Consider the following 53,771-nt stretch of genomic DNA (forward strand, 5'->3'; position numbering starts at 1 on the left):
ATTCATACTTTCTCTGAATATAATCTATCCATCTTCTCCATATTGAGATAAATTTTTCCTGAGAGTGATCCTTCAGGTACGCGGATATTTTTGCCATCTCTGCAAAATATGATACTTTCTGTCTCCAATCATCCATAGTTGGTAACATCTTTTTTTTCCAATTTTGAGCAACTAAGGTCCTTGCTGCTGTTATACAATACAACATCAATTTCATTTCTTTTTGGTCCAAATTGTCCATAATACCCAATAAAAATAACTGCGGTGTAAATTTTATCTTTTTCTTAAAAATCTGTTGAATATTCCACCAAATCTTAATCCAAAAGGCTTTAACATCCCTACATGTCCACCAAATATGATAATAAGTAGCATCCATACTACCACATCTCCAACATTTTGGTTGCAAATTTGGATACATGCAAGACAATTTTTGAGGGTCCAAATGCCATCTATAAAACATTTTATAAAAATTTTCCCTTAGATTCTGTGCTTGGGTGAACTTGACATTTTTTACCCAAATTTTTTCCCAAGTTTCTAACTTTATTGGTTCTTGAATATTTTGAGCCCATTTAATCATACAATCTTTAATCAATTCTGTTTCCGAATCAAGTTCTATCAAAACACTATATATTCTCCTAATATGGGCTCTACTTTGATCTTTAATCTGTTTTATCAAGTTCACGTCTTCTACCATTAAACCCAATTTTTGATCTATATGCCATCTCTCAGCCAATTGTAAATATAACAACCAGGGCTGGAGTACATTATCCTGTCTTAACTCTTCCAATGATTTAATTTGCCAGTCCTGTCCTCTTAGCATAAGTAAATCTTTATAAACAATACCTTGTAATTTTGCTCCCCTTACTATTCCTTGTATTGCATGTTCCGGAATAGCCCATATTGGAATTTTTAAATTTACCTTATATGAATACTTTTTCCAAACTCTCAGAAGTGCAACCCTTAAAATATGAGATTTAAAAGCCCGATCAATTTTCTTATCAAAAAATAAGTAAGCATGCCATCCATAATATAAATCCCAACCTTCAAGTATCAAAATATCTCTATTAGTTAAATTAATCCAATCACTAATCCAAGTTAATACCACTGCTTCATAATATAATTTTAAATTAGGGGCTTTAAGTCCCCCTCTTTCCCGTGCATCTTGCAAAATTTTAAATTTTACCCTAGGTTTTTTCCCCTGCCATATAAACCTATTGATGCCTCTTTGCCATTCCTCCAAATCTGAATCCTTTTTTAAAATAGGTATCATCTGGAACAAAAAAAGAAACTTTGGGAGAACATTCATTTTTATCACTGCAATTCTTCCCAATAATGATAGCTGTAATTTCTTCCACTCCATCAAATCCTTTTGAACTTTTTTCCATAACTTATCATAATTATTTTTGTACAATTTAACATTAGAAGCAGTAATATCAACACCCAAGTATTTCACTTTTTTAACTATTTCAAAGCCAGTTACATTACTTAAAGTTTCTATATTTTTCATAAACATATTTTTAACTAATATTTTAGTCTTATTATTATTCACTTTGAATCCAGACACCTTCCCATAATGTGTCAATATCTGTATCAAGTTTCTTGCCGAGTCAGTTGGTTCCGACAGAGTGAACACCAAATCATCAGCAAAGGCTCTGAGCTTATAGTCATTGTTACCCAAAGTTATTCCTTTTATAAGTGAAGACTCTCGAATCTTGATTAATAAAATCTCCAAAGTCAAGATAAACAATAACGGGGATAATGGACAGCCTTGCCTTGTACCTTTTTCAATTTTAATTGAATCTGTCATACCCCCATTTACAATCACTTGAGCAAACTGTAGTTGATAGATAGCTTTCAATGCTGATAAAAATCTGTCCCCAAAATTCATTCTGTCAACCAACCGTAGCAAAAATTGCCAATCCAATTTATCAAAAGCCTTTTCAGCATCCAAAAAGATAAGGGCCGCCGGGATTTGATTATTTTTATCCAAATACTCCAACAAGTTCACAATTTGTCTAACATTGTTCTTCATATATCTTCCATTTATAAATCCAGACTGATCCACATGAATAATCTGTTTCATTACTTGCATTAGTCTGTTAGCTAATATTTTTGCAAAAATCTTATAATCCGTATTCAATAAAGATATTGGTCTATAACTTTTAGGCTGGGTCGTAAGAACTAGGAGGAAACCATATTCACTTTATTTACGTGTGGAGGTTCTACCACCATAAACAGGGGGGTAATTTTATAGTAACTTTTCTGTAGAGTTCCCAAGATTGTAAAGAAGTCTATCAAAAAATATTATTTAACGTCATTTGGGTAGACATGGTCCCCGGAATGGTTGGAAGTCAACAAATTTACGGAGACGTTAGACTTCCAAAGTGATCAAACCATTCATCAATCCTTTTTGATCCTCAGAAAGACAAGGCAAATTTGCTTGTTGTAAATAATTATCTATTTCATCAGGTTGTATATCCTCAGAGGCATACAAATTAGAAAAATATTCTGAAAAGGCCCTTTTAATCAGTTCCTGTTGAAAAACTTCTTTACCCTTATAGTTCATTTTCTCAATAAGTCTTTGTCTTTGTTTCTTGCGTAATTGGTAGGCTAACCATCTTCCAGGTTTATCTGCATTGCAAAATGTATTATGTTTCATATATTTCAAATTAATAGCAATTTGATCAGAAAGCAACATATTATACTGTTCTTTCAACATTGCAATAGATGCCTTTAAGTTCTTATCCAGTGGATTTAAGGAGAAAGCTTTTTCCTTTATTTTTATCTCTTGCTCCATATCTTTGTACTTTTGTTGCTGTTTTCGCTTATAAGCAGAGTTCATTGAAATTAAGGCACCCCTCATAACTGCTTTGCTTGCATCCCAAACCATCGATATAGAGGTGCCTTTATTCATATTCAACGCAAAAAATTCTTTTAAATGATCTTTAAGTTTCTGCACATTTGTTTCATAATTCAATAAATTCTCATTCAGTCTCCAAGTCCTTCTACTACCTCCATCAGTTGAAATCTCCATCCATACAGGACTATGATCCGACAATATCTTAGGAAAAATCTTCACCTTCTTAACCCTAGGAATCAAGTCAGTAGTAATCAAGATAAAGTCAATTCTGGAGCGAGATTGATGCCTATCCGAAAAAAAAGTGAAATCACTTTCTCCCATATTCCTTTCACGACATATATCTCTTAATTCAAGGTCTTCCTGTAATGCAAAAAAACTTTTAGGCAATTTAATTTGCATTGAAGTTTTAGCTGAAGTCTTTTTATCTCTTTTTGGATCTATTACACCATTCCAATCTCCCATCATGATAACAGATTTATAATCCAATTGCATTATCTTTTGATGCAAAAAAGTAAAAAATTGCTTTTGTTGTTGATATAAGTTTGGTGCATATAAGCCCACAAGAAGACATTTTTTCCCATTCAAAATAATTTCAACAAGCACAAATCTTCCTTCTGCATCAGTGTCTATTAACTTTGGCATCAATTCCTTCTTGACATAAAGAACTACACCCGCTTTTTTCTTTTGAGCAGAGGCCGCAAAATATAAGCCCAATTTGGGATTAAATAGATACTTTTGGTCTTTTAATATAATGTGTGTCTCTTGTAAACATATAATATCATTCTTATGCTGCTTCAAATAATAAAATATTTTTCTCCTTTTTTGTGGTGAATTCAATCCATTAACATTTAAAGTTATTAAGTTAGCCATCCTTTGGCTTTTGGAGCTTCTGAATCATCCCTTGAAGATCCAACATGACAGATCTTTTAGGTCTGGTCCCTCCCACTGGCTCCGAAGTAGTTGAACATGTTTGGGGCATAGCTTCTTTCTGTTGCTCTCTTTCCTTACGCTTATGAGCCGCACGTGTCATTCTCTGGTCTTTTGGATCCTGTTTTGCCTCCAACACTTGTAAATTCTGGAAATCTCCTGCAGATAGCGACATAGCTCCAGGCAGATCCACAATCAGTTGTTCCACTCCTTCTTCTGTTCCTTTAACTGGTGATGTAGAAGATGAATCAGCTTTCAGAACCGTTAGATAAAAATGCTTTGCCTTCTGTACTGTATCAAATCGATAACGGTTCCCAGCATATGTTAAGGCCATTCCAACTGGTATTTCCCATCTAAAAGGTATTTGCTGCTTCTTCAACTCTTGAGCCAAGAAAGCAAACTCCTTTCTTTTTCTTAAAATCTTTGAAGGTATTTCTTTCAAAAGTATAATATCCTGAGCAGCAATCTTAAATCTCTGTTGGTAAAAGGCCTGTATAATTTCATTGCGACTTACTTTTCTAGAAAAATAAACCACCACATCCCTGGGCTGTTTTCTCTGACGTGCAACCCATGAATTGACTCTAAATATTTTTTCAATCTCTCCATAGATAATTTCAGGGTCGCAGTCTAAAGCCAACGCTAGGGCAGCTGATACCTCTTCTCTCAGTTTCTCCTGTGCATCCTCACGCAGGCCTCTGATTCTTATTGCATGTTCCATCTCTCTGAATTGTATCATTACAATGTCATTTTGAGTAATCTCTATACTCTCTTCTACTTTTTCCATTCTCTCCTCCACCCCTTCCATTTTTCCCCCACTTCCTCCACACGAGTCTCTATACGATCCATATGAAAAGCAAAACCCTGAAAGATTTGAGACATGTTCTCACACAATTCATCATTCTTTTTAACAAGAAGCTCTTCTGTCTCCACTCTCATTTGTTGCACAATTTGTTTAGACATCTGCATCAAAGAATCCTGCAGATCCTTTAAAGTAATATTAGGTGGTGGGGAGGGTGGAGGAGGAGTTTTAGCTCTCTGATGTGTAGTCTGTACAGCTGGAGAGGAAACAGCTGGCTTTGATGCTGCAGTAACTACAACTCGTTTAGAAGCCATTCTTAAGTTTAAAAAAAGTCTTAATATACAGTCCAATGCAGCAAGAGATCAAACAAATTTTTCTTTAAATTTTCCTTAATTTTTGAGAATTCTTTACAGTCTTAAAATGTAGCAATCCAAAACCGGAAGGAAAGTGAAAGTGTCTCTTTAGAACAAAGAAGCGGCTAAGCCGCAGCCATTTTTCCCCCCCCAAAAGTTAACTTTCGATTTTCAGTCATTTGAAAAGAGTACTTTAATCTTCTGAGTCAAAGTTTTAATTTCTTTATAAAAAGTCCAAGTTTCCTAGTCAGCTCTGTCTGTTAATAGTACTCACAGTTAAATTCAGAAAAAAAAAATCAGAGGTGGAGACGGCGTCTGGCTTCGCTAATAGCGAAGACGTCCCGATCTGCGGAGGAACTCTAAGCTCTGGAGGAGCTCTCACCTTCGCCTTGCTGGGAACACCCAGGGAGACTAGGGAGCTCGACTCCTACTCTAGAGTAAGCTCTCCTTCTCTCCTTTGCCCGGAGAGAAGTTTCAAATCGCCAAACAGCTGATACGCGCTGTTTTGGCGATTTTTACACAGTCCCGGACGGGAGGCTGTCAAACAACCTCCTTCGGCAGCCGCCAAGCCACCGGAAGTCCGGTGTGGGACCATTTTGAGCACGGTGGCAGGGAACAGCTTCTACACAGTGGGTAAGCTGGTCCTGGCCTACTGGTAGCCATTGACTCTGGATAATTGGATAAAATCTAGCTGTAACTTTACAAAACGGTGGTGTGCCCAGGGTCTCCCCCACTTTGTGGATGGTCTTTCTGAAAGATAATTTCATTTCCTTGTTAGCCTAGCATGTCTGATAGGATATGGCTATGAGGGTAGCCTCTATGTATATGCCCAATGCATACCAAACCCATCTAGTGGCATCTACTATGGCTTGCATTCTGCATTCAAATGCTGATGTTGGCATATAAGTCATATAAGGCAGCAGGGAGCTATAGGTCTTCCAACTGGGACTTGCCAAAACCCTTCCTTAAAATGTGCCTCGTATTTCTCTCTCCACTGTTCTACCTCCCCCACTCCAAAAAATTTTTGTAAAGGATTTTGGCGTGGATTTTTACAACTGGGGCAATAGTGTTTGGTATTACGGACTGGGTTGTGACACATTTCGCGGTTGAATCTGCATACTGGTTCACTTTTGTAATGAATCAGCTTTTTTTGTAAAGTTATTATTATTATTTTTCATACAATTCAGTAGTATTTATTCAACAAACGTGTTGTCTGAGTTTATCATTCACTAATACAAATTTAATTCCTAATCCTTTATTCTTTTCTCCAGCCATTGATAAAATAAATCCCAAGTTTGAAGTATTCTGTCTCTTCTTTTTCTTTCAACCTCATAGTAAGTCTGTCCATTTCTGCACATTCTAGTATTTTTTTTTTAATTATTTCTTCCTCTGGTGGTATTTCTTCATTTTTCCAATATTGTGTGAATATGATTCTTGCCGCTGTTTTCACATGTAAAATCAAATATATACTTTGTTTATCAATCTTTTCTGGCATTATACCTAGTAAAAAAAGTTCAGGTTAAAAATCTATATGGTTTCCCAACATCTTCTCTAGCCAAGTATGTATTTTTGTCCAGTACCTCTTTGCTTTAACACATGTCCACCATACATGATAATAAGTACCTTAATTATGTTTACATTTCCAACATCTATCTGACATATTTTTAAACATTTTCGCTAACCTTGCTGGTGGCAAGTGCCATCTGTAAAACATTTTATATAGGTTTTCTTTATAAGAAGTTAACATTGTCAGTTTATAATTTCTTTCCCACAAGTTTTGCCATTTTTCTAAATCTATGTTATATCCAAAATTCTTTGCCCATGTTATCTTTGTTTCTTTAACTTGTTCATTTTCCATTTTCAAATTCAATAAAAAGTTATAAATTTTTTAAATTAGTTTCTCATCAGAGGTTAATAATGTCTGATCAAACAGGGTCTGCTCTTTATAAAATCCTTACAGTTTAACATCTTTATCATATCTAACTTGTATTTGTAAGTATGCCCACCATGATAGATCTATACTCTGATTTTCCAGAATTCAGAATTTAGAATATCTCTATATGTCCATATTTTCTCAAAATTAACTAAATTTGGATGTACAAGTGCTTCCATTGCTGAAAGACATCCTGGAATTTTCAAGTATATTTTACATTTTTCCCCATGTTAGTTGTAATTATTTCTTATATAGTGGTTTTAAAAATACTTATGAATTTTGTTTTTCCCATAACATAAGAAAGCGTGCCAACCAAGTTGTAAATCATGTCCCTCCAAATATAACAACCTTTTATTTCTAAGAGTTATCCATGCTTTTACCCATGCTAGTACATATGCTTGATAATATAAATCCCACTCTGGCAAGCCAAAACCTCCATTTTCCTTAGTTTCTTGTAACAATTCTAGCTTTCTTTCCTTGCCAAATAAATTTCAAAATTAGTGAATTTAAATCTTCAAAAAAATTGCTCTAATTTTATAGGTATCATTTGAAATAGAAACAATATTTTGGATAATATATTCATTTTCACCATAGCAATTCTTCCTAACATCAACAATTGCAAGTTTTTCCATTTTTCCAGATCCAGTCTTATTTGGTTCAGTAATTTTATATAGTTCTCTTCTTTTATTGTTGAACATCTTGCTGTTAAATATATTCCCAAGTATTTAACTTTTTTGACTATTTGTAGTTCTATTTTTTTGCCATTTTTTTGTTGTTGTTTATCTGTAAGATTTTTAACGATCACTTTAGGTTTTTTCCTGTTTATTTTCACTCCTGCTATCTCTCTATACTCTGCTATCTTTTCCAATAATTTAGGAATCATCTCTAAAGGTTCCTCTAAGATAAATACCAAGTTATCTGCAAATGCTTGCAGTTTATAAGTTTCACCTTTTATTTCTAGTCCTTTAATGTCTGTATCTTACCTAATATTTCTATTTAGAACCTCCAAGTTTAGGATAAATAACAATGGAGATAGTGGACATCCTTGCCTTGTACCTTATCTCAAAGTTCTCTGTATAGTCTCTGTTTACAATCACTTTTGCTGTTTGTTTATAGTATATCGTTTCAATCATATTTATAAAGTTTTGTCCAAAGTCCATTGTTTTTAGCTGTTGAGTCATAAATTGCCAGGAAACATTATCAAACGCCTTTTGAGCATCTAAGAATACTAGTGCCGGTTGTTTCCCTGGATGCATTTCATAATATTCCAATATATCCATTATAACTCTTAAGTTATTTTTAATTTGTCTCTTTGGTAGAAATCCATTTTGATCTGGATGTATAAATTAAAGGTTAAAAATCGAATAAATATTTTTGTATGTTTCTATGCAGTTTGTATGCAGGTATACTAATTGCTGGCATGGCAGTTTTCAATAGCCATTTTCTTTGGGGCAGTGAAAAAGAAAATAGTTCAAGGAGAAGTGTTGTATGGGTGGAACAAATAGTTGCTTTTGTTTATTTCATTCATATCTAGAAGTTGAACCAGATTTCACCTGTGCAGACCAGAAATCTTTGCAATAAATCATGTAACAATGATATTTTGCAGCTCTTCCAATCAAAAGAGAAAATTCAATTATTGGTGTCAAATTTTGCACAAAAACAGAATAAAAACCATGATGTTTATGCACTGTCAGTGATTTTATGCAGAACAGTATAGGAGAGGCACTAGCTACTGAATAGCTAGCCAATCTTTTTGTGCAGTAAGCTTAGATACAATTAGACAGTAAGCAATTATGCCTCACTGTTGTTCTGTTGTAACATAATAGTCCAGAGGAAAGACAAAATCCTAGTAGGCATCCTTAGTATAGTATATACCCTAAGCACATTTTCACATGACCAGCCATTCTTTTGAAAGTCTAATTTCAAAACCATTATGAAGCAGGATTTGAGTGGGTTATTCTTGCCATTTTACTAGCCAATCAATCAGAATATGCTCTTTCTGGTCAATAAAAAAAGCAGAGGTTTTACCCAATCAGTCTCAGCTATTGATCAGTTTTGCCCCAACCCTCTTTCCACAAAAAAGATTAAAGGAAAAATCTGAAGTGTCATAACTGTTTACCATGAGGGCGTTATGTCCTATATGCCCCTTTACCATGCATTTTGCAAATCCCCCCCCTGCAAAGTTGCCTGTTTCGTTTTCTAAAAAAACAAACCTCATAGGCATGGCATCAAGAAGACGTAACTAAGTGCAATGAAAAGGATGCACAAACAATATTGTCTGGTCACCAGGTGGTCTCAATCTGTAAGCCAATTTGAATCCACAGATCATCAGAATGCCCCATTTATCGGCATTTTAACTATAATGTCCCAGTGTGAGATCCTAAACCTTCCTACAAGTAACCCCTCCCATTGGCATTTTCCCAGGGGATGAAAATTTGATTTTTCTGTTGAAATAGCATTGCTATCAGGAGTTACTTTCAACAGTCTCCTTTCCGTGGAATGCCTTTGTTACCAGGTCTCCCCCTTCTCCTTATGCCTGTGCTCAGCTTTTCAATCACGAATTGTAGCCTTTTGACATTTTTGTCTCCCATCCTCCCTCTCAATGCTCCACAGGAGTTTAACATTCTTTTTTGTGAAATTTCCAATATCCTGCTGAATACGTTGTTTGCAAGTGATCGCCATTCTCTGCATCTCCATATTGACTAAAAGAGTTTCCCATACGTAATGTTCCTTTTATTTTCCCCTCTTTTAACTAAACCTGTGAAGTGGTTAGTTAAGCTGAGAGAGAATATCTGATTTAACATCACCCCAACTGGCTTTCATATCTAAGGCGGGAAGGGAACTCAGTCTCCTGGTTTCTAACCTGGTGGCATAACCACTACTGTAAAAGATTGCTAACCACTCAGAAAATTGCTAACCTCTACAAGAAAATAACAGAACCGTTCTTAACTGCTGATATACTTACACCATTAGAATTGTTGAGATAGGATACGCAAGCGCCTTTGTTGTGGCTGGCTGCTCTGTTGATGGGGGTGCCTTACTGTCAAATTGAACTTTCAAAGTTCTTTTATGTTAGCTAACGATTATTAGATGTACAGTTTGTGGCCAATGGGGAAAATAACCCTCCTGAGCCAATAGGGAGATGTAGTAAGATTTTCCATCTTTCAGAGACAGGGCTGCCTAGGTTTCCGTACCTCCTCCACGATTCATTATGTGGAATAGATTATGCCAAACCCGGTCAATAGCAACCATTTCAGAATAATTTATACAAATTAAGGAGAGGCTATGTAAATACGGACCTGGGTCACCGTTGCCATTATCAACAAAGTTAAATGGAATTGGAGCAAATGGACGAGAGGAGAAAAAAAAAAAGGAAACAAAAACAGTGATTATAATAATAATGCCCATTCCAGGTGCTTGGGAAGGATTTGACAGGTGGATGAAAATGCCAAACCCAGTCTAAACATTTATCTGATTGTACGACGCGCTGTGATAACGGTGCTGCTGGCAGGAGATATAAAGCGTGTGGCCTATTGCACTTTTATTATCCTAAGTGTGTGCGTGCGTGTGGGGGGGGGGAGTTGTAAGGGATGCTGCAAAGAGGCTCCCTCAACGCAGCCTCGCAGTAGCCAAGCCAGCAAAGGGGAAGTTAGATCGGGCCCTGCAGCCGAGAGATGCTATGACACCCCTGCATCCCCCCACCCGCCGCCGCCAGTATTCCAGCCAAGACCCCCTTCACCCTCTTCTCCCGCCCCTCCCTCCGTCGGCGGGCGAGGAATCTCTCCTCCCAGCCCTCCCCCTAGCCCAGTGTTTCTCAACCTTGACAATTTTAAGGCATGTGGACTTCAACTCCCAGAATTCCACAGCCAGCAATGCTGGCTGTGGAATTCTGGGAGTTGAAGTCCACATGCCTTAAAATTGTCAAGGTTGAGAAACACTGCGAAGTAGCCCGCCTCTGAAGTCCCCGCCTGCTCCTGGCGGTGGAGAAGGCCGGAGGAGGAGGAGGAGGAGGAGGAGGGGGGGGAGGGCAGGGGAGCATATTACGGCCGCAGCTTTGCTTAAGCTGCAGAGGGGGCGAAAGCGGCGGAAGAGCCCGTTCAAGCATCTGCCAGCCGCGGCACTCAGGAGAGCGGCAAGCCTCGGCCGTGAGCAACGCCGCCGCCTCTTCTTTTCTACCTTTCCCCGTTCGAGGCGGCGGCAGCAACAGTCGGAACAACCTGTGCCTGGTCGCCCACCGACAAAGCGACCCCTCCCTTCTCGGCGGCAAGATGGTGAGTGAAGGAAGGGACCGGTCTATTTCTAGCGCCGCCGCTTTTCCAGCGAGGGGATGGGGTGGGATGGGGGAGAGCGGGCCTTCGGTCGGGATTGCCTTCCTTTCTTAAAGGGTGGCGAGCCGGCTCGCATGGAAGCGTCTACCTCGCGCCCCCCCCCCCCATCCCATTCGCTCGTATTTGCTCTGCATCATTGCAGACATATATACACACTCTCCATTCATTCCTGTCAGATATGCCTACAGTGCTAGTTACACCAGGTCTCTCTCTCTCTCTCTCTCTCTCTCTCTCTCACACACACACACACACACACACACACACATGCCTACAATGCTAGTTACACCAGGAGAGAGAGAGAGAGAGAGAGAGAGAGAGAGAGAGAGAGAGTGTGTGTGTGTGTGTGTGTGTGTGTGTATACGGATGTTACGATCAAACACCAGGTCTCTCTCTCTCTCTCTCTCACACACACACACGCACGCACACACACACATACAGACACGCAGAGACAGACACAGACACAGAGAGACACACATACAGAGACCCTTTATTCCCTTACATTTATTGAACCTTGTACACAAGCACCATCTATTCTTTTTTTGACATGCCTGTTTCCTTGCCCTTTTGTGCACGCACGCACACACCTTGTATTTTTTTCTCCTATCCACTCATACTTATATTCTTTCAATCATTCTTCACACATTTCCCTCAAAAAGGAACAGTAGATCGTATTTCTTTTCCATAGTCCTGGGCCCCTTTTGCTCTTCTGCTCCTGTTGTTTTCTGTCTCATACCAACAGACTTGCTCACGGTGCACATTTCCATCTCAAATCAGCCAAATCTCAGCGGCATATAAATGCCAAATATTATTTCCCTCCTGTAGTAATCCACTTTTAACCCGTTACCTGCATGTCACCTCCTTGCTTCTCCGTTTGAAACCTATGCAAGACACAGTTTGCTCTACCTAGTATTGTGTGTACACTATTCTCATTAATATTCTACACAGTGCTGCACGTTGCTTCCCTTTCTTACACATGCAAATACTATCTAGGTTGTTTTATACAGCCTGCTTAGAGTAGCTGCTCTTCACTTAGCTTTGTACTACATAGTCATCTTTTCACTTGCTCTACAAACTATATAAAAATGCTCTTTTTCTCTCTGTCTCTCTCCCTTTCCTGTCTGATTTTGTGGCAGCAAATATTTTTTTAAACATGTTAAGAAATACACCAAAATCCACTCTTTTACAAGTTATTTTTTTTCCCCCAGTGGAAAACAATTATTCTCTTATTGACTTTACTCGCTTGTACTTTCCTTCTCGTACTTCTTGTAAAGGCATCCCATCAGAACTGCTTACAATGTATGCTTCCTGAGATATACATGATTAAAAACAAGACAATAAAAAATAATGACATTCTGTGATAGGAAGTCATACTAAAAGAAGCTTTAAAAAGTATACTCAGTAGAGACATGTGTGAAGACATTTGATTAATATGGCTTCATTAATACAAACTGGCCTTAAAACAAGCTTACACAGAAACTGAAGAACTCTCAGAGGAATCACTGCTGGCCAGTACAACTTCCAAATTGTTCTCCCTGTTTGCTTTTGTAACAAAAAGTCTTGAGAAGAAAGGTCCGTTTCAAAGAAGCCATTCAACTTCTTTCTTCTTTCCGGTCCATATCATTCTGCTCAAAGGATAGTTCCGATGTCTAGCCAATTTAAGACAGAAAAGCCTTTTTTTTTGTTTTTAAATGCCCTTGCCGAAGAAAGTTTAAAACCGCAAATCCAATCAATTTAAAATGTTGCAGGTTTGAATCTAAACTCCTAATTTGGGCACAATTAATGTAACCAGTTCCGTGGCTGAGAATTGGTATTTCAGAATCATTATAAATTAGCATTATTCTCACGTGAACTCTGCATTAGGGTCTTTGAGAGTTATTGAGAATGGCCGTATTGTCAGTGGTCTATGAAAAAGTAATATGTGGGGGGGGGGAATAAAATGCTTAGCACTTAATATTCGCAGCATGGAAACTTAATCGTAAACGTTTAAATTAACCATGTGGGAAAAATTGAACATATTAAACAAGTTCTCAGTTCTAAGAGGAAAACTGCATCGTAGTTAAATGACACTTATTTTAGTTGTTCCCTTTGTAGCAAACTTGCATTGCAACAGAAGAGAATCTAGGTAGCTTTGACATTCTTAGTGCTCTTCTGACTTTGGTTATTTGCTTACAGACATTTCTTTTATCTGACTAGGTAACATAAGCAGTACATTAAGGACTCCAAAAACTTGCATTGGCTTTCTTTCCTAGCCATTTAAAAGAGCAAGAATCAATATATAGTAGTAACTGTGAGAGGACCTCGGAGTCCTAGTGGACAATCATTTAGATATGAGCCAGCAGTGTGCTGCAGCTGCCAAAAAAGCCAACACAGTGCTGGGCTGCATTAACAGAGGGATAGAATCAAGATCACGTGAAGTATTAATACCACTTTACAATGCCTTGGTAAGGCCACACTTGGAATACTGCATCCAGTTTTGGTCACCACGATGTAAAAAAGATGCTGAGACTTTAGAAAGAGTACAGAGAAGAGCAACAAAGATGATTAGGGGACTGGAGGCTAAAGCATATAAGGAAAGGCTGCTGGAATTGGGTATGTCTAGTTTAATGAAGAGAAGGACGAGGGGGGACATGATAGCAGTGTTCCAATATCTCAGGGGCTGACACAAAGAAGAGGGAGTCAAGCTATTCTCCAAAGCACCTGAAGGCAGGACAAGAAGCAACGGGTGGAAGCTAACCAAAGAGAGAAGCAACCTAGAACTAAGGAGAAACTTCCTGACAGTTAGAACAATTAACCAGTGGAACAACCTGCCTCCAGAAGCGGTGAATGAGCCATGTGACCTTCAAAAATTCTTCTTTGACCTGTCGGTAAACAGGCTTTACCATATCCCAAAGGACGGACTCGTCCCCCAACCTGATCTACTGGAGGTTCCAGGGAAGGTTGAAATAATAATAATAATAATAATAATAATAATAATAATAATAATAATAATAATAATAATAATAATAATAATAATAATAATAATAATATAATTTTCTTCAAAGACATTTCGCTTCTCATCCAAGAAACTTTTTCGGCTTTGAGCTTGGATGAGAAGCGAAACGTCTTTGAAGAAAAACAAGAAAGTCCAGTTGCCTCATGAAAAAGCATTGCTGCTTTTACCTTACACAGCAGGGATTTTAATAGAATAGAATGAATTAATTTGTTTTGTTTTTCTTTATTTGAGTTTGAATTTGGCTAAAGCAAGACATCCATACATAGCACGTGCATGATTATCATATTCTTCCAATAGTGAAATTATACAAGTAATTTGGGTTACACAGCACCAGTTTTCAAAATCAAGACTTAGAATGGATATATTTCACACCATTTCTGGCAATGCAGCTAGACTATATGAACTAGGGTGGTCCACAGATTAATTTTTCTACGTAAATATCAACTGAAACAATCACCTACTAAATAGCATTGCACAAAAGCATTTTTTTTTTTAAATGGCAGAACTGTTGTTTGTTTCCACTGCTTAAATCTCTCTAGTCACAGAAATAGCATAAGATTATTGGGGAGGCAAGATCTTACAAACTTTCATACAGAAGATACTTTGCTAATTAGCAATAAATATCTGAGAATAGGTACCCAGTATCATGCCTGGAAAAGTGTTCTGGGAAGTTTGAAAATTTGTTTCTAATAAATACATTTCCATTCTCTAGATTTTGGATCTTGCTTTGAACCCACAATCTAGTGTGATTAGCCTATTTGTTACAACCTCACAGGGCAAAGAACGACAGTTTCATACCCAAGTGACCATCTATTCTAAAATTTGGTACGAAATTAGGTACTAGGAAAGATTACGCTAAACAACATACACGCAACAACAAAATAAAAGCAAAATAACTTTTTTTCCCCCTTCAGTTTCTCCTCCTGAACCTACTACACTTACTCTCTTCAACAGTTTCACAGGAGCGTTTTTTCAAATATCAAATTGTCTATTTAATTTTACTTGCAAATTGTAAGCTTAGAAGGGATACAGTCGAGCCCCATTTAGTTTTTAATAATGCAGAAATAATTTTATTTTTCAGTGTTTCTTTCATCAGCTCAAATTGCAGCAGTAGCCAATTTGCTGCCGTTCCCCTATTTTTCTTTTCATGGCCAACATTATTTAGGCAGAATTACTTTGCTCCTTGCAACCTCTGATTTAAAATCTGAACAGAAACTTTCTAAAGAGTGATCTTGGTGGTGGCAATTGAAGGACTGGCAGCAATTTGAAAAAGGGGAGGGGAAAATGCTGTTTCAAGAATTTGGCCTTCAATAGTGGTAGTGTTGTTGGATTTGCTTCTGGATTGATTAGGGTAGATGTGCTAACTGAATGGACTATATTTGTGGTTGTTTTTCTGGAGAGCATTTGTTTGTGGAAAAGGTTGTTTTATTTAGCTCTATCTTTCAGCGGAAGGTAGTATTCTATATGCCCCCAAAGACATTTATATGCCCCCAGACATTTGACTACATTTACTCTATTTCAATCCAACTAAAACATTCACCAAATCTAAAGATTTATATGCAGCCCAAACTTGTAACATCAGGCAACAATTCGCAAGTAAGTAATCAAAGTCTTGAACATGTCTTGAATATGTGTATAAAGTTTTAGATGTGGAATACTGACATTTAAACTTTTTACAGCTACTCTTGTTATAAATTATTTTATAATATCTCTCTTGAAGTTAATTGGGGGGGGGACACTGTGGATATATAGTCTGAAAATTGCAGTCTAAATACAGCATTTTCTCCAATCCTTGTGACCCTCATTTTATCTGTAAAGTTAAACCTTGTTTTCAGTGAGAATTTCTCTCTTCTAATAAACCAATGTTTTATAAGGGAAGCTACATAAACCTCCCAAAATAGTCTGTGCCAGCCATAATTTTTAAACTTTTTATTTATTTAAATTTATTGGCTGCCCAACTCCAATGGGCTTTGGGGGACTTAGAACAAAACATTGTTCCATTAATGTAGATAAAATTGTAATCTGGTTACCAAAGTGTTGCAATGCAATAATAAGCATATAGTTATGCTATATTCCAACATAAGCATCTTAAAAAATTACAAAATTTCATAACTCTCTGAGCGAGATAGATTTTAAAAAAGTAATAAAATAATTGCTACTGAAGTCGTTTGATATAGCCTTACATCAGTTACATCTGAGATTTTCCAGATATTAGGAATAGCAGACTCTATCATCTCTGCATCTGTGTTCACCACAACATCATTAGCCACCTTGTGAACATGTATCTAAAAATGTATATTTGTTATCAAAGAAAGAATGAGCGTTAACACTGTGATCTTTTATGGCACAGCAAAACTTCAGCTGAGGAGTGTGGAAAACAAAATCCTTCATCAGCAGGAACAGGCAGTGCAGTTTCTGGCAATTAATCCTAATCTTTGGGACATGGGGCCGCACACAGGCGACCAGGATAGCAACAGAGAAACCTACTTAAACATAAAGCTTTCTTTGTCTTAAGCTTCAGATCTGAATTATTGAAAAGTTGAAATTTCTTTCCCTTTTCGTTCTCTTGAAAAGGTCTATTTCTGAACCTTCAGAAGTATCCTGTGTACAGATTGTATAGAATGGATTAAAATGAAAGGAGAGGAAGAACCCTCTTTTGATGGAATGTTTTTCACGTTGTTACCATTCATCTAAGAAAACCTAAATTATATATAAACAATAGTACATTCACTTACCAACTGAATATATTAATCAGTTTTATTCTTGTGTCTGCAGTCAATAAGACGCAAAAAAAGCTTGCACCTAGCTTTGATTGGTTTATTCCTGTTTTGTTAATTGCAGTTAATTAACTAAGCCTGAATATTTATGTGCTCTATTAATCTTATGCACCTTCTTGTAATCCTTTATATGGCAATCTCACTTCAAGATTGTCAGATCCCATACTGTGCATAAGAGTCAAGAACAGAAATAAAGATTTGCCGTATTTCTTAGCAAGAATATGTCTGGTGCTGTACAATTTGACACTTGCTATTTGTCACCTGATCCTTGTAATCCTATAGTTTTGAGTTGGGGGGGGAAAAGCAGATACAACAATCTCCTACCTCCACATTCCCTCTTTCAGCCTGCTTGCCAGTCGCTTATGCCAACTGGCAAGCTGCGAATTCAGATTTTGAAATCAATGCCTTGTTGAGGGAGAGATACTTTTGAACATAGCAAAAAGAGATTCCCCAAGGGAAATTTCCTCCTTTCTACTTGGAAGAACTTTTGTTCTTCCAGTATCAAAGAAAAGGAGCAAAAACATCCCAAGGTCAATTAAACAGAATAAGATTCCCCCCCCCTCGCCCACATCTAATTAAAGTTAGAATTTGCATGTAGAAAGATTTGTCTGGATAACAAATCTGAAGGCAATTTGATTCAAGATCATTGGTTAAGAACTGCAATACGTTGAGTTTTTGCGATTGCAAATTAATGCTTTCTGTTGTCTGGAATTTATATTGTCTCCATGTGCTCAGTAAATACCGTGTTTTCCTGAAAGTAAACCTATCCCCGAAAATAAGCCCCACTGATTTTCAGGGGGTGGGCCTAATATAAGCCCTTACCCTGAAAGTATGCCCTACTTAAGGGCCTGCACGGACAGCCTGCTGCCGATTCCATTCAGTTTCACCATAGACACAAGGTAAGGGGCCGTTTGCCACCTCACATGTCACGCCCAATGCAGCTGTCATGAGGCCTGGTGGATCCTCCCCTCTTATGGCCCACGTGCCATTATACCGGTTCCTTACTGCTGCCCGGCTTGTTCCGTGGCCTCATGGCAGCGGCATTGGGCAGGAGGCAGCAAACAGCTGGTTTCGGCGCTATGCAGTTGTTTGCCACTGACCGCGCCCATTTGCCGTATCACGTATCACGCCCAATGCCGCTACCAGGCCTACTGTACATTAGCCCCCACTGCCCCCCAACCCTAATGGGAGATGGGAAGCCCTGGGGAAAAAACAGAAAAACTTGGGTGGGAAAAAAAAACAGTTTTTCCCATTTGTTTCCCAAGCAGTTTGGAAACAAATGGGGAAAAAACCTGTTTTTTCACAAGTTTTCTGGGGGTTTTCCAGGCCTTCCCATCTCTAAGCCACAATACCTACCGTAACCCCAATTCTAACCCACATTCCACCCAGGGCAACCACAATCACAATGGTGATGTACAGCAAACGTTTGTTTGTGTGTTTGTTTGTTGATTGATTGGTTGATTGATTGATTGATTAGCCCTTGAGCCATATCAAAGTGCAAAATTCCAGAAACAAATTATTATTACAATTTGATAAAAGCAATTTATCTAAATGGAATTAGATAAAATACAATTTAAAATGAAATTAGAATAAAATAAAATGAAATTGGAATAAAATACAGTCTAAAATGAACTTGGAATAGAATACAATAATTTAAAATATAGATAAAATATGATAAATTGTATTTTGGTGTCACCCCTGCATTCTACCCTAATCAATCCCACATGCAGATCTCAACTGAACTGTTTGTTCTAGGACTGTGGTTGAGTATAGATCCCAAACTTCTGCTCCATACAAGAGCATAAGGGTAACCTTAGCTTTATATACTTTAATTAATGGGGCTAGGGACCCTGGGTAACTATGATTCTTTAGTTTAAGCAGTAAATTCAAACAAGCTTTTGCTCTAAGTGTACTCTGTTGATGATGGCAGGCACAAGATCCAGTCTTGGAAAAAGGTACGCCTAAATATACAAAGGGGTTAACCTGTTCAATTGGTTCACCATCCAATTGCCATCTATGTCTCTGTTTATGTTTTCCAAACACCATGATTTTTTATTTAGATTTACTAATGGTTAGGGAGTTATCCTGGCAATAAGAACTGAATCTTCTTAATAGCCTACGTAATCCTACTTGTGAATATGATAATAAAATCATATCATCGGCATAGAGCAAGCTGTTACAGTATGCATTTAGGATCATCGGCATATGTACCATGTGATCCTTCATTAACCCTGGCAAATCATTGATATATAAACTAAATAATAATGGGGCCAGGATACACCTTTGCCTTATCCCTTTATTTGTGTGAATCCTGTTAGTCAGAGCCCCATTAACCCCATACCACACCCTCAAACAGGTACTTGTATAAAGGGCTTTAATCAAAGCCGGCAGTCTAGGTTCTATTTTAAGAGCTGTCAGTTTACTCCATAGTACCCCTCTGTTTACCATATCAAATGCTGCTGTGAGGTCTATAAAAGCAGCAGATGGGTCTCCTCTTATAGGTATATTTGGCAATTAAATGGTTCAAGACAAAGCAGTTATCAATAGTGGATCGGCTTTGTCTAAAACCTGTTTGTTCTTCTGCAAGGCTATGGTTTTCCTCCACCCAGATTTCAATTCTATTTAAAAGGAACCTAGCACATATTTTTGCTGCAATGTCAATCAAACTGATGGGCCTATAGTTACTAGGATCCTTTTTATTTATGGGGACAACTATTGCCATCTTCCACCCACCTGGTGTATGGCAGGTATATTCAATTTATTCAAAAACAGTCATGTCATCTTCTTCTGCAACATCTTCACACGGTAACTCTCCCAAGCCCCTATTTCTGGCCTTCACCTCTTGCGCCTCCAATTCCTGTTGAACCATTGGCCCCAATCTCTCATGTCCAGCAATAGCGGTCTCCCTAAATGAGCACTTCTTGTCCATGTAGCCTGCTCGTAGTGCATTGGAAACACAGCTGTCAGTGATTTTGTCCCACAATTGCTTCACCCAAGTCACGACCTCTGACAGGAGAGGCTTCACACAGTTCCCATGCTTATTTCTGTCCATTCTGTGTTCACTGATTTCCCTGTGCAAGTGGTCCTTGAATGGCTTGTTTATGGCAATATCCAGAGTCTGGAGACAGGCAGCCATTCCTTCAGGAATCATTATTCGATCTATTCTTCTCTGTGCAAGGAACTTCTTCATGTCTTTTAGCGAAGTGAGTGCTGGCTGAATCCCAGACCAGCAGACCTCTTTGCCCACCTCACAAAACAAGTGGCAGCATTAAATCAACCCACTTCCTAATCACTGCATGTGTGCACCGGGCTTTTTCAGTTTCAAGAACATAAATGCCTGAAACACGTTCAATTTTATCTCTCTTGTCCTTAGAGATGACTAGAGGTGGGACCTTTGTTCCATACAGATGAATTGCCAAAATGCAGGTAACACGTGCACTTTCATAACCAATGGAGGGCATGTAGATTGACGAGGCACCCCTCTGATCAATTATTGTTTGAGATGCTTAGCCCATAAACACTGCAGTTTCATCCATGGCAATCATGTTTGACAGCTGGTACTTTGAAAAGTCGATGCCATCAACAAAGGACTTGAATGAAATTTACGTTTAATACGTTCAGCATCCTGCAGCTTGATCAGTATTGTTGATCTTCTTAGAGAAAGTTCATACCGCTGAAGGAAGCCATCCATCCATCCATCCATCCATCCATCCATCCAACAATGCTTTGAATTGTTCTGGGATTATTTCCAGTTGTGGTGCCAGTGCAATCCAGTCACAGATTTTTCTTCAAAAAAACTTATTTTGTTTCCCTGCACGTGGCAGCAGTGGATCGCAAAGGAGAAACAGCACAGGGTAAGGAAAGAAATGCAATTCCTGGCAGGAGTGAGAACATCTGGGTGGTGGTGTACCAAGCTCTCTACCTCCACAGGGAAGGGGCAGCCGGCATGGGTGCTGATGGCAGGATGCCTGCCCACTTCACCACCCTCCCTCTCTGAGCCTCCGGTGCTCCATCTGCCACTTTAGTGGCTCTATAGGCAGAGCTGTGAAGTTCTCTTCTCTGACAGAGAAGAGAATGGGCAGGTGAGGGGGCACCTGCCCCACTTGTTCCGTGGCTGGTTTCGGCCGAGCCGTGTTGCGCTAGCCAATTGCCTGCCCGCCTGCTTCACCACCCTCCTTCCCCGAGCCTCCAGTGCTCCACCTGCTGCTTTGGTCGACCTGGTGGCCCCCACCTCGGCACCCTGTCCATCGCCGCCCAGTAAGGCCGCCCCGGGACTGCAGGGGTTGGCCTGGCACGGGAAGGGCATGCACCTGCCCTGGTACTGTCCGCCACCATGTTCTTGCTGCCGCATTGCAGATATGATCATCGAACAATCTACAAAGTCCCAAGGTCATTTACTTGGTTGGGCCACTGAGAACTAGTCCCCGTCATTTTATAAGTGAAACATGGATTCCTATCTGCAGTGTGCACCACATTACACTTGCTGTTGTCGAATTGCATTTGCCACTTAGTGAAACAGTCACATCAGATATTTGCTCAAAACATTTTATGCAACACCATTTAAATTAGCCCACTGGGGGGGGTAGCCCCATTTGGTTACAATTTTTCTAATATGCATGCAGAAATTGCAATTTTTATATGCATGCCCATCTCTTTCCAAGTTGAATGTGGGAGCTGAGTAAACAGTGAAACAAGAATGTAATTATTTTCCATGAGAAACGATGATTGGTTCTGTACAGCCTATTCATACACCCCTTCTGGGCACATATTGGCTATGAAAAAAGCTGGAATATAATAACCTTCAATTGTGTATCGTCTCACCATGACCAAGTGAAGGAATTAGATGCTTTCTGATGCTTCCAAAAGATAATTAAGGCCCAGTTCCTTCAGTGACCATGTTCACAGCTCATTAGACAGTTTCAAAAGCGTATGTTCCAAATTCTTTCCTCAAGCTTTCACAACGTGCCTGCTGGTTGTATGAATAGTTGTGGCTATAGATAATAAATAACCCTTTTTGTTTATGCAAAAATCCAGCCACTGAAGCTGTGTCGCAGTCATGTGAACAAAACTCAGGCACTTGGTTGCTGCTATGACCCCCCACCTCATCTTTTTCCCATCCTGCCCCCCCCCTAAGTCCTACATCCACCTTCCCACCTCTGGCAATTAAAGTGCATCACCTTAGGTTGTTAAGCAAGGACAACAGGTGGTAGCCATTTGTGCCCTCCTGCCAGTTTCCCTATTGGCTTTTCTTGTAGCGAAACTGATCAAATGGTGATTTCATGAATGTGGGATGCTGTGAGGTTGTAATTGAGTTCTCGAATCACAATTACATAACTGCAGATATACTACAACCAATACAGTTATAAAGACTGTTAAGTACTGCTCAGCATTGTTGTAAGTTTGAACAGTGATGGAATGAGTAATTGTGAAACAAGGACAACCTGTATTTCATTTAAAAAAATAATCCAGTAAAATTATTGCTGGAGGCTATAATCATTTTCAAGCATTGTAAAAATATTTCTTACATTTCTGCTTTTAATCTTTACCCACTTTTGTATATTTTTTTTAATATCCTTCCATTTCAGTGTATTCTCATTATTGATTAATGGTTAATCATTGGCTTGGTATCTATTATTAAGGCATTCATTAAAAAAAATACACCATCTGGGTAGGAACGGGAAGCAGCAAAACTAAGTGTATGCTAGTAGAAAAGAACAAACAAGCACTTCAGTTTTTTATGTTACTCAGGATTAAATTGGGATTGGATTTTATATCATAATATGAAATAGTAAAGGAAACAATATTAGGTCTGGAAAACCAATAATCTAACCTAAGACATGCTTCAAAATTTAGCAATATGGGAACAATTAATGCTAACATGCCATGCATATTTACTTGAGAATAAGATATACTCTATTTTTATAACTTATTAATCATTTTGCCTACCTTGCAAATGGCAGAAAAGGTAAACAAAAGGCACGAATTAAAATAAATTATAAAGTCAGTATGGGAAAATGAATTCACAACTCAAGGACTACCATTAAGGAGACTCTCCATCAGCCATTTGTACAGGTGTGTGTGTGTGTGTGTGTGTGTGTGTGTATCTTCTCCAAGCAAATGCCTCAAGAGTCTGAAATATCTGATGGGAGTGAAGTAGCTTTGCTATGACTGTGTTAAAGTGTTTGGATAATTTGGATTAAGGCTCAAAAATCCCATAAGTTATTGGTAATACTATGAATTTACTAATAGGGAAGGAGTGGCTACTAAACAATACATAGCAGAAGTGCAGGTTTCGCTGAACATTTATTGGTTTATAATAATAGTAGTAATAATAATAATAATAGTAATAATAGTAATAGTAATAACAATAACAACAACAACAACACAAGAATAGTCCAACCCCCTGCTCAGGCAGGAAACCCTATACCATTTCAGACAAATGGCTGTCCAGTCTCTTCTTAAAAACGTCCAGTGTTGGAGCATTCACCGCTTCTGGAGGCAGGTTGTTCCAGTGATTAATTGTTCTAACTATCAGGAAATTTCTCCTTAGTTCTAGGTTGCTTCTTGCCTTGATTAGTTTCCATCCGTTGCTTCTTGTCCTGCCTTCAGGTGTTTTGGAGAATAGCTTGACTCCCTCTTCTTTGTGGCAGCCCGAGGTATTATGTATAAATGTATGAATGTAAGCATGTACAAATGGGCAGTACTTGTCATAACAATACTTGTCACTTTGTGAAATACTGAGGTAGGGCTAATTCCTTGGTCTCACTTCAAAGTAAGTGGCTGTTCAACCACTGTGCTGCTTAGAAGTGAAAGGGGAGGACTTTGCATTACAGATAGTCCTCACTTAAGGACTACTCTATTTAGGGATATTTTGACATTAAAACAGCACTGAAAAAGTAACTTTACGACTGCTCCTTGCACCTATGATTATTGCAGTGTTCCTGTAGTCATGTGATCAAGATATGGATGCTTTGCGACAGTGGCTTTTTATGACCCTCACCGCATCCCCTGGTCAGATGATCATCATTTGTCTACTTCACAGCTGACTTCTAACAGAATTCATGGAAAAGCTAGCAGTAAAATTACAAGCTGTGATCACATGATAGTTCGCTTAATGACCATGGGTGATTTGTTTAACAACCACAGTAGATGTGAGGTTGTAAGTCAGCCACAATCACATGACATTTCACTTAACTCCATTTCACTTGAGAGTTGCCCATCTCAATTTTCGTCATTAAAGGTGGACTAACTGTACAGTTTTGTTTTAGATTAGATTTGCTTGTAGCTTCACTGCAATAAACTTCTCTCCAAAACTTCTCAAGCCTAGTATTGCAGGCAAAGCAATTATATCAAATTCAGGGGGATGAATCCAGATTTAGAATTTCCTGGAGTATGCCTATTGAAATCAATTGGGATTTAGTACCGTAATATTTATTGATTTATTCATGTTTAATTAGTCTTGAATTCTCTATCTGAATCTTATGAAACTAGAATGAGCAGCTATAAACAGTCAAATTTTATAAAAAGAAATACCTTCCTGGAAAACAATTTCATATAGTTATGAGTACAATGACTGATAACAATAACAATTTATGGAAAGTCCCTTAGATGGAGAAATGTCCCTCTCCAATAAAATTCTGTATTTCTCATCTTCCACTCAGCAATACAAATGAATCACAGTCCTTCAAACTGAGGGCTTGCAGAGATTTTGCCCCCAATGTTAGACTTCAATTTAATAATTTACATTATGACAATTTTGTATAAGTTGGTTTTCATAATATAATTATAAATTAGGGCATGTGCACATATAACTGGTGAACAGGATTAGCAAAGGTGGGTTTAAATTTATGTTGTGACCCTCCAGGTATCACAGCCAGGTTCTTTTTAAAAATATTTATTGTAATGACCACTTTTGTGTGGATGTATGTGATATTTTGTTTAGTATATCTTCTATATACATGGAGAAGAACAGGAAAATAAAGCATTCCAATATAACTTATACAACAAACTGTATACAGCCTAAAACACTTCGTATCTTAAGGAAAAGGACAAGAGGACATCACCACTCATTCTAGGTAGAAGTCTGTATAGACATTTAAATTTTTCCTCAATGTGATAATAAAATAGTATCCTCCATCATAATTGAAGGCTACAAGTTAAGGGCGTGCACATGGCACATCATTCTTCCTTCCAAAGTTTTATTGTAACCTATCAGCAATTGCCAAGTTTGGTGATTACTGTTCAGTTTTACTTTATGCCCTGAGAATTTGTGGTTTACAATAACAAAACAGTTGCAGTTGTTTCAAAATATAACATAGTAGCATTTGCGACATCCTTCAAAGATACTTTCATGGTTTCCTGTCTTTCGGCAGCATATGTTGCTTAAGCATCTTATCATTTAAAGAGCACCCTGTCCTGACCTTGTTAATATCTATAGTGGCAAAGCTCACGGAGCATTCTTGTATAACAACATGCTATTGTAGTATAGATAGTCTGTTTAGCAACTGAGTCATTTAGTGACTGTTCACTAAAAGATGAAAAAGGTCCGTAAAGCGAAGGAAAGCTGAAATAAGATCATAAGCACAGTCAGTTTCACTTAGCAACCACTTTGCTTAATGACGGAGTTGCCAATCTCTAACAAGCACTACTGTACCTGTATATCAGGAACATGAGAATGTATTCATAGAAGTAAATCTGCATTCACTGAAGAATCTACGGTTATCCGATATGTTCAGCCTTGTCCCATCTTACCATTCTCAGTCCTTTATCCATTTTTCTGTTGCATTGTAATTCCCCAAGCTATTAAAGCCACCCATTTTCTATTCTGACTAGTTTAATAATCATGGGTCTTGAGTCAACTTATTCTAAATTGCTAGCCACTGATTTTCAGAGAAAATTTTCTGATTTTTACCAGAGACCATGCACTTGAATGAAATGCAATAGCCGATAATCTGGGGTCCTGTAGAAAAGAACCACCACCAATATTATCTGACATCAGAAATGCTATGTTTAAATGCCACTAAAACACTGCGGTTTAATTCTGCTACTAACATGTAACAGAAAATTGCCATTGTCGAAAAGAATATCAAAGACCACTGAATTTTCTGCTGTTGACCATGCATGTCTTCTCCACAGGGCCAAATCTATCCAATACATGGAGTGTGAAGAATCAGAATAAAAATGTATCAGAATAAATATTTGATTGTTTGAAAATTTATTATTGCCGAGAGTCTTTCCCACCCCTCTTTAGTTGAGTTAGATAATGGCTCTCTCTAAATGACCCTCAAATTCAGTTTTTAAAATATACAGGTTAGTGAAACAACAAAAACTGGGAAGAACTGTGGACTGCAACCTAATTAAAAAATAATATAGAATGGTGGGTCCTAATTTGGCATGTCTTCTTATCTGTATTGAACTGTTGGCATGTATCCCTAAAAGTTGGGACTGTGATTTTTAGATTGAACAATCTGGGCAACTATAACCCAATTAGCATTTTACGTATTATTAGCAAAACCCTCAAAACTTCTAGAAGTTATTGTATTGCCTGCATTCTAGAAACATTCTAGTGGGAGAAGCAAACAACTTCAGAGCTACTCAACAAACCACAGACAAGGACTGGTATAATGCCATCTAGTTTAAAAATATTAAATTGTTCCCTTAAGTAGCCTTTGTTATCTTCAGCTATGCATCTGATCTCATCCTGCAGAAAACCTGTGAAGCAAATATAAGGACTAACTGATAAATCTGCATTTGTTTACTCTCATTTATAGGTTATATCCTAATATTTGTGTCAGGTACAGTACATTGGGCCAATTAATGGAGAAGATTTGGAGACAATTTAAAATACAGTAAGATGTCTCCCTCATCTTGTGCTTAACTTTTAAATTAACTTTGTAGCAGGGCATCCTGGATTATTCCCTTGAATACTTTATGCCTTTGGGATGGATGTGAATGGCCTAGGTTGGTTCTTGAGGAAATTATGTAGGTAGGTAATGATAGAATGAACAAAATATCCATGAATTTTAGGGAGCCAGTTATAGTGTTCCAAGGCAGCAATGTATCCTGATTTGCTCACTGTTCCCACATGTTATAGAAACATTTCATCAGCAGTTTTGGAGGGCACATTTAAGAAAACTCCATATACGCAACCCCTATATCCTTGTGACTGTGGGACAATGGTCATAATTGTTGCTGTATCCTTTGCAGAGGTTCTTTAAATGTATTGTTAGTCCTACTTATGATTCCTTTTCCCCCCTTGAAATGACAATAATCAGATCCTTCTTTTAAAAATAGTTACATAATATAGCTAAATTCTGCTTGGTTGCTAATAGAAACTGAGAACAGATAGCTCTAATTTAATCTGTGCTTGTTTAGTTGGTTTCTAATTTACTAAATTGGTAGAATAATCCTCCTTAATTACAGAGTTGGTGTTTGAGGTTCTATCATACTTCTACTCTTACATTTCTGTTGATTTTTCCTTGTAATAATTGACTATATTATTTCTGAATATATTTTGCAAATGACTAGTCACAAATTCTAACTCAGTTTCAAATAAGAGCAGTTAGATTTCATATTTACCAGAAGTTATCAATTGCAATCATTATCAGTCTTCAATATTACATAAAACTCTTTATAACAGGCAAAAGATAAAATCTCAATAAACTTCGACAGAATGACTTAAAATTTGAACTTGATCAAATCAGATCATGCTTGTTGTGGCAAAGGATCCCTTTCAACCAATAATGCCATTAAAATATTCCGTAAGTATCACAATCTCTTCTAAAAAGTTATTATGCAAATTATACTCTTCCTAGATTGCTTTAAAAGGAAGTATTCAAATTGACAAATGTTGCCATCTTTAGTTCCAATGCCAGATGGGCTATTCTTTTAGGTTAAAAGAAATCTTGAAATCACTCAACAATTTTTGTTTAATTGTGTTCTCAAATTACTGCTCATTTTTATTAAGATGTATAAATATAAGAAATTGATTGTTTCTGTTGTTAGCTTCCAGATGTTAAAACACCGGAAAACCAAAATATTTATTTCTTTATATCATTGACACACATTGCCTTGTTTTAAAACTTAAAACAACAGTGAAGAGCTTTGAGGAACCTCATGGTTAAAGACAATGTTTTTCAAATCTGATGTCTATTTTTTAGATTATTATTTTTTTCTTAATATATATTTTTCATACACACAAATGGTTTTTTAAAGATATAAATATTGAAAATGGATCATTAACTTGTTTGCATTCTCAGATTACATGCATTCATACTTTGGTCATTCGCCTTTTCTGCTGTGATTATCTGTCTGTCTGTCTGTCTGTCTATCATCATCAATCATCTATCATCTTTGATAGGAATATGAACAAATAATGAATGTAATTCATTATATAATGTATAATATAATACAATTCCTGTTTTCTTTTACCTTTTAGGAACAGCTGAAGGCTTTTGATAAAGAAGTAAATGAGTTTGTGGATTATATGTTTGGAGATAGAGGTATGCATTTTCTGGAGCTTTCTTGGCTGCCCAATGTTTTAGCAGGTATTTAGAAATAATGTATAACTGAAAATGTGATCTAAAAATGACTGAGCACAGTAAGTGATGGAGAGCCTTAGAAATTCTATTCCTTTCTTTTACTTCCACAATGCTGAGTAATAAATAATATGATTATGATCATTTAAAATGTGAAACTTGGCAAGATTTCATTGACTTCAAAATTCTTTCTTTGTTTCTTTGTAATTTGGGAATGTTCAAGAGAGAAAAGAAATCCACTTGAGTATGTGGAAAAGGGAATTCTTTCTTCCCTTCCCTCTCACTTAGACAGAGATCAGGAAGCAGATTTTGTGGATCCAATTTGAATGTTTACCTCTTCCCTGCTTTTTATTTTGTGTTGGATTTTGATATTGCGTGATCCCCCCAAAAAATCTCTGGATGCCTTACAACATTTAAAAGTACATAATTTAAAAAGCATGACCAATTGGACAAAACCACATAAGTAATATTTGCAATAGTGGTGAATATCTGTAGTTCAGGTGTAGGATGAGGTGAAGGTCTGTTCTCTGAACTTCTGGGTTGGTTTATGAATGTTTCGTTACCTCTAAACTCGGCTGAAGATGTTACCTAGCTTGGTAACGAAATGTTCAGAAACCAACCCACAAGCTCAGAGGATGAACCTTCAACCTCATAAGTAATATTTAAAAAAAAAAATCAACGGGATTCCACAAGCACTCTAACCCTAACGTTGGGGAGCAGAACTAGGTCTCCAGAACACTTGAAGAGTGGGATATATAAATATATATAAATCTCCATGTGTCAGCCCTCCTAAGTCGAACAGGCTAGGAAACCAATGTCATGCAGGTCAGTATTGTTGTTGTTGCGAAGTCGTGTCTGACCCATCGCGACCCCATGGACAACGTTCCTCCAGGCCTTCCTGTCCTCTACCATCTTCTGGAGTCCATTTAAGCTCACGCCTACTGCTTCAGTGACTCCATCCAGCCACCTCATTCTCTGTCGTCCCCTTCTTCTATCTTTCCCAGCATTAGGCTCTTCTCCAGTGAGTCCTTCCTTCTCATTAGGTAGCCAAAGTATTTGAGTTTCAACTTCAGGATCTGGCCTTCTAAAGAGCAGTCAGGGTTGATCTCCTCTAGGACTGATCGGTTTGATCGCCTTGCAGTCCAGGGGACTCGCAGGAGTCTTCTCCAGCACCATAGTTCAAAGGCCTCAATTCTTTGGCGCTCAGCCTTTCTTATGGTCCACCTTTCACAGCCATACATTGCAACTGGGAAAACCATGGCCTTGACTATACGTACTTTTGTTGGCAGGGTGATGTCTCTGCTTTTTAGTATGCTGTCTAGATTTGCCATAGCTTTCTTCCCCAGGAGCAAGCATCTTTTAATTTCTTGGCTGCAGTCCCCATTTGCGGTGATCTTGGAGCCCAGGAAGATAAAATCTGTCACTACCTCCATTTCTTCCCCATCTATTTGCCAGGAATTGAGCAGGCCGGATGCCACGATCTTGGTTTTCTTAATGTTGAGTTTCAAGCCAACTTTTGCACTCTCCTTCTTCACCTGCATCAAGAGGCTCTTTAGTTCCTCTTCACTTTCTACCATTATAAAGACATAGTAGCATAATCCTGCAAGTCTGGATGCTCTTCCCCCTACCTTCCTTCATCTTCCTTCTGTCTCTCAAAACTATTCCCTCTGCTCAGCACACAGGGGGATGCTGTTCCAGAGGTCTTGGCAGAGAAGCCATAGTTTTTCAGTCCCACCAGATGAAAACGTTTAATGGAGGGGACCTGGAGCACACCTCTTCTGATTATGTTTACCAAATGGGCAGAAAATTTGGAGATATGTGGCCCTTCAGATAACCAGGCCCTTTGCCACGAACCGCTCCATAGGTGATGAAAACAGTGCCTTGAATTGAGGCCAACTGGTGACCCATTCAGCTTACATAGCAGCAATGACACATGGGTGTAAGGAAGGAGTACCTGATTTCCTTTGCAATTAAGTAGATGCTAGTGAAACACATGTGGAAACAGACTGAGTTGAAAGACCAGCGACTGTCTAATGGACGGTTGATTTGTCATTCTAACAATTGGGGTCCATTTTTTTAGAATTTGTCAGTCAATTAAAATGTAAGTATTAGGACAAAGTGCATTCATTCGTACAAATATATTGAAGAGAATATTTTGCAGCAGGTATAAAGACTAGGAAAATCTTTTACCGTGCAGCATGTATTGGGACAGGTTTTAGGAATTTTCATGTGAATTCTTACATGTTGTAGAATTGGGCAAGAAAAGTAATCAAGCCTGAAATTAATAAATTTATAATTTCTCTATTATGTATTATATACTCTGTGTGCATGTGTGTGTGTGTGTGTATTAAGTATGAGCTGTGTGTGTTAAGTATGAGCCACAGTGGCACAGTGATTAGAATGCAGTATTGCAGGCTAATTCTGCCAACTGCCAGCAGTTTGATTCTTACTCAAGATTGACTCAGCCTTCCATCCTTCCGAAGTCAGCAAAATGAGGACCCAGATTATTGGGGGCCAATATGCTCACTCTGTAAACCACTTAGAGAGGGCTGTAAAGCATTGTGAAGTGGTATATGAGTCTAAGTGCTAAATATGAGAAGCTGGAGAAGTACCGGGGTCTGAAGAAGGAACTGGGGAAGATGTGGCAAGTAAAAGCCAAATGGCCCTAGTAGTTCATAGGAGCACTCACGGCTGTGACTCCTAAACAGGGACAGTGGCTCCAACAGATCTCAGGAACCTACGTTTATTTTGCTTATAAATAAAAGCTTTTTTAGTTCAATGGATTTAGACCGTAAACGTATGTTTAAATTTTCAACAGTTTCAACAGATTTTCTACTTCCAGTTTTTATCATACATTTAGCAGCCATGCTTTATACAGGTAATCCTCTACTTGTGACCATTCATTCAGCAATGGGTGGGCTCTCCAACTGCTTAAGGCAATCCATGCTCCACATAATGACCCACAGCCGGGATTGCATGGATGCCTTCCTTAATGACAGCAACAACCTAAGGACTTTATTCTGAGCTCATTTGGGGCCATAAGTCGAGGATTACCTGCAGTTTAAACAAATCATTTACAGTACATCAAATAATTATTGTTATTTGCCCCAGCACAATATTTTTTTTTACAAATAACCCTCTATGCTGTGGTGGACAGCTTAGCTGTTGTAGTATGACTAGGATATGACAGCTGCTTCCCATAAATTTAATTTTTTTTGATGTGCAAATGCAAATATGTGTTTGTATGTGTGTATGAGTATGTATATTATAACCATAATATATGATTATAATACCTAACAATTTAATTGAGTATTAAAAGAATAAGCAAGAACTGATCATGGTGATTAATTTTTTTATTGGGGTATATTTTATTGTCATTTCTTCAGATCCCAGGGTCAGAGGGTGGCTTATGCTGGATTCATACTTACCTACTTTTGCTCTCTCCATGCTATATCTACTCTTGATATGGCTGGGCACCATGTTTATGAAGAACAGGCCTGCTCTGTCACTCAGGGGTCTTCTTATTGTGTATAACTTTGGAGTCACAATGCTATCGTTTTACATGCTAATAGAGGTATGTCTTCTTAACTGAGCACAACTTTCTTTTCTTGTTCTTTTAATTCAACCAATTGGGATTTGGTAAGAATTATTTATTTGGGTCAAATTAACTTCAACCTTCCCAAAGTGGAATTGAGTGATGTTTTAAATGCATCTGTGCTGTACATTCAGAAACGTCTATTCTTTTAATTTCTGTGATCTCTATGACTTAATAGGGGTAAAAAACAACACCAAGGTACTGTACACAGCAGCATAAGAACAGGCACTAAGCATTAGATACATAAAAGCAGGGGTGTACCGCACTAGACAGGACCCATTGTTTAAAATATACAGAGGGACCTCAGAGGCAGTGCAATGCATAGTGGAAGGGTGTAAGATGCAGGCAGGATGGCATATACAAGAAAGGTACAACCAAGTAGGTGGCATTGTATGCAGGAACATCTGCACAGTGGGCTAGACCCTCCCAAGTTCAGATGGGAGATTCCACAAGTGGTGGAGAATTAAGAGGGCTAAGATTCTGTAGGGCAGATCCAGACAAACAGCAGGTCATGATAATAGAAATTTTGGTATTAGAAAAAGAACAGAAGATAACAGTGGTGTAGCAGTGCTATATGACAGCAACATCGGGAAGAAGGAGTCTGAGAAGCTGGAGAAGTACTAGGGTCTGAAGGAGGAAATGGAGAAGATGCGGAAAGTAAAGGCCAAAGTGATCCCAGTGGTGATAGAAACACTCAAGGCTGTAACTCCTAACAGGTGCCAGGAGCTGTCTGTCAAGAAAAGTGCAGTACTAGGAACAGCTAAGATACTGCACAGAACCCTCAAACTCCCAAGTCTGTGGTAGAGGATGTGAAATTGAGGAAGGCACACACCATCTATAGGAGTGAGAAAGAATTGTTTATCTGTCATCTGTCTATTATCGATCTCTATCATATCTATCTATCTATCTATCTATCTATCTATCTATCTATCTATCTATCTATCATCTGTCTGTCTGTCTGTCTGTCTGTCTATCTATCTATCTATCTATCTATCTACCTACCTACCTACCTACCTACCTACCTACCTACCTACCTACCTATCATTATCTATCAAAATAGAGACCTTTCTTGGTCATTTGGGCGCTTCAAATTTCATACAGGTACTTCTCTATTCCCAGTACACTGCTATTTTTCTAATGAAATTCTGTTTAAAAATAATCTTTCTACAATCTCTGATTTTATGCAATAGCACATAGTTGGATATAGCTGTTCCTATTTAACTAAATCTGGATGTCAACCACTAGCCAATTAAACAGTAACTGTTGCCATCAGAGTATGAAGGGACAGTCTTTTTCTAGCTAAAGTGCAGGCAAATGCCTTTCCTTAGTCTTCCGTTGAATGCTTAAATGTCAGGATTTTGAATATTCCAGGGATATTCCTGGAAAACAGACATGTTAATAGCTGATTTATTAAAAACCACTGATTTATTAAAAACCACAGCAATGCCTAGTAGTATTGCAAAGACCATAGTTTCAGACATCATTCAGTGCAGTGACATTCTCTCATCATGGATGACACTCACCATATTTTGATTATTCAGCTTAGTGCAAATCATACACTATATTCTAATAATTTATTTCTCTGGGATAGAGGCGCTGCTGTCTTTAAATACTGCCTGCCTTATATCTCAGCAGCCCATCTAAAACCATGGATTAAACCAGCTCTTTGAAGAGCATCTAAAAATAGGCAACCTACATAGAAAGCAGAGCTTCCGCAAAGCAGGAAATCTGGATTGCTCCTTGAACAAAGCAGTGATACAGGACCTCCTCTCCTGCCCTAGATTTGCTTTTTGGATTCTGCACTGATTTTCTCCACAGTTCCTTCTGAATCTATCTGAAAAGAAACAAAACATTAATTAAACTTGGATTTGGTTTAAACACTTGACTTATCCTACCTCATCACGATACCACCACAAAGAAAAAAGTTTCATATTATTTACGTTCATGCAATACAGAAACGGATAAAATGATAAGTAAGATAAGTAAGTTTGGAGTTTTAGATTCCAGTCCAGATGTATTTTGAAATGCTGACCATTTTGAAACTTAGTTGTACCATTTGTGGATCATTTGCTTCAAGAAGCACTGCATCATAGCAACTCTAGGCACCTGCCAACTAGCAGAATTTACACAGGAAGGTCTCTGCCTTAGCCAGTAATAAATATTAGGAAAAAAATCTGAATGACTCACCGAGGTGTTTATATCTTTTGCCACTTCCTTCATAAGTCAAGGTGGACTATATTTATTTGATCTTTATTTGTGGTAACTGACCTACTCTCTTTAATGTTTGCAATATATGTTATGGCAGTAAGCAAGCAATATGCGTTATGGTAATAAGTAAGCAATAAACGATTGCTTTTTGACTAAACATAATTTTGTAGCAAACAGATTGCTGACTCATACAAAATAATTGCAAAAAGATCATTTAGAAAGAAAGAATTCTTGATTTACGTCTCTGTCGTCCTTCCAAAGTACACGTTAAATGGAAGTTGTTGTTTACAACCACAGAATTAATTCTAGCAGTGAAAGAGAGGAATATAAGGGAGAAAGTTGCTTGCAAACTTGGTTCTAGGATTTTAGCTTTATCAGCTTTTTAGTTAAACCTTCCAGCTGAATCCACAAAACAAAAACTCTCAGGTTTCTTGTCTGCCTTCATAACCTTGTGCCACTTGTGAGCATGACAAATGATACCCAAGCTGTTCTTATGACTAAGAAATATGCACTCCATTAGGTTCCTGCAAAAATATTTCTCAGGAGGCCAAAATCATGTTGCTCTTTCCATCTGCTTCCCTTTGCATTCCTCTGAAACCAAACAGGTTCATTTCAGAAGGCAAGGGGCACTGTCAAATAATGAGCCATTTCATCAGATCACTAGCATAGCAGATTTATACCTCTATGTGAGATTGCATTTGATCTTTTTATACTGTATGTGCCTGCCTTTTGTTATTAAATGTTTGCTGTTTTGTGATTTCCAGATTTTTATATTAAATGCTTACTTTATTCATATTTTTATGCTTAACTAGTTAACAAAATAAAAATATAAATACTTCAAACTAAGTATAATAAGGACTGGCTTTTCCCAATCATATCTGCTTGACCCATCAGAGCAGGGGGGCAAGGGATGTTATAGGTCCCCTCCCTTAGGAAGTCCACTAGGGGAACCAAGAAGAAAGACCTTCTCCATAGTGCAGGAGTAGGCAACCTTGGCTCTTTTATGACTCGTGGACTGCAACTCCCAGAATTCTGGGAGTTGAAGTCCACGAGTCATAAAAGAACCAAGGTTGCCTACCCCTGTCATAGTGGATCACTCCCTGCAGTACATCATCCCTGTAAAAACAAGATTGACACACCCCCCCACACACACACACTCCCACCACTTTGATGGTCTTTTGAAAAGTCCTGAAAATACATTTCTGCCAATGAGCCTGGGACCTCAGGGTGATATGGAGTCCATCGGGCAATTGTCTGATTATTGTCACCAGAGGCATGGGGGTTTATTGGTTTTTGTATTTTGTATTATTTTACTTTTGTAAGCCACCTGGAATCATTGTGAGTTGGGTATGTAAATTTTCTAAATAAATAAATAGATACATAAATACATAAAATTACTTCAAAAATTAATAATGAAAAAAAGAGAAAACTGGCCTAAAAATTATCTTAAAAACTCCAAAACCTTTTACTCCCTTCCTTATCCCTGTGTTAACAAAAATCTAATCCAGACTCTGGCAAACAATCACATATCAACAATGTTACTTATAAGAGTTAGGCATCTCATAGGACGGAGCTCTCCAATCTTTCCAGGTTGGGTTCCCGGAGGGAAAGGGAGAAGCAGGGAAATGCGTAAAACAGGCATGTGCACACGGCAGCACTAGCACCCACGTGCATGCGCAAGTGGACCACGCGTACCCACAGCAGCACTGGTGGTGGTGCTGGTGCCTGCACGCATGCACAAACTGGCCACTAGTGCCCGTGTGATGCTGGCGTTGTCACTAGCACCCCCATGCATACACAAACGGGTCCGCTAGTACCCCATGGCAGCACTAGCGTGAGTGGGGAAGGTGCATGCACACTCGCCAGCCATTCCAACAGGCCACAAACCGGTATTGGGCTGCAGTCCACAGGTTGGGGACCCTTGTCATAGGAGATGACACCGCTTACATAATTAACAAATGCTTACTAGAAAAACACTGTTTCATTATTTCCTCACATTCAAAATAACAATGGAGTTGAATTGTCAAAGTTTAAGGTAAATTTAAACTATTTAAGTTTTGCTGCAAATTTTTATTAAATTTCTTGACAAAGATCACTGTATTATGTTAATTCAGTTTAATTATAGGTTTTGGACATTTGGGTGAACAGTTCCAGTCATCTGCATAAAAATGCAAAAGAATATTACCAAGGAATTGAGTGTAGCTGACTTTGGGAAATCAAGAACTCTAAGAGAAACTACTTGGATGAAGATTTATTTTATTAATATGCTTAAAACTGAAATTATCTCTTACTTAAATCCCAAGTGCGTGCCATAATTAATATAAGATTTTATTTAGGTGTTTGTTTGTTCTATTTATTTAGGCACCCATCTCACATATGTGACTCTGAGAGGCTTACAAAATTAAAAACACAAATAATAATAAAAAGAAACCGTAAGAACAAAAATATTAAAAACATAAAAACTATTAAAACCACTGTTTTCCATTCAAAATAATAAATATGTTTTCTCTTTCAGCTAATTCTTGCTACACGGGAAGGAAATTATAACTTACAATGTCAGAACTTGACCAGCGCAGGAGAAGCTGACCTCAGGGTAAAAGAAATTTAATAAACAGGGAACACTGATGTGTTCACACATGGTTTAATGCATTTGATTCCAACAATGCAATCTGTGTAGGTGTGGGATCTGAAACCCTAATATTTCTTGCAAAGACAGTTAATGCATTTGGAGAGTGTTACATTGAAATTTTCTCCTCTAATACTTTATGTATAATGTTTTGTACAGACTGGGACAGACTTAGCTATTGTCTCATTGAATTTCTTTGAGCTTACTTTGGACAGATATGTACTGTATGCAATTGCATGGTCTATGCTTGATTTATATGACTGCCCATTTTACAGCAGTGACTCTGGGTGACATAACATGGATTAAAACAGCAGGCGTTACAGGATGCCCAAGATCAAAGCAATAACCCCAATCATTTAAAAAAAAAAAATCGCATCAGCAGTAGAACTCACCTAATCTCTTGGTCCAAAAGGCTGGGGAAACACTCTTCTGTGTACCTAAATTTCAGTGACTGGAATTTTTGTTTGCCATATTTTTTTTTATTATTCCTTACTTTTTGTGCACAAGATTCATTTTCCTAATCTTAAAATTCTGGTGCAGCTGTTTGCTTTTTATTGGCAAAATCATCATCAAAATTATTCTAGCTACCCTAGAATATCTTCAAAATGAGTTAGTATTTTGTTCTCTGGTTTCTTTAAATTAACTGAATATTTGCTTTAAGATGACATTATTAATTTTGCAGATTCTTTCTTGCAGGTGGCCCGGGTGTTGTGGTGGTATTACTTTTCCAAAGTCATTGAATTTGCTGACACTCTTTTCTTTGTTTTGCGAAAGAAAAGTAATCAAATAACTTTCCTTCATGTTTATCATCATGTCACTATGTTTAACATCTGGTGGTGCGTCATGAACTGGATACCTTGTGGACAAAGTGAGTATTTAGAGATGTCAATTGAGATACTGCAAAACAACATACTTGGATAACTTTCCCGTAGAATTTGTCTGATTGCCAATCTGCATCATTAAAAAAAAAAAAATAGGGGGTGGATGTAACAATACCTTTAGTAAACATGAGCAAAAGATGGCTCTGAATCTGAATAAACATTCAGCAATAGGTAAATAGGTGAACATGGGAAGGCTGCAGCAGGTTACACTGCAAGAATCATTGCTGTAGATATAAAGAAATACCTGTAGCTCACAATAGCATTGGCGTACTCCAGATGATCAGTAAATGGCAGAAAATATTTTGCCATCCAGATTTTGCAGGCAGAATATAATAAGGGCAGAAAAAAACTTAACGCAACCATATTTAGATAAATCATTTGTGCCATAGAAATCAGGTTGCATTCTTCAATACTAAGAAAACTGCAATATGTTAAAAGTGTCATAAATTGTTACTGCTGCTTCACAGAAACAAGTATTTTATAATGAATATATGACAACCTATTTGATTATGTTTACACAGGTTTCTTTGGACCCACTTTGAATAGCTTTATCCACATCCTCATGTACTCCTACTATGGATTGTCTGTCATTCCATCCATGCGTAAATACCTTTGGTGGAAGAAATACCTCACTCAAGCACAACTGGTACAATTGCATTCTCATTTGATCTTAGTAATCACAGTTTAAAGAGTAAAAATCCTAAGTGTTGAAGCAAGATGGAATTATAGGGACAACCCGCTTTGAAACGAAGATAGAACTGAGGATAAAATCAGTTTGGGTAGTAGATTATTCAGCTTTACAAAACTTCCACGGCAAGCTTTTTTATTACACATGGAAGTTAATGTTATGCACATTTGAATCCAACTATTTCTGTAATGCAATGATGGGCAAAATGGGACCTTTAAATGTTGAGCTTTGCTCCCCTTTACTTTAACCTTCATGATCAGAAATGAGAAATGATGGAAGATATACTTCAGCATCTGAAAGACCAGACTATCCCCTGAAGTTATCACAGAAAGTGAGACAGAGGAAGAAAATAGGTTTGATGAGCAGAGCAGCTATAAATCAAGAAGTGGCTGATATTTGAGCAGTTATGTTAAATTAGAAGATAAATGTGCATCGCAGCACTTGTTGGTAAATGTAGACGTATTCCAGTTTTCCCTTATTCTGTTCTAGCCTTCCCCCCCAGATGCCAGAGTCTTCAACACAAGCAACTATGGTAGGGCTATATAGATCACTGCCTTAGCAGAACAGACCACATATAATGATTGTATTATGAGGATCGATTTGAATCTTGACAAATTCATTCTGCAACTGGTGTGATGCTTTTTTTCTTTTAACAGATTCAGTTTTTGCTCACCATTACGCATACACTCAGTGCAGTTGTCAAACCCTGTGGTTTTCACTTTGGATGCCTCATCTTCCAGTTCTCCTATATGGCCACATTGGTGGTTCTGTTCATTAACTTTTATGTCAAGGTAAGCCAAGCAGCAAGAAAATGGAGAAGTGCATGCACAGGTCTGTTGTTGAGGAATGAAAGTTGAAGCTTGAAACACAAGCACCTCTGCTTTTTGGGTTTAAGTAATAAGTTGCTTCTGATTTGATTATCCAACCTAGATTGGTGACTTTGTTGCTCTCTCTTGACACCCTTCTTTCCCCCATGAAATGTGAAGGCAAATTAATAACCAGATCAGATTTCTATAGCCACTAACAATGGGACAAAGAAAATAAATATTTAAAAAGCTACAAAGATGTATCTGGCAGAATATTGCAGCATTTCAGATCTGAAAACCAAAAAATACATCTCAGTTTGCAAGAACACTTGGCTGCAACTCATTAAAGTAGCCATGTCTTTCCAGGATCACGCAGATATCTTTTGCAGTTGGGAATGGGACCCTAAGTACCTTTGCTTAAGCCAGTGGTTCTCAACCTGTGGGTCGGGACCCCATTTGGGGTCGATTGACCATTTCACGGGGGTCGCCAAGCAAGGCTGTCCGCCATTTTTTTTGTCCGCCATATTTTTCCCCCCTTTTCCGGCGGGTGCCTTACCTCCCTTGGGCTGGGCCAGCTGGTGGTCGGCCTGCTCCGTCTCTGCCGCTTGCCAGCTACGCCTCGGCCGGCGCAGGGGGCGGAACCACGCATGCGCGGCGCTCCCGGGCAGGGAAAGTCCTCGACTTACGACTGGCTGGGTAGTCCTCGACTTACGACCGGTTTAGTCCTCGACTTACGACCGGTTTAGTCCTCGACTTACGACCGGTTTAGTCCTCGACTTACGACCAGTTGGGGTCACGGCATTAAAAAGGTTGAGAACCACTGTCTTATAACAAGAAATAATGCAATTATCAGGATCAGTATGATTGCATAATGGGCAAAAGATGAGCTGAAAGACCTTTTCTGCCAAATTCTGCTATCCACAAACAGAAGATTGTTGGATCTATGTTCAGGCTGGGGTGGGGGGGGGTGTAAGAAGGAAGGGGCAAAGAAAAGGTGCAATTTTAGCTGCCCATTTAACTGTTCCAGGAAGTCAGAAGGGATAGTTCTACAAACTAACTTGCAATAGCAAGATATGAAAATGTTAAAACATGTGGGCATTACCTAGTATGAAAGTATTGTATCGATATGAGACTGCATGCTGTTTAAACATTAGACAAATCATATTTGCATGCTTCTTTATATCCACATTTAATCACCACTTTAACTTTTCTTTTCAGACATATCGGAAAGCATCTTCAAAAGCTAACGTGAAAAAGATTCCTCTGGTGACAGAAATTAAGAATGGGTTCCATAAAGACTACCTAAAAGAAATTAATGGTGCTCTGAAGAAAAAAGTACAATAACCATATTTTTACTATTACATTGTAGAATACAAATACCTCTCACAACACTTTTCTAAAACAAAGCAAAACTATTATACACGACTTTAGTACAATTTTAAACTGGGTGGTAACTGATTCTTCTACTCCCCATTTAACTGATTTCTTTTTAAAAATAGACTATTAAATGGTGAAGGCACTTACCTCTTTTATCGGGCTGAAGGCAATTTGCATTCTGTAATTCTTAATATAGAGAAGATGCCTTGAGAACTTTCCCTTTAATAACAAAGATTTGGATATTCTTGAATAGAATCTAAAAAGTTAAAACTAGCAGCAGACTGCAGTCTATGAGAAAACAATGTGTATTATTTGTTCAGTGATACAGCTCACTCCTTTTTTGTGTTCTCTTAGTTTCACTCGATTTATAATAGGGGGAAAAAATCTTGTGTGCTCAAAATCTTGGTCGTTGCCTTGATGGTGCTATAGATTGCTCTTATCACCCGTTCTAGAAACAGGATGGAATATATAGTGCAATGGGATTAATTACAAATTCACATTTAGCTACAGTGAAACCATCGGAACATTAGTGTGTCTGTATGCCATCTTTTCAAAATGCACTGCTTTAAAACTGAACAGAAATAGTTCCATAAACCTCTCCTTGAATGTTTATATCCGTAGCTGTATACCAGGGGTAGTCAACCTTGGCTCTTTTATGACTCAGCTTAGCTGGCTCAGGAATTCTGGGAGTTGAAATCCACGAGTCATAAAAGAGCCAAGGTTGACTACCCCTGCTGTATACCTTAAACACCATGACTATCACACAATGGGCAGAAAGTTATTAACTTTGGAGGTTGAAGTCCAACAATTTTGGTTTTATTTCCAAATGTCAATTGTTGCTTTGAAATTCAACAGAGACACTATCTATTCTCATTATGCCACATCTACAGACAACTAAAACCGATTCAGCAAATCAAATGGCTGGTTGAGTGTACGTTAACATTAATATTATAATTGAGACTAGCAATGCAATAAAGTAACTCAACCTTCCTGAAAGCAAGTTTGCCCATGTATGCCAACTTGGCATTTTGGGTACCAAGTAAAATTCTATTCACTTGAGATGTGAAAAGCTATATATCCTTAGAATTCAAATACTGAAGACAGAACTACCCAAATCACCCTAGACAGAGCTAAATGCATTTATCCAGTTTGATACCTTTTCTATTGTTATAGAAATAGGTAACAGGTGGACAAAAGCATTTGCACAGCTAGTAATTCCACATACTCAAGATAAGAGACATGATCAATTCTAAAAGTAAAATGATGATAGGGGACAGTTAGTATTTGGCTGATCATTTTACATTTTATTTTGCACACCATTTCTACATTTTTAGTGTCTGACTTCATAACCAATTTGGAAGAGTATATTATTATCATTCCTATAGCAGAGGGAGGAAGACATGAAAACAGAGTAGACTGAGATTCACTGAAAACATTTTTTCACCAATTCAGCTTAAGTATTTCTCTGAAAGGTTCAATAGTATGATTCAGGATTTCTGTATTATAATTCCTAAAAGAAGTTTCATTTAATTTCCCATAACTCTCTACTGAAAGTCAACACTAAAAACCCTAGAAAAACTTCATTCCATCAGATGCATTAGACCACGAGTCTCCAAAGTTGGCAACTTTAAGGCTTGTGGACTTCAGCTCCCAGAATTCCCCAGCCAGCATGGCTGGCTGAGGAAATAAAGGAGCTAAAGTCCACAAGTCTTAAAGTTGTCAAGTTCTGATCTGACTGATTGGGAGTGCTGAGAACTGAAAGGTTTACTGAGGGTACCAACTGAGGAAGAGAGTTTAATCCAAGTTAAGTCAGCAAAGTAAGTCTGTAACGGGGGGGACCCATAACAAACAATATTCATGCGTCACTGAAGGGATTCTCGTAGAAACCTTTCCACAGGGCAGTGAATATTAGAGATAGTAAATTATACAAGGATTGTCTCACTCACCTTGATGGTTTAAAAAAAAAACCCCTCCTAACATTGCCTTAATGATTAAGCTTAACCAAGCTTTTAAAGGGCTGAAAAAAATGTTATCCTGTTAACATTTAAAACCGTTTGAATAAGCTACATTCAGGTATTCACCGAATGCAGAAAAACCAATCAAAATGCTGCTATTTTGAATCACAACCAAGATTATGGCTTTTAAAATGATTTTCTTGTAAACATTGACCATTGAAAATAAATGATGTTTTACAGCAACATATTTTAAAGTCTTCTCTTTTTGTCCATCTGGCACTGAAATAGCTTCAAGCACATTAGCTGGCAAATTATTCATTGTTAACTTTCAGTTCCTTTCTTCAACCCTATAAAAATCTATACCATATTTTATTGTTAACAGCCTTTCTCCTTCAAGCAGATGTAGAAAATAATCTTTGTACCAACTGTGAGTTTTCTTTAGAGATATAATTTTATCATTAGTTTCTTTCTTTGCTGTTTGGCTCACCAACCTACTGCAGGGATACCGCATTGATTTTCAAGATTTGCGAAACATTTGGCAAATTGTTTTTCCATGGATTATGGTGAACAAGTGGAAACAGAAAGGATTCACACTCTTATAAAGTGAAATGCAAAGTTATGTTTAAAGCTCATGGAGGAATGATTTAGAACAGAGGTCACCAACCTTTCTCAGTTGGCGGACCGGAGGGAAAGGGAGGGGGAAGCATTTTACTTGCGCACGCATGGGGCCATGAGCATGTGGGTGATGCACATGGGCGGGGCTAGTGTTTGCCTGATACTTGCTAATCTCGCCCTGTTCTTACACAACACAGCACCGTTTCCGCACTCCACGGCGCCTGTTTTTGCACCCTGCAGCGTGGCAGCATCCCTTTTTTGCACCGAGGTGCGGTGGCATCCTGTTTTCACACCCTGCAGTGTAGCAGCATCCCATTTTTGCGCCCCACGGCGCAGCGGCATCCCATTTTCCCATTCCAAGGCGTGGCGGGGCCTGTTTTTGCGCCCTACAGCGTGGCATTCTATTTTCATGCCCCACAGCCACAGCGCTAGCGTGAGTAGGGGTGTGTGCGCACTGGCTAACCTGTCCTGCAGCCCAGTGGCTAGTAGGCCACGGCCCAGTACTGGGCTGCGGCCCACAGGTTGGGGACCCCTGATTTAGAAGATTCTTTTCTAAGGTACTCAAAACAGGCCGAAGTGGGTCTTTCACAATTCCTAAAAGGATGCCAAAACAAGATATAGTAAACTTGTCATTTGTCTGGTAGCAGTAGTAGTCTAGTAGTCATCCAGACGGTTTCACCCCAGATATTGTATATAGATAGTCCTTGACTTATGAGCCTGATTGACCCTAGTAATTATGATAAGTCATGATAGTTGTAAAGCAGGACATCAAGTTACCGGCCCGATTTTACTTTGTTTTGCAGTGGTCATTAAGCGAATGCAGCAGTTGTAAAGAAAACACTGCACTAGTTAAGCAAGTCCATTATTTGCTATAGCTCATTTTTTGCCGGAAACTGGAAACAAACACTGGTTTCTGGCAAAAACATAAAAAACATCACTTGACCCCGGGGTGCTACAAATAGCCATAAATGTGGTTCAGTTGCTGAGTGCATAAAATGTGGCCATCAGAACTTAAGAAGTGCATCATAAGCAGCTTGGGGGGGGGGCTGTTGCTAAGTGACCAATTGTAAGTTGAGGATTACAGTACCTAATTTTTCATCTGTGAAAGCTGGTGACAGTCTCCAACATAAAAATGGGGGGAAACAGACAAGCAATTGTTTCTAGTTAGAAACAGGAATCAGTATTTAATTTTGTTTGCAATATATACAAACAAACATACACACACACACACATAGCTGATTGCTGTGGTTATATATATACACACATGTAGCTGATTGCTGTGGTTCAAAGCAGAATTTGAAGGGTTTTGTTCCACAAAAAAACTAGTCAGCATTACCTCGTGGCAAAGAAACAACTGAAAATGTATGATTGCACTGAATAATGAGACAATTACTACTGAATATATTCATGTAGTGTATTTTCAAGTGACTTGATATATTTGATGAGTGTTGCTTAAGCTTACATTTAAGATAAACTTAAATTAGACAACAGCCCCACTTTTGCTCCGCTCTTAAATGTGGTCAGTGGCTTTTCTATCCTGTGGGAAAAGGAAGAAAACCGTTTCATCATTTATGAAATTTTTTCAATAGAAAAAATCATTTTTCAACAGAAACTAAAACTAACCACGAGTTAAAATACAATTTTTATCAGTTTTATACCAACCCATCATATAGAAAAGGTCACAATATGTCTATCTGGTGGGTGTCAAACTGGAGAGCATTGCTCATGTAGGTAACTAGAGACAAGATACTTAATCTCTACATGAAATGTTTAGTAAAAATATATCTTCATACTCAGCTGAAATCTGTTAATCCTTATATTTCTCAAGTTTCAATTGTTAAAATGTATACTGAATTATACACACATACATTTTCATTGTGAATTGTTCCATGCAGGCCCCCTGTGTCTTCCAGCAGTATATCCATGGACTGTATCCTGCAATAAAAGGCAAAGCAGAAGCAACTGAGATGTGCAAAGTGGAAACAGAACTGTTTAAAACTGAAGTTTATATATCTAGTTCCCATTTCACTCATACAACAGATCTGGACTATGACTGCTTTCCCTAAAGCAAAAGACTGCAGTCTAAATGTCATTGTTACTTGTGCAATATATGATAGGGTTTTTCACCTCTAGTACAAAAAACCTGAATGTGTCAGGTAAAATATCAGAGGTAATATAATTGGAGGTCTCTGCCCAATAGGGTACAACATGATGGATTGTGCATAGCTGGGAAATTATACTGCATATGTGAACCACCCAGGGTGGCGCAGTGGTTAGAATGTAAGTATTGCAGGCTAACTCTGCCCACAGTCAGGAGTTCGATCCTGACCGGCTCACAGTTGACTCAGCCTTCCATCCTTCCGAGGTCAGTAAAACGAGGACCCGGATTGTTGGGGGAAATAGGCTGACATTGTAAACCATTCAGAGAGGACTGTAAAGCACTGTAAAACAGTACATAAGTCTAAGTACTATTGCTATTGCTATATACCTAAAAAAGAAGCACCACCTTACTCAAACTGCTCTGGAAAACTGCAAATAGCACTGGAGAAGAAAGTACCATCCATTTCTTGATATTTGACACTTTAAATGTATAGTATACAAACATTCTAACAATGGTAAGGTAGAGATAGTTGAACCCATATCCAAGAGAAAAGATGTGCAAAGGAAACGTTAATGGTGCTTTTTGGACAGACAGGAAAAAACTAAATACCTCTGTATCTGGTGAATGCAAAATGCATTCAGCTTACAGTTCAGTTTATTGGATTGTTTTGTCCAAAATTCCTGTAACAAATTTTCTTAATGTGAGTCAGATGACAAAGCATTAAAATCAGTTAACCAACAATGGAGAGAGAATAACCATAGAGAGAATAACCATACATACCATGGTATCCTTTTCAAGGCTTGAGAGAAACTCTGTTCTCTTCTCAAGGTTGGCAAGTTCTTTAACAACACTCTTGTGGAAGATTTCCAGTTCATGCAGTCTGTAGCGGATATATCGAAGATACGCATTTCATTAGCAAAATGAATCTTGATATTGCTATATACTAGTGCAAAATGTAAATGCCATTATCCATTTCATCAGTTTCTGCCAAGTGACTTAATAGGTTTGCACTGCTTGATTTGGAAGTCAACTGATGAGTAAACCAATCTAGTTTGAATAACATCTAATACAGGTAGTCCTCAACTTACAACAGTTCATTTAGTGACCATTTCAAAGTTACACCGGCACTGAAAACATTGAATTATGATTGTTTTTCCACATTTATGACTGTTGCAGCATCCCCACAATCATGTGATCTAAGTTCAGACGCTTGGCAACTGACTCATATTTATGACGGTTGCAGTGTCCCAGGGCCATATGATCACTTTTTGCGAACAAGCAAAGTCAACGGAAGCCAGATTCACTTAATAATTGTGTCACTAACAACTGCAGTGATTCACTTAACAACTGTGGCAGGAAAGGTTGTAAAATGGAGCAAAATTCATTTAATAAATGTCTCACTTAGCAACAAAAACTTTGGGCTCAATTATGGTTGTAAGTCGAGGACTACCTGTAAGTTGTTTGCGAATCATATTTTTGGTAGATTTGGTTTCCTTCAAAACTTTTTTTTTTATTGTGGAAGCCTTGTTAAAACTAACCACTATGCAGAGATTTCCCTCAACTATTGCTTTTATTTATTATGTTATTGTATTTCTTTACAGCATACAATATAAAAGCATTGTTGTACACATTCTACCTTGATGCTCAATTCACACAAAGCAACAGCAAGACACAAATAAGCCTAACCAATGTCTAACTTAATTGGTTTAATTAATTGTTTATGGAAGCACTTCCAATGTAAGACACATAAAGGAAGAACAGTCATGGGCTGAAATACCAAAATCAAGCAGAGTATACATTATCCCGTTTTGACCATGCTTTAATTAAATACTCCTTAGCCCCCCCCCCAAAAAAATAAGTGTTTTTCCTACATGAACAGAGCAGCATCAAAGCTTCATCTTATGAACCATGAGCTATTTTGCCAAATGCATAAGCGGTCCTGTCTCCATGAATGTCTACCAGGAAAAGAGATCACTGTACTTATACTAGACAAGATGGGTACCACCTACCGCTTCTGATGGATCCGATGCAACAAGGCTGATATATTCTGTTCAGGTGCCTTCAAGAGGCTGTGTGTATAAATCTCCATCCTCTGGTATCTAAACTAAGTCATAGAACTGGGAGATTAGAATCACAAATTATTTGTAGTAAGAAGAACAACCCTGATCTAAATTATCTGTAAGAACTACACAGTATAAAAAGAGAGATATAGAGGGGAGGACAGGAAAAGAGAAGGAGAGAGAACTGGTTGCACATAAGGGAATTTGCAACAGGAAAAAAAAATCCGTTTACATATTTGTGAGCCTATCTGGAAGTTATTCGCAGTACAAAAATGACTGTCAGCTAACTGTAGAGAAAAAGAATTACCCAAAATGTTTTCTTCAATTCGCTTGTAAAATTCTCGAAAGCAGCAATAACCCCCGAGTCACTGATTTCTTCTTCAAGTATTTTAGAGGCAAATACTTCATTCTCAAATTCATTTAAAGGTTGGCCTGCAAAAAAGAAGCACAGCTCTCCTAGTAAGGCATTTGGAACAATAACCAGCCCACAAAAATACAAATCTGTGTTTAACTGAACAAATAGGGAAACTCTTAACTTTGTAGACATGGTGTACAAAATGGGAAACCTCTACAAATAAACACTGCCAATTATCTGAAACACAGTATCTGTCATCCATACTTATCAAAAGTTTAAATTTTTGTTGTAAACCTTGCTGTGAGGATCACTGTCTCCTCCCCTTATTTACAGCAGCTGTATAATAATTCATCTTGATGCCTATTTTAGCATTCTGGAGATCATACTCATAAAGGCCTTTTAGTTAAAAAAAATTTTAAATCATCATCATCTGGGAATTTCAGTATATAATCTGTTCATGGTATTTTAATTTGTTTTAATATTTTTTATTAAATTGCAACAGCTTACGAAGTGTTCAGAGAAGTGAATTGGCTATATAAATATTAACATAAGGAAATTAATAGGATGCAGTCTTACCTCCCAAAATGCTTTGATTCTGGGGTGGTGTAACAGGTTATAGACTGGAGATGTTTATGAAGATTGGAGCACAGGGAAAAAGTTGAACACTTCCATGGTTCTAACTCTTAAAATCACACACAGGCCTTTTTTTTTTAGAAGCAGGATATCAATTATAAAGATTATGAACCATGCATTTTGTCTCTTAAGCTACCTTTTCAGGAAATACTCAAGGAGATCAATAATGACAGAACAGATAAAATTCAAATGCAGACTATGTTAAAGAGAGTGTTAGCAAAAATGGGAGCTGCTAAAAATGGATCAAAAACTTATCCTCAGAATGCCCCCTTTGCTTTTGAGAAGTCACAAGTGAAAAAGGTGTATTACTCATTACTGTATCCATTCTTGAAGGCAGACCATTAAAGCCAACACAAGAAGTAATGCAGGACTGGAAGATGTGGAGAGACCTGGCCCATAGAATCGCCAAGAGTCGGTCACAACTGAATGGATAACACCATCATTAACATCATTTTCTGAAGGCAAATTTGATTCAGATCGCACATTTTTGCTCCAACTTTTATGGAATGTTGTTACTAGGGTTCTAGTGTGATTACCTTTTGGTGTTTCATCTGCCATTTCTATGGAGGAAAAGAGTTTTCTTGGTTCAAAGAGTATGCTGGATTCATTACTAGGCCGCTTTTCAGTGTGCTTTGAGTGTTTTCTATTGAAATCAGCTGACCATTCTGGAAAAGGAAATCCATACCCAGTAGTTAGTGGGAAGTTTCACCACTTTACACTTTCACCATATTAGGTGCCACTGAAATTTTGATGGGACTTGCAATTCAAACCAAGCTTTGTTCACATCATTTGGACCCATACAGCTTGCCTTTTTAAATGTTGATAAGGAAACTGTCCAAGCCACAAAAGCACAGTGGGAGAGAAAGCAGAGAGGACAGACATCATCCTTCTCCTTAAAAACTAGAAAATTGGTGACAAAATTGTTATTTTTCTTTCAGCTTTATCCAATTTTCCTTTGCTAGCATTTATTTTACCTGAAAATTTCCTCTTAGAGTTGGAGATCTTATCTTCCAGGAGTAGAGTACTAGCGGCAGCTTCATATTTCTAGAAAGCATTAAAAAAAGAGAAAAAAAATATCCAAATTGCAATACTTTTCAAACAGATTCTAGCATTATAATGGAACAATGCAATGGAAATAATATGGTATCTTATGGTTATATAAACACAAATAAACAAAATGCAATACACATTTCATGCATGGTATCTGTATACGTTGTTGTTAATTGCGAAGTCGTGTCTGACCCATCGCGACCCCATGGACAACATTCCTCTAAGTCTTCCTGTCCTCTACCATCTTCTGGAGTCCATTTAAGTTCACACCTACTGCTTCAGTGACTCCATCCAGCCACCTCATTCTCTGTCGTCCCCTTCTTCTATTGCCCTCAATCTTTCCCAGCATTAGACTCTTCTCCAGTGAGTCCTTCCTTCTCATTAGGTGGCCAAAGTACTTGAGTTTCAACTTCAGGATCTGGCCTTCTAAAGAGCAGTAGGGGTTAATCTCTTCTAGGACTGACCGGTTTGAACGCCTTGCAGTCTTGGAGTCTTCTCCAGCACCATAGTTCAAAGGCCTCAATTCTTTGGCGCTCAGCCTTTCTTATGGTCCAACTTTCACATCCATACATTGCAAATCTGTATATACATGTATACATGTGTTTCCAAAACCTATACCTTGCTTGTTTTAGCATCTGACGCATTGGGTGAAGAACTGCTGCTTAATGGAAAAGTGGCATCCATAATTTTTAAGCCATCTAAAAAACAAGATAGTAATACTACTTTAAAATGCTTGTTTCTTTGTATCCCGCCTTAATTATTTTATATCTTACTTTTTGGCAGCTAATGATTAAAATATGTGTGCAAAAGCAATACTAACAATCATAATACATACGCTTAAAACAATCATACTGAAGATCTTGAAGGAAAATTCAACTTCATCTTACCTCCATATTTTATGTTAACTCTGTCAAGAGGTATTTTCCTAATGACCACACAAAAATATCTATTCCTAGATGAACAGTATGATACAAATTAAGGATTGTATGACATTCTGAATGTCTAGGAACTGGGTTACAATATATATGACGGGGGTCCCCAAGCATGCATCTTCTTACCAAATGTAATCTAAATTTAGCTTTTAATGTTCTACATCCATCCTAATCTAAATTCAGCTTTGAGGAAGAAGATGAAAATACTATTTTCCATGCAATGGGTTGTAGGTGCTGAGTACACCTGGTTCAGTATCATTATCTGGAATGTGGCAACAGGAGCATTCTGAGAAATTAAGCAACTCCTGAAAACCAGATATATATTTTTTTGCAGTGTTAGCACCTGATGGGTGGCAACATACTATTAGCTGGTGCCAAACTCCATAGATGGATAATAGCAAACCTTCCATTTTTCACTATATCTACCACTATACTAACTTTGTCTAATTAATTTGCTAATGCAAATTCTCCCCCAACACCCCATCCCAAAATGCAGACCAATTTTATTTCATGATCTTGCATTTTAATCTTTTGGAGAAATAATTCAGACCTTTTTATTATATAGAGAATTGAAGGTCCATGCAATCAAGTCCCTGATATTGGCTAGGGCAGTGGTCCTCAAACTTTGTGGCTTGGTAGCCTGGCCCCCCCCCCCCCCCGTCTAGGGAACTAGGCTATGTGAGTGGCGGACCAGCTCACTCAACTTGCTTGAGGGGCAGGCCAGCGCGCACACACACACCCCTGCACAGCTCAAGTTGCATAAGTTGAGCTGCGTGTGCATGTACACATGCACTGGCCCACCGCTCATATGGCCTGGTTGCAAATAGACCACAGCATGGTAGTGGGCTGCTGTGCCTGGGGACCCCTCGGTGTGCAGACCAGCATCTGCACACGCGTGGGATCCAGGGAAAAACCACCCTGCACAGAACCAGTCCCTGGCACCCAAAAGCTTGAAGGCCACTGGGCTAGGGAATCAAGAACAACCAGGCAGCTACTCATTCTACCTCCCAAACAGAGCATCATGTCAAGAAGACACCCTTAGCTGCATCTTCAACCAGAGATGTGGTTACATACTTGAAGCTTATACAGGTAGTCCTCGACTTATGATCACAATTAAGCCCAAAATTTATATTGCTAAGTCAGACATTTGTTAAGTGAATTTTGCCCCATTTTACCTTTCTTGCCACAGTTGTTAAGTAAATCACTGCAGTTGTTGTTGAGTAACACGGTTGTTAAGTGAATCTGGTTTTCCCATTGTTACTTTGCTTGTCAGAATTTTACAAAAGGTGATCACATGACCCTGGGACATTGCAACTGTCATAAATACAAATCAGTTGCCAAGCGCCTAAATGTTGATCATGTGACTACAGGGATGCTACAGTGGTCATAAGTGTGGAAACATAAATCATTTGTTTCAGTGCTATTGTAACTTTCAATGGTCACTAAATGAAGTGTTGTAAGTCGAGGACTAAATGTATCAAATGCCTGAGTCCATAAGGTGGAAATCTGGAGTTCTCAAATTTCATCTTCCAGATGCCTTCTATATCTTCATACCTTGGCTCTCTCCTATTTTGGGGTAGTGGCTTAGTCATTCCTGCTATTACCACCTACCATTCAAGGGCCACCCCATCTCTTAATATTGTTTTAAAAAAAAGGATCCTCACAACCTGTGCTGTAGTTTAGATAATTAAAGGGTTAAAATATAATGGTTTAAAATAATTTTTATAATGTCAACTGTGGACCACAGAGTATGTAGGATTGTGTCTAGAGAAATTTCCTTTAGAGACATATCATTCTCACAAGTGACAAACAAAATCGAGCTTTATTTTTTAAAAATGTAAACTCTCCTTTCAATTTTAAATGTTACAATGCAGACATTCAAAACTGAAGATGTTTCAAACAGCTCAGATTGTGTGACAACTTAAAACTTTAAAAGAAAATGCCATACTCCTGGAAGACCACAAGATGGCAATGGTCTGCTACAAATGTTGTTCCAAGTCTTCACAAAGAGATAATGGAGAGCATTCCAAATCCCATTACGTTATATAGGTTTCTAAGTAATAAAATTACAAGTTCACACACATTACTGAGACAATAGTGAAAGAATCAAATTTTTGAATTGGCAATTACAATATGATTAAGCCCACACCACTAGAGTATGATATAAAGTTTTAAATTCAAACAGAGTTCAAATGACATTAGAAGAAGGCACATACTTTGTCTAATAGGTGAATAAGGAGTTGAACAAACATGAATTGGACTATAGCTTGTATAGCGATGCATCTCTGATACTGGCTTTGTTCTTCTCTGTATCATGTCCCTAGGAACTGCTGAATTTTTCATCTAGAGAAGAAACTGAAATCATCAAATCAAACACCTAGCCACAGACTGCTGCATACAAATTGTTTCACTTACTGCCGCTCTATACATGTAGTCGTTAGGTTACAACCATTCATTCAACTGTTCAAAGTTATAATAGTGCAAAACAAGGGGAAATTATGATGGTCCTCAGAGTTCCAGCAATTGCAACATCCCTGTAGTCACTTAATCATAATCTGGGCATGTGGCATCCAAATAACCATGATTTCCTATATTGCCTACTAGCTTTCCACAAACAAAATCAATAGGGAAGCTAGCAAGAAGTTGGAACTCATGATTGAGTGAGGTCCTTGCTTAACGACGGCAATTAGAACTGCTAGAATTGCCATCATTAAGTGATGTGGTCACAAGATACCGTTCTTTACAATTGTGTTGTTTAGCAACAGTTCCCAGTCCCATTTGTTGTCCTAACCTGAAGACTACCTGCACTGATGAAAAAGTTCAACAACCTGAAAAAAGTTCTAGTTAATCTGCAGTAGAATTTTAATAATCTTTCATTTAATAACTCTTAATATCATGCATGAATGATACCATTACTCCGATGAAAGTATATGTTATCTAAGTTTGTTGTTTCTAGGAGTTCTAAGGGACAGGAAGTCTAATCCCCCTTTTGTTTATAACAAAGGCTGATCAAAAACACAGCTAAAGTATTGGCTTTACCCGAATAGGCTGAAGAATAAAATTGAAATGAAGATGGATGAATTACTATGTTTTTTTTAATATTGTCTGGAATGAAGATTGGAAGAGCATCAAATGTTAACTGACAACTCCACGAGGACTATTTTCTCCCCCCCTTTTTTTTGGGTTCCCTGCAGCCGGACTCATCGCTTTGCCCGGAATGTATTCCAGGACAGATCTGCTGGTCCTGCGCGACTCCCCCCTCGCGCAGGCCTGGCCCAGTACCATCTCAAGGGCCTGCCTCGATGAAGGGGTGTGGAGCCCCGAGAGGTGGTATGCAGCAGATAGGAAAAAAACAAAATTGAGGACTTTTTTAGAGGGGTGTTTTA

General features: G+C 38.1%; 1 protein-coding gene across 1 annotated transcript; it reads left to right on the forward strand.

Moving 5' to 3' along the window:
• The first annotated feature begins 20,386 nt into the window (after positions 1–20,386).
• ELOVL2 (ELOVL fatty acid elongase 2) lies at positions 20,387–40,651 on the forward strand. Its single transcript, XM_015810824.1, has 8 exons — positions 20,387–20,392; positions 28,404–28,467; positions 31,890–32,077; positions 36,822–36,899; positions 37,629–37,800; positions 38,335–38,459; positions 39,158–39,292; positions 40,526–40,651. The coding sequence occupies exons 1-8, from the start codon at positions 20,387–20,389 to the stop codon at positions 40,649–40,651; spliced, it is 894 nt and encodes a 297-aa protein (XP_015666310.1).
• The last annotated feature ends 13,120 nt before the right edge of the window (positions 40,652–53,771 follow it).

This window comes from Protobothrops mucrosquamatus, unplaced genomic scaffold, assembly GCF_001527695.2.
Source record: "Protobothrops mucrosquamatus isolate PMUCROS unplaced genomic scaffold, P.Mucros_1.0 scaffold23, whole genome shotgun sequence".
Classification (NCBI taxonomy): domain Eukaryota; kingdom Metazoa; phylum Chordata; class Lepidosauria; order Squamata; family Viperidae; genus Protobothrops; species Protobothrops mucrosquamatus.

What these genes read in the sequence shown, in the direction of transcription:
- ELOVL2 (XM_015810824.1), top strand. An exon ending in CGTTTTACATGCTAATAGAG is followed by an intron (nt 32,078 to 36,821) that starts GTATGTCTTCTT and finishes TTTCTCTTTCAG; the next exon opens with CTAATTCTTGCTACACGGGA. An exon ending in CTGGATACCTTGTGGACAAA is followed by an intron (nt 37,801 to 38,334) that starts GTGAGTATTTAG and finishes ATGTTTACACAG; the next exon opens with GTTTCTTTGGACCCACTTTG.